Here is a 72,089-nt window from a genome sequence, read left to right as displayed (position 1 = left end):
AGGGAGGTAGTCTTCTTGGGAAGGGTGGAGAAAGTGTACAGGGAAGAGGGTGGAGTGAATGTCCAAGGGAGGGAAATGCCTGGGGAAGGACGGGGAGAGTGTCCGAGGGAGGGGAATGCCCAGGGAAGGGGGTGGAGAGAGAGCGTCCGTGGGAGGGGAATGCCCGGGGAAGGGGGTGGAGAGAGAGCGTCCGTGGGAGGGGAATGCCCGGGGAAGGGAGTGGAGAGAGCGTCCGTGGGAGGGGAATGTCTGAGGAAGGGTGGGGAGAGTGGCGTAAAGGGCAGAGTCGGTGGTGTTGATGGTGGGGTCCTGGGCAGAGAACTCAGGGTACTGGTGATAGGAGGGAACAGTCACAGTCAGAGGGGTCAGTGGAATACAGTAGGGTGGCAAGTCCAGGGTGGGAGTCTGGTAGGTGAAGATCTCATTGGGTGGGTCATGGAGGGGATAAGACAACTGAAGACAGTAATGAGTGTTGGCTCTGAAGGAATGAAAGGCATGTGGAAGTGGATGGTTTTAGGGTCCAGGGTAATGGGGGAAGGGAGGTTCAAGGATGAAAGAGGAGAGAGGAATGGTGATATTGGGTGGGTCTATGGTGATGAGGGCAAGTTGGTGGGTGACAGGACAGGTTAGAAGGCGGTGGAGTGAGTTTGAAAGATGATACACCATTTTTCCAAACTGGCATCGACGACGCAATTAGTCAGTCAGTGAGATCCCTCGAAGTGGAAGGAGGGTCTTTTCGGGTGGGTGGAGTTCAAGATCAGCACAAGTGGCTGACTAAAGGGACACCTTAATAATTATGAGGTAATTGGATGTCAAAGATACTCACTTGTGTTCTCCTCTCTATGGTGAGGCCAACACCACAGCAGGCTTGTTCTCAATTCATGGGTGCCATAACATAGATATCTCAGCAAGATGTAGAGCTACAGTTCATTCTGCACCATTTGCCATCTGCTGCAGTCAGAGGCAGGGTGGAGGGAGGGATGGAGGTGCAATGCCTCCAAAGAGTATGGCTAGTGGAGGGCAGCCAACTCTTCAAACCTCCATACTCCCAGGTGAATGGTCATGGTTGACAAAGGCAATGGTCTCTCTTTAGAGTTTCGAGGGTAGTGGAGACAAGCATAAAAGTGTCCGAGTGAAGCTCCTTGCACATGGCTCTCATCACCCTGCTCAAAGAGCAATGTCTCCATGTGCATTCAAGCATGAACAGGAGGAACGCCCATTTCTGGTTCTCCAGGATGTCCTTTACCTCGAAGGGGTGAGGTGGGGGTGCCATGTCTAGATGGAGGCCAGGTGAAGGGCTTAACACTTGCTTGCTGGCTTTGAAATGGAGGGAAACATGTAAAGGACATGCTCACTTAATGATACAGGCTGTAAGCAACCCGGCTTTGGTAATGGCTCTCATCCAGAGAAGGAGTAGGAGGGCTTTAGCTGGTTGGCACAGGGCCAAGAAGGGCAAGGACCTGAGCAGCAAGAGGCAGTGAGACCTCTAGGAGGTCAAGATGCTGGCGAACATGGACCACTGCAAGGGCAAGCACTAGCATGACTATGGGTGCATCGCCAGCAGTGCTCTTAACTAGAGATGAGTGAAAGGCAATGTCGCTTCTCCTGTATGAGTTGCGGCTGCAAAGACTCTGGAAGAGTTCCTGTCCTGCAATGAGTTAATGTGTGTCTAGGTACCCTTTAAATATGTCACTGGGACCTTCAACCTCACGAGGTAACAGCGGAGCGGGTGCCTTCCTTCCCACCCACCACGAGATCCAGGGAAGGCGGTGGCGTAGTGATATTTTCACTGGATTGGTAATCCAGCCACCCAGGGTAATGCTCTGGGAAAAAAGCAAAATACAGCAGATGCTGGAAATCTAGAACAGAAACAAAAATACCTGGAAAATCTCATCAGGTCTGACAGCATTTGCGGAGAGGGATACAGTTAACATTTTGAGTCCAAATGACTCTTCATCAGAACTAAGGAAAAATAGATTTTTTCTATTTTTTCTTAGTTCTAAAGGAGAGTCATTCAGACTCGAAACGTTAACTGTATCACTCTCCGCAAATACTGTCAGACCTGATGAGTTTTTCCAGGTATTTTTGTTTATGCTCTGGGAACACAGGTTTGAATCCCGCCACGGCAGATGGTGGAATTTGAATTCAATAAAAATCTGGAATTAAAAGTCTAATGTTGACCATGAAACCATTGTTGATTGTTGTATAAACCATCTGGTTCACTAATGTCCTTTAGGGAAGGAAATCTGCTATCCTTACCTGGTCTGGCCTACATGTGACTCCAGACTCACAGCAATGCTTTTGGCTCTTAAATATCCTGAAATGGCTAGCAAGCCACTCAGTTGTATCAAACAGCTACAAAGTCAATAAATAGGAATGAAACCGGACGGACCACCCAGCACTGACCTAGGCTCTGGAAACATACAAATTAGGAGCAGGAGTAGGCCACTCAGCCCCTCAAGCCTGCTGTGCCATACAATAAGATTGTGGCTGATCTGTATGTAACCTGAACCCAACATTCCTGCCTACCCTCGATAACCTTTCACCCCTATGTTAATCAAGAATCTATCTAGCTCTGCCTTAAAAATATTCAAAGACTCTGAGGAAGAGAGCTCCAAAGACTCACAACTCTTTGAGGGGAAAACATTTCTCCTCATCTCTGTCTTAAATGAGCGACCCCTTAATTTTTAAACTGTGACCTCTAGTTCTAGATTCTTCAAGAGGAAACATCCTCTCCTCATCCACTCTGTCAAGATCCCTCAGGATCTTAAAGGTTTCAATTAAATCACTTCTTACTCTTCTAAATTCCAGTAGATACAAGCCTAACTTGTCCAGCCTTTCCTCATAAGACAACTCACCCATTCCTGATATTAGTCTAATAAAACTTCTCTGTACTGCTTCTAATGCATTTACATATTTCTTTAAATAAGGAGACCAGTACTGTACACAATACTCCAGATGGGGTCTCACCAATGCCCTGTACAACAGAAGCATAATCTCCCTACTTTTGTAATCAATTCTCCTCACAATAAATGATAACATTCTACTAGCTTTCCTAATTACCTGCTGTACCTACACACTAAACTATTTGTGATTCATGCACTGGGACACCCAGATCCCTCTGAATCTCAGAGCTCTGCAATCTCTCACCATTTAGCTCATAAGCATCTTTTTTATTCTTCCTGCCAATATGAACAATTTCACATTTGCCCACATTATATTCCATTTGCCAGATATTTTCTCACTCACTTAACCCATCTATGTTACTTGATAGCCTCCTTACGTCCTCTTCACAATTTACTTTCCGACCTATCTTTGTATCGTCAGCAAATTTAGCAACCATTCCTTCGGTCCCTTCATCCAAGTCATTTATATAAATTGTAAAAAGTTGAAGCCCCAGCACTGATCCCTGTAGCACACAACTCGTCACATCCTACTAACCAGAAAAAGACCCATTTATGCCAACTCTGTTTCCTGTTAGCTAGCCAATCTTCTATCCATGCCAATATGTTACCGCCTACACCATGAGCTTTTATTTTCTGCAATAACCCTTGACATGGCACTTTATCAAATGCCTTCAGGAAATCTAAGTACAGTACATCCGCCGGTTCCCCTTTATCCACAGCATATGTGACTCCTTCAAAGTATTCCAGTAAATTAGTTAAACACCATTTTCCTTTTACAAAACCGTGTTGACTCTGCCTGATTGCCTTGAATTTTTCTAAGTGCCCTGCTATAACATCTTTAATAATAGCTTCTAACATTTTCCCTATGACAGATGTTAAGCTAACTGGCCTGGAGTTTCCTGCTTTCTGTCTCCCTCCCTTTTTGAATAAATGAGTTACATTTGCAATTTTCCAATCTAATGGAACCTTCCCTGAATCTAGGGAATTTGGAAAATTAAAAACCAGTGCACCAACTATCTCACTAGCCACTTCTTTCAAGACCTTAGAGTGAAGTCCATCCAGACCTGGGGATTTGTCAGCCCACAGCACCAACAATTTGCTCAATACCACTTCCCTGGTGATTTTAATTTTCCCGAGTTCCTCCCTCCCTTCCATTTCCTGATTTACAACTATTTCCAGGATGTTACTTGTGTCCTCTGTAATGAAGACCAAAGCAAAATATCCATTTAATTCATCCGCCATCTCTCTACTTCCCATTATCAATTCCCCAGATGCACCCTATAGGACCAACACTCACTTTGTTAGCTCTTTTCTTATTTAAATATATATAGAAACTCTTACTATCCATCTTTATATTACTAGCTAGCTTTCTCTCATACTCTAATTTTTCACTCCTTATTAATCTTTTTGTTATCCTTTGTTGTTCTTTATATTCTTTCCAATCTTCTGACCTGCCACCTGTCTTTGCATAATTATGTGTTTTTTCTTCAAGTTTGATACTGTCTTTAACTTTTTTAGTTAACCATAGGTGATGGGCTCCCCTCTTGGAATTTTTCTCTCATTGGGGTGTATCTATTCTGTGTATTCTGAAATATCCCTTTAAATGTCTGCCACTGAACTTCTATTGATCTATCCCTTAACATTATTTGCCAGTTCACTTTAGCTAGCTCTGTTTTCATGCCCTCATAATTGCCCTTCTTTAAGTTTAAAATGCTAATCTTTGATGCACTCATTTCTTCCTCAAAACAAATGTAAAATTCAATTATATTATGATTGCTGCTACCTAGGGGTGCTTTCACTATGAGGTTGTCAATTAATCCTATCTTGTTGCTCAATACCAGATCTAGTATAGCCTGCTCTCTGGTTGGCTCCAGAATGTGCTGTTCTAAGAAACTATCCTGAAAACATTCTATGACCTCCTCATCTAAACTACCTTTGCCCATCTGATTTTTCCAGTCTATATGTAGATTAAAATCCCCCATGATTATTGCTGTACCTTTCTGGGAAACTCCCATTATCTCTTCTTTTATACTCTGTCCTACTGTGTAGTTACAATTAGGGGGCCTGTACACCATTCCCACAAGAGATTTCTTGTCTTTATCATTCCTCATCTCAACCCAAATCACTTCTACATCCTGGTTTCCTGAACTTAGGTCATCCCTGTCTGAAGTGCTACCATAGTTAATAACAGAGCCACTCCTCCACCTTTTCCTAACTTCCTGTCCATCCTAAATGTCACATACCCTTCAATATTCAGGTCCCAATCCATATCATCCTGTAGCCATGCCTCTGTAATGGCTATCAGGTCCTACTTATTTATTTCTATTTGCACTCAGTTCATCTATTTTGTTTCGAATGCTATGTACGTTTAGATACAGAGCCTTTAGATTTGTCCTTTTATTATTTTTGTAGTGTCTAGTCTTATCTGCTGACTTACTCTTAGATTTGTACTCTCTGTCCCTTTCTGTCACAGTCTTTTTATCATTTCCCAAATTAATACCTGTCTCTCTTGCCTTGTCTCTACTCTTTGGTTTACCACATCTTCCCAAATTTGATCCTTTGTCCCCGCTATTCAGTTTAAAACCCTCTCTACTTCCCTAGTTAGGCGGCTCACGAGGATACCAGCCCCAGCACGGTTCGGGTGTAGACCGTCCCAACAGTACAGATCCCACTTTCCCCAATACTGGTGCGAATATCCCACAAACTGGAACCCAATTATCCCAAACCAGTCTTTGAGCCAATAAGATCTCTAATCTTATTTGCCCTATGCCAATTTGCATGTAGCTCAGGTAAAAATCCATAAATTATTACCTTTGAGGTTCTGTTTCTTAATTTGGTGCCTAGCTCCTCATACTGACTATGCAGTACTTCCTTCCTCATCCTACCTATGTCATTGGTATCTACATGGGCTATGACCACTGGATCCTCCCTCTTCCACTGCAAGTTCCTGTCTAACCCTGAGTAAATGTCCTGAACCCTGGCACCAGGCAGGCAACAAAACCATCTGGACTCTTACGCTTTGCTACAGAGAACAGTGTCAATCCCCCTTACTATACAGTCCCCTACTGCCACTACATTCCTTTATGCTCCCCTCCCACCCCAAACTTGGATGACCTCCTGTACCACAGTGCCTTGGTCCGTTTGCTCATCCACCCTGCAGGCCCCACTCTCATTCAAATAAGCTGAAAGAACCTCAAACCTGTTGGACAATTTCAGAGGCTCATAGTTCTGCACTCCTGCCCTCTGGGTCCCCTCACCTGCCTCAACAATAGTCACAATCCCCTGTCCCCAGCCATTGGCCAAATCAGAAGACCCTATCTTAAGTGGTGTGACTGCTTCCTGGTATAAAGCATTCAGGTAACTTTCCTCCTCCCTGATGTGTCGCAGAGTCTGCAGCTCAGCCTCCAGCTCAATGACTCTGAGCCAAAACTCCTCAAGCTGCAAACACTTACTGCAGACATGTTTGCCCTGGATCACAATGTTATCTAGGAGCCCCCACATGCTGCAGCTTTGACACATCGCCTATCCTACCATCCTTAATGTGTTTTAAATAATTACTTAATTATATTAATCACTTATTATGTTTCTTTCTGATATATTTTATTAACTTTACTGCCAAATTGTGTACTATTTTAAAACTTAGGGATAGAATAGAACCTACCCACTTACAAGATACTCACCAAACTCCTTTCCCTGTAGTAGAGCAAGAACCAATTTCTATGAGGTGAGAAAGAGGAAATGAACAGCTCCTTCTCCCCCTAACTCTCCCTCAGCAAACACCAAGTCTTCACTCAGTTAGTCAAGGCTTCACTAAAGAACTTTGTATTTATAGTAAACTGAACTAGGGCTACAGTAACCAGATTCAACCAGTTAGTTAATTAAGTACTCAGCTCCTACAGCTGAGAGTGAGTTTACCCTGTCTAAAACACAAGAAAGAAAGAATTTAGCCTGCTTACACAGTACTTTCCAGTTACAGCCAATTACAGACTAGATTAGGTTTTAAGAAGAAAATTTAAGATCAAAATTAACACTGAAAATTCCCCTCTCACCAAACTCCAAGTCTTCACTCAGTTAGCAAACTCAGCCCTGTCGAACCTGCAAAGCCCTCCTTACTAACACCTGGGGGCTTGTGCCAAAATTGGGAGAGCTGTCTCACAGACTAGTCAAGGAAAAGCCTAACATAGTTATACTCACAGAATTATACCTTACAGGCAATGTCCTAGACATCACCATCACAATCCCAGGGTATGCCCTGACTCACCAGCAGGAAAGACCCAGCAGAGGTGGTGGCACAGTGATATACAGTCGGGAGGGAGTTGCCATGGGAGTCCTCAACATCGCCTCGGACCCTATGATGTGTCATGGCATCAGGTCAAACATGGGCAAGGAAACCTCCTGCTGATTACCACATACCAACCCCCTCAGCTGATGAATCGGTACACCTCCATATTTAACACCACTTGGAAGAAGCACTGAGGGTGGCAAGGGCACAAAATGTGCTCTGGATGGAGGACTTCAATGATCATTGTCAAGGGTGGCTCGGTAGCACCACCACAGACTGAGCTGCCCGAGTCGTAAAAGACATAACTGCTAGACTGGGTCTGCAGTAGGTGGCGAGGGAACCAACAAGAGAGAAAAACATACTTGACCTCATCCTCACCAACCTCCCTACTGCATCTGTCCATGACAGTATTGGTAGGAGTGATCACCGCAAAGTCCTTGCAGAGACAAAGTCCCGTCTGCACGTTAAGGGTACCCTCCATCGTGTTGTGTGGCACTACCACCATGCTAAATGGGATAGATTTTGAACATATCTAGCAAATCATGTCTGGGAAACCATGAGGCATTGTGGGCTATCAACAGCAGCAGAATTATACTCAACCACAATCTGTAACCTCATGGCCTGGCATATCCCCCACTCTACCATTGCCACCAAGCCAGGGGATCAGCCCTGATTCAATGAAGAGTTCAGGAGGGTATGCCAGGAGCAACATCAGGCATACCTAAAAATGAGGTGTCAACCTGGTGAAGCTACAACACAGGGCTATTTGCATGCCAAACAGCATAAGCAGCAAGTTTAGCAATTCCACAACCAGCACATCAGATCTAAGCTCTGCAGTCCTGACACATCCATGCATGAATGCTGGTGGACAATTAAACAACTCACTGGAGGAGGAGGCTCCACAAATATTCCCATCCTCAATGATGGAGGAGCCCAGCATATCAGTGCAAAAGATAAGGCTGAAGCATTCGCAACAATCTGCAGCCAGAAGTGCCAAGCGGATGACTCATCTCGGCCTCCTCTGGAGGTCCCCAACATCACAGATGTCAGTCCTCAGCCAATTCGATTCACTCCATGTGATGTCAAGAAATGACTGAAGGCACTGGATAGTGCAAAGGCTATGGGCCGTGACAATATTCCAGCAATAGTACTGAAGGCTTGTGCTCCAGAACCAAGCTGTTCCAGTACAGCTACAATACAGGCATCTATGTGGCAATGTAGAAAATGCCCAGATATGTCCTGTACATTAAAAACAGGACAAATCCAACCAGGCCAATTTCCGCCTCATCAGTCTACTCTCCATCATCGGTAAACTAATGGAAGGGGTCATCAGCAGTGCTATCAAGTGACACTTGCTTAGCAATAACCTGCTCACTGACACTCAGCTTGGGTTCTTCCAGGGTCACTCAGCTTCTGACCTCATTGCAGCCTTGGTTCAAATGTGGACAAAAGAGCTGAACTCCCGAGGTGAGGTGAGAGTGACTGCCCTTAACATCAAGACAGCATTTGACTGAGTGTGGCATCAAGGAGCCCTAGCAAAACTGGAGTCAATAGGAATTCCACTGCTTGGAGTCATACCTAGCACAAAGGGAGGTAGTTGTGGTTGTTGGAGGTCAATCATCCCAGTTCCAGGACATCTCTGCAGGAGTTCCTCAGGGTAGTGTCCTAGGCCCAACCAACTTCAGTTGCTTCATCAATGATCTTCCTTCCATCATAAGGTCAGGAGTGGGGATGTTTGCTCATGGTTGCACAATGTTCACCACCATTAACGACTCCTCAGAATCTGAAGCAGTCCATGTCCAAATGCAGCAGAACCTGGACAGTATCTAGGCTTGTACTGACAAGTGGCAAGTAATATTCGCGCCACACAAGTGTCAGGCAATGACCATCTCCAACAAGACAGAATCTAACCATTGCCCATTAACAGTCAATGGCATTACCATCACTGAATCCCCCACTATTAACAACATGAGGGTTACCATTGACCAGAAACTGAAATGGACTAGCCATATAAACACTGTGGCTGCAAGAGCAGGTCAGAGGCTAGGAATCCTGTGGCGAGTAACTCACCTACTAACTCCCCAAAACCTGTCCACCATCTGCAAGGCATAAGTCAGGAGTGTAATGGAACACTCTCCACTTGCCTGGATGAGTGCAGCTCCAACAATGCTCAAGATGCTTGACACTATCTAGGACAAAGCATCCCGTTTGATTGGCACCACATCCACATACATTCACTCCCCCCACCATGGACGTACAGTGGCAGCAATATGTACTATCTACAAGATGTACTGCAGAAACTCACCAAGGATCTTAGGCAGCACCTTCCAAACCCATGACCACTACCATCTAGAAGGACAAGAGCAGCAGATACCTGGGAACACCACCACCTACAACTCCCCTCCAAGTCACTCACAATCCTGACTTGGAAATATATCGCCGTTCCTTCACTGTCACTGGGTCAAAATCCTGGAATCCCTCCCTAACAGCACAGCGGGTGCACCTAAACCACAGGGACTGCAGCAGTTCAAGAAGGCAGTTCACCACCACCTGCTCAAGGGCAATTAGGGACGGGCAATAAATGCTGGCCTAGCTAGCAACACCCACATCCCATAAATGAATAAAAATATGCTACTGGCTGATGCATAATTAATGAGCTCAAGCACGTAAGATCGCATATGTTCACCCACCCTGCCATCCAGTGGGAATGATGCTGACTTTCACGCCCGCCACCAGACTTAGTCTCCAGAATGGAAAGTTCCACCCTGTGTGTTACATTTGAGCCACAACACAAAACAACTGTAACATGGGACATGTTTCATGATAACATTCAAAAATAACATTTAAAAATAATAAACACATAAAATTGCTGAACAGAAAATGGATAACAGCCTGAATTTCCCAAATGACTCTTTTTTGATGGAAGGACTTATGGTCAATATCCCTGGCACAGCACCAAATCATCTTAATAAATGTCTCAAATAAAATTTCCTATAGCTGTAACCATGGAGCATTGGACTTCTTCATTCCCCTCAATCTGTTTGCACCATGTAGCATTCTTTTCCAATACCTGTTGTCCATCAACCAGCCTGCTGGCACTGAACTCATTTTGTTCCACTCTTAGTTGCCCAATCAAGGCTAGAGTAATGGCTTCTCTTCCAGCACTTACACTGCCACCTCTGGAGTCTCTCAAGGGTCTATCCTTGGTCCCCACTCTTCCTCACCTAAGTATGGCCCCATGGCAATATCTACCACACAGACATAGTGATAGTTTCCACATGTACCCTAATGAGACTCATCTCTTACTATCCATCTCCTTGATTGACCCCTTCACTGCCTCTGTGCTGTCATATGGCTCCTCCAACATTCAGTCTTGGATGAGCTGCAACCTCTTCCAGCTAAACATTGGGGAGATCCAAGCCATTATCTTCACCTCCACTGAAAGCTCTGTGCCAATAACTTCAGCCTCTCAGCTATTGCCTCAGGTGAAACCAGAAACTGCATCTTATTCAATACTGAGCTGAGCTTCTGGTCTCTTATCCTGCCCATTGCAAAGCCTGCACACTTTCACCTGATTAAAATCAACTGTCTCTACCCAGCCTTCATCTATTTATCTCTGAAATCCTTTTCCATGACTGTCAATTCCAGACCTGACAACTCCAATGTTTTCCTGTTTAACCCCAGCATCCACCTAAAATAACTTCCAGCTGACTCTATGAGCTCTTAAGAGCAATATCATGGTGTAGTGCTGAGGATAACAATTAATTTGTATGTGTATACAACACTTGACCAGATGATTTGCTGTGATACCTATTCCCACTGACATTGCAAAAATGTTGCAATATATTTATATCCCTATACAGATGGTTCAAATATTCCACAAAGTTATCAGGCCTCTCAGTTTTATAGCGTTGAATTGTTTGTCCTGCGAACTCTGTAATTCTAGTGGAACCGCTAAAAGTCTAGCATTTGCCAGTCTTGGCTAGGTAGGTAGTACTCTTGCCTCTGAATTAGACAGTTGTGGTTTCAAGTCCCACTGCAGATTCTTGAGCACAACATCTAGGTTGACACTTCAGTGCAGATAACCCATCTACCTTTTGGATTAACAATTAAACTGAGGTCCTATCTTCCCCACATAATCACAAAAATATCCCTTGGTACTAATTGAGAAAGGGCAAGCGAATTCTGCGGTTCAAGCAATATCACTGAAACAGATGATCCTGTTTGTAAAACATTGCTGTGTGCACATTGGCTACCAGGTTTCCCTACATAAAAACAATGCCTACACTGCAAAGAATAGTTCACTCCCTGTAAAGTACTTTAGGATGTCCTGAGATCATAAAAGATGCTTTATAAATGCAAGTTCTTGCTGTCTTTCTTTCTTTTAAGCATATGTAAATATTGCTATGAGTCCGTCTTGCCTACATTGAGGAGAATACCTCTATTGAAATATGTTGTTCCATGGCATGGCCAAACACTCCAAGGTCTGTTCCTGAATGAGATTTGTTGTTGCTGTTTTTTGTTGTGATACCGTCTCAGCTTTTCATTTTCATATTTCAAAAAGCTTTATGCCTCTACCTCAGTTGATTAGCATAAATAGCATTAGTCTTACTTTGTAATGAATTTTCATTGCTTATTCCCGCATTTACGATGCAACTTTAATTTCACTAAAATCTGCTTATAATCAGAATGGCCTAGAAGACACCAGTCTGCTAACATAGAGTTCACTCATAAGGTGAAAGTATCTTTTATATATATATATATATATATGAAATTGATTGGAAGATTTCAAAAAGTTACCCTAGCAAAATGTGATTTTACATTTGTATGGGTCTAAAAAGGACAATCTACAGAATGTTACAAGAAAATATCAGGGATATTTATCCATTTAAATTTGCTGTCAATTCACCATTATTGGTTTGTTTTATCAAATGAAGATGGGATTTTCCAACATTACGATAAAAAAACATGTGTGATAGAGTTGACCAGCTTGTTTTATATTAATTCGTAGAAAGTGGGCATCACGGCCAAAGTCATCATTTAATGCATATCCCTAGTTGTCCTTGATGGTGTCCCAGACTGCTGCAGACTGTGTCATGAAGTATTCCCACAGTGCTGTTGGGTAGGGAATTCCAGGGATTTGCCTCAGTGACAATGAAAAAATAATGATACACTTCCAAGTCAGGATGGTGTCTGACTTGAAGGAGAACTTGGAAGTGTTGATGTTCCAAAGTGTCTTCTGCCCTCATCTTTCTAGGTGATGGAGATTGCAGGTTTGGAAGGTGTTGCTGAAGAAGCCTTGGTAAGTTGTTGCAGTGCATCTTGTAGAATGGTACACCCCATAGTGTGTTAAACCACTGGTGGAGGCAGTGAATGTTTAAAATAGTTGAATGGGCATCCATCAAGTATGTTGCTTTGTCCTGGAAGCTGTCGTATGCAATAAAAGTGTCAGTTTTGATCATGAGCAAGAACTGTTTAACACTTTGATATCTTTCCATTTTAAGTGTAACTATATGGAAAGATGGACACAATAAAAGAAGATTACGTTCCAAAATATCAACATCACTGGAACTGTGGAGAGGAGTTAAAAATGTAGATGAATTGGTACACAAAGGTAGGAAGATTGTTATACAAAACGTGTAAAGAAATGTTGTGAAAGATTCATGAGAGAATGTGGGCACAGAGAAGTGTATAGAAGAGCCAAAAGAGCTCACACAAAATCCCAAAATAAATCAGGGTGTTCTTCATGTGGTAACAAATTTTTCAATCTGCTTAAAATAAAGATCAAACTAACACAGAGGCCCACTGAAACCTCATCTAATATCACAACAACTTTGCAGTACATTTTTGTTAAATTAACAAGGTAGGAGCCATTTGATAGTCCTGATAAAAGGTTATGGACCAGAAATGATACCTCTGTTTTGCTCCCTGCAGGTGCTTTTCGACCTGCCAAATGTTTCTAGCAATTTCTGTTTTATTTCTAGAAATAAAATCTTGGGCCTGTTCAGAGCCTAAATCTCTCCAGATGTTTCAGGTTAGGTGGTGGCTTGCTATGCTCAAGTTTGTTGTGCTAAATTTACAGTGTCAGATTAATTTACGTTACAGTTTTCTGCCAGGTCAGGGCGGTGTGTGGTTTGGAAGGAAAATTGCTGCCTTTGACCTTTTAGGTGGTAGAGGTCGCAGATTTGGAAAGTGCTGTCAAAAAAACTTTCCTGAGTTGTTGCAGTGGATTTTGTATATGTTACACATTTCAGATGTGTGGTGATGGAGGGTGTCAATATGTAAGGTAGTGAATAGGGTTCCAACTGAGAATGTTGTTGGAGCTGCACATACCCAGGGAAGTAGAGAATATCCCATCACACTTGTGCCTTGTCAAGGGTGGAAAGGCTTTGGGGGTCAGGAAATCCGTTACTAAACTCAAGTCTGACCAAAGCATAAGAACACAATGTCATGAAGCTATTAATGTATATAATATTATTGGAAAAATATTTTTCTTTCAAAATAGAGGTTTAATCTGTGGGTGTGTCTTAATTGGATTAAAGCCAGTTAGTCTGATGCTTTGATATGTTCTAGTTTTGAGATGTAAACAGAGAGGTAGAGTGCATTTGCATTTTTTGAATAGAGCATTCAAGAAGTGGGGTGAAAACTGACTATCTAGCAAACACCAAGCAATATGTTTATATTACCAATCAAATTACGTGAAAGGGGTTTTATTGTTAGAGAGGTTTAGTTCAGAGGTTGGTGATACAATGAGACTTTACATTCAATGAGCGATGCTAGGTATAACTTCAGCAGTTTTGTGTGTGCAGGGCAGAGGCAATGTGAGATCAAAAGCAGCTGTAAGCATCCAACTGTCTCCACAAGAACCAAAGTGAAAAAAACCTCATTTTGAATTTGTAAGGTGAAAATGCTTTGCCTGGTATCTGGCTAACTCTATGGGTTCCTGTTGTCTTAATGGAGATTAGTTTAGGAATTTGTTAAAACTTATGATATAGTAATTTGTAGCCATGTGTATATATACTTTAACCTGTGTAAATTCATTTCATTTAGTTCAATGTAAAACCTCGAGAACTGATGGTCTGATTCCTGACTTTAGAGTCACATCTCAAATATAGTACTTAAAATTATAGGTTATGGCAGTTGTTTAAAGTTTCCCTCCGGGGTTTTTAAAAATAACTCAGCCTTACCAACTGCTCAGTCATAACACACAAGAACTGGGAGCAGCGGTAGACCACACAACCCATCAAGCCTAAACAAAAACAGAATTACCTGGAAAACCTCAGCAGGTCTGGCAGCATCGGTGGAGAAGAAATCAGTTAATGTTTCGAGCCTTCACGGCCCTTCGGCAGAACTGAAGCATAGTTAGGAGAGGGGTGAAATATAAGCTGGTTTAAGGTGGGGTGGGGCGGGGGGGGGGAGAGAGAAGTTGAGGGTGTGGTGATTGTGGAGATAAGCAAGCAGTGATAGGAGCAGATAATCAAAAGATGTCACAGACAAAAGGATTAAAGAGGTGTAACCCCATCAAGCCTACTCCACCATTCAATATGATCATGGCTGATCTTGGGCTCCATTTTTCCGCCCACACTCCATATCCCATAATTCCATGTGAGACCAAAAATCTGCCTCTCCCATGCTTAAATGTATTCTATGATGGAGCATTTGCAAATCTCTGGGGTACAGAATTCCAAGTTCCACAACTCTTTGAGTGAAGTAATTTCTCCTCATCTCAGTCCTAAATAATCAGCCCCTTATCCTGAGACTGTGCCCCTATGTTTTAGATTCCATGATCAGCAGAAATAATCTCTCAGCACCCACCCAATCAAGTCCCTTCGGAATTTTGTAGGTTTCAATGATATTGCCTCTCATTCTTCTAAAGCCCAGAGAATACAAGCCCAATTTACTCAGCCTCTCATCATAGGACAACCCCCTCATCCCAGGGATCAATTTAGTGAGCCTTAGCTGTACCATCTCCAACAATGCAAGTATATCCTTTCTTAAATGTGGAGACCAAACCTGCACACAGTACTCCAGATGCAGTCTTACCAAAACCCTGTACAACTATATCAAGACTTCTGTATTCCTGTAGTCCAATCCCCTTGCAATAAAGGCCATTGTTGGAGGTCAGTAATCTCACCTCCAGGACATCACTGCAAGAGTTCATGTCCTCGGCCCAACCACCTTCAGCTGCTTCATCAATGACCTTCCTTCCATCATAAGGTCATAAGTGGGGATGTTCACTGATGATTGCACAATGTTCAGCACCATTCGCAACTCCTCAAATACTGAAGCAGTCCATGTCCAAATGCAGCAAGACCTGGACAATATCCAGGCTTGGGCCGACAAGTGGCAAGTAACACAAGTGTCAGGCAATGACCATTTCCAACAAGAGAAAATCTAACCATCACCCCTTAACATTCAATGGCATTACCATCACTGAATCCCCCACTATCAACATCCTGGGAGTTGCCATTGACCAGAAACTGAACTGGACTAGCCATATAAATACTGTGGCTACAAGAGCAAGTCAGAGGCTAGGAATCATGTGACGAGTAACTCACCTCCTGACTCTCCAAATCCTGTCCACCATCTACAAGGCAGAAGTCAGGATTGTGATGGAATACTTTCCACTTGCCTGGATGAGTGCAGCTCCTACAACACTCAAGAAGCTTGACACCATCCAGGACAAAGCAGTCCACTTGATTAGCACCACATCCACAAACATTCATTCCTTCCACCACCGATGCACAATAGCAGCAGTGTGTACCATCTGCAAGATTCACTGCAGGATTTCACCAGGTCTCCTTCAACAGCACCTTCCAAACCCATGGCCACTACCATCTAGAAGGACAAAGGCAGTAGATGGATGTGAACCACCACCTGGAAGTTCCGCTCCAAGTCACTCACCATCCTGACTTGGAAAAATATCGCCGTTCCTTCACTGTCGCTGGGTCAAAATCCTGTAACTCCCTTCCTAACAGCACTGTGGGTGTATCTACACCACATGGATTGCAGCGGTTCAAGAAGGCAGCACACCACTACCTTCTCAAGGGAAACTAGGGATGGGCAATAAATGCTGGCGCAGCCATTCACATTCTGTGAATGAATAAAAAAAAGTCCACATTCCGTGAATGAATTAAAAAAACCTGCCATTTGCCTTCCTAATTGCTTGCTGTACCTGCATGCTAACTTTCTGCATTCCTTGTATGAGCACACTCAAGCCTCTTTGAACAACAACGCTTACAAGTTTCTCATCTTTTAAAAAATATTCTGCTTTTTTATTCTTATGGCTAAAGTGAATAACTTCACATTTCCCTGTATTGTATCACATCTGCCATCTAGTTCCCCATTTGCCTAACCTATCTATATTTCTTTACAGTCACTCTGTGTTCTCTCATAGCTTACCTTTCCACCTAGCTTGGTATCATCATCAAACTTAGATACATTACTCTATGTCTCTTCACCTAAGTCATTCAAAAGATTGTGAATAGCTGAGGCCCCAGCACTGATCCTTGCAGCATTCCACTCGGCTTGCCAACTTTAAAAAGCCCGGTTTATGCCCACTCTTTTTTTTTATCTTGCCTATTAATCTTCCGTGGACATCACATTCAAGGCCTCCCGAGTATGATCACTGAAGCATCATTTCGGTCTTTAAGAACGTCTGAAAATTGAATGTCGACAAGGTCGACAATAGGTACGATTGCTGGGTACATTGCATTTATGTTAAAGGTATCAATGAACTTATGGAACAAAGATCCATGGGTACAAAATCAGACAGTAGTTGTGAAGGGGGTACATTCACAAAAAATAGTATTAACATCCAAATTCATAGACTGCTAACCATGTATTAATTTTAAAAAGCTGGTCGGGGCGAAGCCTTCAACGCCCTTGTTTGACTCAACTTTGGCAGGTCTGCGCTGTAACTTAGTCCATTATACTCTTCCAATGAAACTGGTCTTAAACAATAATGAAATGTTTAAAAAAAATCTGAGGATATTTCGTTAAAACGTTCGTGAGTTTGATGAAATATATTGCGAAAACAAACTAAAAAAAACATTCTTAATAACTGTTGCCCTTTCTATTCGATGTCTAAACTTATTATACCGGTCCCCAGATTTCCAGGTGTCTACTTTTTCATTCAATTACAAACAGAGTCTCAGATTTCTTCTCCCTCCTGATTAGATGCTGGAAGCAGGTTCAGGGGTTGGACAGTCATATCCCTGGGAAAGGCCATTAAAAGGAAGGAAGGGGTGAAATTGCCTTATAAATACCAGCACGCGACGAGCGTGTGCAAGACAGCCGCCGCCTGCACTTGCACCTGTATATGTAGATGTGCTGCTTGGTCACCGCCTGGTCATCTGTTCTGGTCTCAGCAAATGCGAAGAAAGGTAAAAAGTGACAGATCAGCTAAAAGATTTCGCAAAACAAAATTAGTATTTAAAAAAAAACGAATAACAAGCGTTTTAAAATGTGAATTATTTTACAGTGTTTAGGTGTGAGACCTCTTCTCTGCCTCTGATAATGCACCATCCAAACACTGCCGAATGCCTCTCAGCCTCCAACCAGGGAACCAATGCGGTTTCAACAGGTAATCATAATAATGTGTGTTCTCCTTTAAAACAGGTGTTTACTGTGCCCATTGCATTTTTAAAAGTAGACTCAGCTACAAAGAGGATACATAATGAGGTACATTGACATCCTTCAAGAATGAGGAAGGCCTCGCCAGTGAGGAGTGACCAGGGCCTGGAGTTCTGTCTTAGCACTGTTCTCAAATATATACAGAGACGTAATGTGGAAGTGTCATCAGATTTTAAGTATCGCAGGAATGAGATAACTCTTATTTCAGCAAGATTTATCAAAATAGCACAACTTGGAATTACATAACGTCTTTAACATAAAAACGCCCCACCGCACTTCACAGGGCAATAAGCAAGAGGCACTAAGCTAAAGGAAAAAACTTATAAGGAGAGGCAACCAAAGGTTTAGTCACATAGTCGACCTAAAGAAGGGTCTTCAAGGAGGAGAGGGAGGTCATAAGGCTTAGGTGCTAAAGGCAAGGCCATCAATGATGGGGTTGAAATAAGAGGCCAGTGTCAGAGGAAGGGAACATTTGAAGGGAGTTTCTGGATTGTAGAAGGTTGTAAAGACACGGATGGACGAGGTCATGAAGTGATAAGAGCAAGGATTTTCTTCAGATATTTATAGACTGGCGAAAGTTTCCTTTGGATAAATGGCAGACGATGTCAGGCTCGTTATAGTACACGTTATAATCATCCCTGATTAAATTTCATATGAAGAAGGCAGTGTTTTGCTGTTTTATACAGTTCAGAATAAGCCAGAATGCCAAGACTTCATTTAAAAAAATGTAAAATAAGGTTTCCTTTGTCAGGTGCAATCTGTGATTAGTTTGATGGAAATATATATTGTAAAATTAACATTAGAACTGTTTCACCTATGTCTCAGAATAAATTGTTGGTTAAAAAAATGGAGTGTCTTTAGTTTACTTAGGGCTTTGTTGTGGTTTCTCTGTACACGTTGGGAAAGATTTCCTCTGTGCTACATGTAATAACATTGTAAGCCATTTTTTATTAATGGATTACTATTTTGTTACATAGAGTGAACAGTGAAAATCTTCCCCTATTAGGTTTCATTATAATCACAATTAATTTTACAGACATGTAGTAAATTTGGCTTATTTCAGCGGCAGAAAGTACATAAAATCAAACTGCAGTGGTTTAATTTTAGCTACTGCTAACAGATGCAGGTAGAGCAACATTGACTGAGAAAGAACCGTTTTCTGTAAATATAAATCATGCTACAAGCTAAAAAAAACAAAGGCCCAACAATTCCAATACGTCTCTACCATTGAGATGCTTTCTTTTTTAATGCAACTTTTGTTATGTGACAATTAATACAAATTCGGCGCACATTTCTTAAAAATATATTTTCTCTTCTAAATTTAGTTATCTTTTCAAAATGAAATCTTTTCTGCAGTTTAGAATATTTTTTCTCTTTATAAAGTTAAAATAGAAATGCATAACCATAAATTGTAATAAGTCACTAAATGTCACTAAAATTTGATTTTTTTTTTTCCCCAGGGGCATGTTACCAGAAATACAAATCAACTTCCAATTATTCATTTGCTGCTTTAGTCGCAATTATGAATCTGGAAGTATATATAAATAACGTTTTCATTCGTGGTAAAAGCTTTATTCATTGCTCAAATGCAATTGACCCTTCACTTTTGTAACTACAGTTTAACAAAATCTTTATAGGACTAAAAATTACTGCCGACCAAGTTACCATCAAAAGGTAACGTGCTCATATCAAATTGTCATTTCTATTGTTTTAATGCAGAAGTAAAACTTAATAATGGAAGATACATTATATGAAAAGATTAAGCTGTGTACAATAACGGTGGATAGCAATTTAGAGGCTCTAGCTACTTATTTGTGAATATTACCAAATTAATCAAATGTGGCCTATTTTATGCAATTCCTTACTAGTCCCATCGGTGTTATCTTCGATCCAACCATTGTCTACACCCAAATGTTCCTTTATGCACCTCTCCCCGGGGTCTTTGGCCAACACACCAGCACGACTTCACTACTCCGTGCCATCTTGTCATTATGGGAGCCAACAATCCGCTTTTGGGGTGATGGCAGGTGAGGCAAACACATTTTCGGTTAGTATTGGTTATGATTACAATTCCTTCTATGTTTCAATTTCTTAGTGATATGTGAAAATAGATTACTCACGGGCTGACGAGTTGTCCATGACACTGGTGTAGAAATGGTGGGAAAATTAAGGACATCCGCTGTTTTAAATTCTCCTTGAAACACCCTTCAGACTGTCATTTTTATTATGTGCATAGTTGGACGTTATGGACATACGTTCATAATATTTTCAGAAAGTGGGGTTGTTCCTCAACCTAAAACAACATTTTATAGCTATGTTTAACTCAAATATGTTTGCCTTACTCTAAAATGTCGCGTCAGAAGTGATAACCCTTTTTAATCATAGCACAAACGCTGCAAGTGTTTAGTTGAGTTAGATAAGCAAGTAAGTTTGTTTTATTGGTACAAGTCCGTTTGGTGAATTTGAGCACCCACCATTCCCAAGTGTCCGCACTTATTTAGTCCTTGGTCACCTTGAACTACCGGAGGTCAGAGTGCTTAGGCATGCAGCAAGGTACTGGGAGCAGAACTGCATGGTGGCGGCGGGGCGGGGGGGTCAGTCCCACAAAAGCGGGGAAGGAAACCCGGACTGCAGCCTTTTTACATCGCGGCCTGGAGAGTACAGTGGCCGGATAAGATTAGAGAACCCCTTTTGCAATTACAGCTGGAGGTCTAACAGTAGAGTTTTGATGGCTGTCTCTCAGTCAAGTTCTGCAGTTCACTCCGGTTCTCTTAGCAGCTCGCTGTCCTTAGCTAGCTTCGGATTTGTAGGCAAGGGTGTCGGATAATTATATAGCATCCCACTCAGGACACGCTTTTTTTTTTCTTCTTGGCTGCGAGTCGTGGAATATTAAGGAAGTGGTACATTTACTTGCTGCAGATTAGTGGTGTGGACAATATCTTCACTAGTTTGATTTGAATATAAGAAGTGTTAGTGTAGCACAACTTTAACTATAGTGATTACAGATTTTATTTTAATGTATGTTATACAAGACTATCAACGCTTGTATTTTTCACATGCAGCTCCTGCTAACAGATATTTCATCTACATTATTGATGACCCAGAGTAGGTTTTGTTTTATTTATTCACGGGATGCAGTCTTTGCTGGCAAGGCCAGTTTTCTGTTGCCCATCCCCTATTATCTTTGAGAAGGTGGTGAGTCACTGCAGTCTGTATGATTTATGGACTGTCACAGTGTGATTAGGTAGGGAGTTTGACTCGGTAACAATGAAGGAATGGCAAAATATTTCCAAGTCAAGACAGTTTATGGCTTGGAGGGAAGCTTGCAGGTGATAGTGTTTCTGTCCACTTGCTGCTCTTGTTCTTCTAGGTGGTAGAAGTCATGGGTTAGGAAGGTGCTGTCAAATGAAGCTTGGTGCACAGTTGCAGTGCATTTTGTCGATGGTACTCACCACAGCCATAGTGCACCATTGGTGGAGGGACTGAATGCTTAAGTTGGTGAATGGGATGTCAATAAAGCAAACTTTTTTTCTTGGATGGTGTTGAGCTTCTTGGGCATTGTTGGAGCTGTAATCAACCAGGCAAGTGGAGAGTTTTCCATCACACTCCTGACTTGTCCCTTGCACTGTGAACTATTCCCCACAGAATGCCCAGTCTCTGGCTTGTAGCCACAGTATTTATGTGGCAGGTACAGTTAAATTACTGGTCAGTAGTGACCCCCCAGGATGATGATGATGGGAAATTTAGCAATTTGCTGGGGATAGTCATAGTCTGGCACTTAGGTATCCAGTAACATTCACACCACATATCAGCCCAAGACTGAATGTTGCCCAAGTCTTGCTGCATGCAGGCACAGACTGCTTCAGTAATGGTGGAGTTGCAAATGGAACTGTGCAATCGTTAATGAATATCCCTGGCTGTGACCTGATGATGAGGGAAAGTCATTGATGAAGCAGTTAAAGGTGGTTGTGTCCAGATTACTGCCCTGAGGAACTCCTGCGGTGATATCCTGGAGCTGGGATGATTGGCTCCAACAATCATTGTCATCCACTTTTGTGCTAGATATGATTCCAGTCAGTGGAGAGCTGCACCCCAGTTCCCGTTGATTTCAATTTCACTGGAGCTCCTTGATGCTTGACTCAATCAGATGCTGTTTAATGTCAAGGGAAGTGACTCTCACCTCACCTCGAATTCAGCTCCTTGATCCATGTTGAGGTCAAGGCTGCAATGAGTTCTGATGCTGAGTGGTCCTGTTAAAACCCAAACTGAGCATCAGTGGAGTTATTGGTGGGTGAATGTCAATTGATAGCATTAATGACAACACATTCCATCAGTTTGCTGATGATTGAGGGTGGATTGATGGGCAGTGATTGGTCGGATTGAATTAGTCTGTTTTTTGTGGACAGGGCTATCCTTTATTATGAGAGGGGTTGAAAATAAAAGTAAGGATGTGATGCTTCAGTTATACAGGGCATTGGTGAGACTGCAGTTTGAACACTGTGTGTATATTTGGTCTCCTTATTTAAGGAAGGATAGGAAGGATGTAAATGCATTGGGAATGGTTCACAGGAGGTTTACTAGATTGATATCTGGAATGGTCAGTTGTCTTATGGGGAAAGGTTGGACAGACTTGGCTTGTTTCCACTGGAGTTTAGAAGAGTGAGGGTTTATTTGATTGAAGTATACAAGATCCTGAACAGTCCTGACAAGGTGGATGTGGAAAGGATGCTTACTCTTGTGGGTGAGTCCAGAACTAGGGGGCACTGTTTTAAAATTAGGGGTCACCCTTTTAGTACAGTGATGAGGAGAATTTTTCTCTCACTGAGGGTTGTGTGACTTTGGAATTCTCTGCCTCAAGGGGTGGGGCCATTGAATATTTTTAAGGCAGAGGTAGATAGATTCTTGTTAGACAAGGGACTCAAAGGTTATTGGGGTTAGGTGGGAATGTGGAATTCAAAACACAAGATGATCTTATTGAATGGCAGAGCAGGCTCAAGGGGCCAAATGGTCTACTCCTGTTCCCAGTTCTTATGACATATCCAGGCAATTCTTCATGTTGTCGTGTCGATGCCAATGTGGTAGCTGTATTGGAACAATTTGGTTAGAAGTCTGGATAGTTCAGGAGCACAAGTCTGGAATGTTGTTGAAGTCCATAGCATTTGCCATCTCCAGTGGGCTCAGCTCTTGATATCTCATGGGGTGAATTAAATTCCATTGGAGTCATACCTAGCACAAAGGGAAATGGTTGTGGTTGTTAGAGGTCAGTCAGCTTTGCTCCAGGAAATCTCTTCAGGAGTTCCTTAGGGTAGGGTCCCTGGCCCAACCATCTTCAGCTGCTTCATCAATGACCTTCCTTCCATCATAAGGTCAGAAGTGGGGATGTTCGCTGATGATTGCACAATGTTCAGCACCATTCGTGATTCCTCAGATACTGAAGCAGTCCATGTCTGAATGCAGCAAGACCTGGACAATATCCAGGCTTGGGCTGACAAGTGGCAAGTAACATTCGCATCACACATATCAGGCAATGACCATCTCCAACAAAAGAGAATCCAACCATCACCCCTTGATGTTCAATGGCATTACCATCACTGAATCCCCTACTATCAACATCCTGGGAGTTACCTTTGACCAGAAACTGAACTGGACTAGCCATATGAATACTATGGCTACAAGAGCAGGTCAGAAGCTAGGAATCCTGTGGTGAGTAACTCACCTCCTGACTTCCCAAAGTCTGCCCACCATCTACAAGGCACAAGTCAGGAGTGTGATGGAATACTCTCCACTTGCCTGGATGAGTGCAGCTCCCTCTAACACTCAAGAAGCTTGACACCATCCAGGACAAAGCAGCCCAACTGATTAGCACCTCATCCACAAGCATTCACTCCCTCCACCACTGACACACACAGGCAGCAGTGTGTTTCATCTCCAAGATGCACTACAGGAATTCACCAAGGCACCTTCGACAGCACCTTCCAAACCCACAACCCTACCATTTAGAAGGACAAGGGGAGCAGATAGATAGAAATACCACCGCCTGGTAGTTCCCCTCCAAGTCACTCGCCATCCTGACTTGGAAATATATTGCTGTTCCTTCACTGTCACTGTGTTAAAATCCTGGAACTCCCTCCCTAACAGCACTGTGGGTGTACCTACACCACGTGGACTGCAGCAGTTCAAGAAGGCAGCTCACCACCACTTTCTCAAGGGCAACTAGGGATGGGCAATAAATGCTGGCCCAGCCAGCAATGCCCACATCCCATGAATGAATAATTTTTAAAAATTGCCTGAAGACTGAGGGGAACTTAAAAGGATTACTCTGTTGAATAAACTTACACCCACATCATTGACTTTCTTTTCACTTATGGGATATGGGCATCACTGGCAAAGTGAGCTTTCACTGCCCATCCCTACTTGCCCTTAAGGAGATTGTGGTGAGGCACACCAGCAATTTTTGAGCTGCTGCAGCCTGTTAGGTGTAGATAGATCCCCAGTCCTTCAGGGAGTGTTCCAGAATCTTGACCCATCTTGCAACAAGTTTCATGTCAGGAGGCACTGATAATTTTTTCTAGATATCTATACATGGCGGTGAATTGCAGCTGATTAAACAAATAGGCCAGGATAAAACTATATAGTCATATATTTCACAGGTCCGCGCATGCACTGCCTTGTTTCCATTAACTGTATGCCTTTAACAGTCTGCAGTCTTGCCTCTCTACGCACAGATGGGCTTGCTCCATGTCTGTATAAACTGCCTGACCACACGCTGAGCACGTCTTCGTGTACCCTGGGACATGGATTTGCCCCGATTCATCAGTCAGTGCTAAGCGAAGAATCCATTGTCATCGACTTCAAACAGGAGTTCCGAAAAAAGAATAAAACCATTGAGGAGCCAATTGGTATGGATTCTCCAGAAATCAAAGAGCTGGAAATGTTTGCAAATCAATTTAAAATAAGAAGAATAAAGTTAGGTAAATGATGATCCTATTTTCTTAATTCTGTGACACATTAGTTCGCTAAACATCTGTGACATACATAATAACAATGGGAACATGAAGGATTAGAAATACATTCCAGAAAGTATCAAAAAAATGTGTTAGATATAATTCTGGGTTAGATATGGACTCAGATGATATCAAATACTCTATTGAAAATGGTGTTTAAGATGTTTTGTGGGCTTACTAGGGGGAGAAAAATATTGGGAAGTATATGGAGATTCAGCTTGAATACCTGTTGGTAACAAACATAAATTGTAAAACAAGCTACAGTAGGATCCACAATAATTTCATAGATCCTTATATTTGTACTGGCATAGCCCACAGTTTAAAACAACATAGAACCAAGCATCTCAAGAATAAGGAAAGCTTTGGTGAAAAATGATATTAAGACCATTGGGAAAATTGTGAACAGTGTAATTCTAACAGTAATGAATGCAGCATAGAATCTATCATGTAGATATGTCCAAAGAGAATTGTTGGTTATGAAGTAAGTCATAACAGCATTTTCTTTTTGTTGCTAACTTTTTTTTTGTGTAGTCTACCATGCCACCCTCAGAGCAAGCTGCAAATGGAACATATCCAATATAGATAGGGGAGGACTTAATCCTTATGGGACGAAGGTGTTAATCTCTTTAACAAGTTCAAAATTTTTTTTGGAGATTATAGTTTATATTTCTAATTAATATTGTCATTTAATTCAGAGGATAGATTTACAATGGATCAATAATATAAATTAGAAATGCACAATGAAGATGTTTTAGAGAAAACGGTAAGTTGGGTTTTACAGAGAAGTACCAAAAGTTATTTCCTGATATAAGTAATTGCAGGTTGAGCTCAGCTTTTTATCTGTAAAAGTGTGAATATTTTACACTGACAAGTCATTAGAAAAGTTAAATGTACAATTGACTAAAATTAGTGCCTTATCCCTGAAACTAAGGAAACATTAATATAAAAAAATTCTTACTTTTACTACGTTGAGTTGTAGCATAGAATAGGGAAGTGAATGTGGAACAATAATGATGAAGCAAGGGCCTACAGCTCAAATCCAGTAGGATAATCATACTCCTGTCATCATTGATAAAAAGTTTTGGGATAGATTTTAACTGGCACTACTTGTCAGAAAGAGGGTAATAGTGTCCCTAAAATGGTGGGGGAAAAGCTTACTGCCCCATGCCCAATCCGTCCAACCACCATGTGAATGCTATGGCTTCTTCCTGTGTAAAACGCTCTATGGAACCCGGATTGTATTGCTAGGCTGGTAGTAGTACAGCTGTTAGTTCAGCGGAAGAGGAGCCCCATAGATAAGTTATGTATTTTTCCACTAACTCCACTAAAACAACCTGGACCACTGCTACAGTGGGTTCCCCATTCCACCTTCCTCACGCCCATCCCTGTGAATGAGCCTCTGCCGCTATTAGTTCTTTTTTAGAGTTATCATTGATAATGAGGATGGTGCAGGAAGTGTTACCAGAGAGATGTGGCTGATCACACAATGTTGTGGCGTATGGAATCTCAGGTATGTAGACAAAACACATTCATAGCCAGAACAAAGGAAGAGCTAGAGACTATGGCAGGCCCAGTCGAAAGACACAGTGGGCAGAATCGTCCGGTCCCATTGGTGGTGGGCATCATGTCGGGTGGGGGTGGGGATTCAGCATGAGGGGCGGAAATCAGGTTCACACCGGCGTGAAATCACAGCGGGATCATCCGATGGTGTCTGCCATGGTGGAATGCGAATTCCTCTGGAGACCAGTGGGAACACGATTTGGGATGCAAAGTAAGGCCCCACTGGAATCGTCCCCTCATGTCTGATTTACCGTTACGCTGGTGGGAAAACACGCCGGCACCCCCCCAGAACACATCTGTGATCACAAGTGTGATGTGCAGAAGTTGAGACGAGCCATTAGGGCTTGCTCAGATCGAGGACATCCAAGGAGAAGATGATGCTGGAGCCCAACAGCTACCGGACCCTGGAGGAACATGTGCATCACATGCTGAGTGGATTGTCAGTGACATGGCTCCACCACAAAGCAGCTCTCAGAAGCTGGAAGGTTGCCATTGATGCTTCAGGCTTGCTATGGATGATCGGCGAAGGGGAGGGAGAGCAGGGTGAGTGGGAGAGGAAGGGTACCAGGGGAGTGGGAGAAGAAGGTCTAGATGTCCGTGGGAGAGGAAGTATGGGGGGGTGGGGTTGAAGTTGTCGGGGGGTGAAGGTGTTGGAGGAGGGATGAGGTTGGGGGTGGCAAGGAAGGTGTCTGGGGGGAGCAAGGAGTACAGGGGAGGAGGGTGTAACAGGGGGAATACTGCAAGTGGAGAGTTAGGTATAAGGGGGAGGAAGGTGTAAGGAAGGGGGAAGGTATCCGGGAGGAGGAGGGAGTTTGGAGAGGGGAAGGTGTCTGCTGGGAGGAGGAGTAAGTGTGGAGGGGGGAGTAAGGGGAGGATGGCCAGGTGAACATGCAAGGGAGGAATCTATGGAGTCAGTGACTGCCTCCAGGGGAGCAAACTGAGGGTGGGCATGGTAAGAGGGAATGGTGAATGTGAGAGGGGGCAGAGAGAGCTCATAGGTTGGGAGGGTGAGGGTGTGTTTGTAACATTAGGAGGGATGGCGAGGGTGGTTGGTGGGGGCTTGGAGGCAGGCATGGACCCTGGGGTTTCGAAGGAGGAGGTCGGGGAGGTCAATGTGGATGGGAGTAGAATTTTTAGGAAGGTGGGGAACGCGCACATTCACCTGGACATCCTGGAATGACAAGGGCTCGGGTTGATAGATGGTGATGGAAGCTGATGCCAGGGGCATCCCCAGTGATTGGGGGAAGGACATGGATGACTGAGGGAGGAGAAAGGATGGAGGAGCTGATCAAAAATTTTACCAGATTATGTTTGTCAAGTCGGAAGTGAGCAGAGCTTCATGTTGGACAGGTACAGGTGCTGCATGGGAGTGTGATCAGTGGGTGGGCGGAGATGCAGGTCAGAGCAAATGGACAACTGAAAGAGACCCCAGCAGGCAGCATTAAAAATGCTCGTGATGGTGAGATGAGTGTGAGGGATGAAAACTTCACGTGCATGGGAGAGTGCTTGCACGAGGCTCTGAAAGGCCCTGCCACACACACGCTTCTCCCTCCCGAATCATTCATGGTCCAGCCACATGAAGTTGAACTGCTATTGGGGGATGGGTGCAGTGGAAGGAATCATGAAGCCTGTAAATGAAGCTCAAAGACAACATTACACATTATTCAGTGAAAGTGAATATATTTTCAGATTATAAACCATATGTGTTTACCCGTGAAACCACTTGTGATCAGAATACCTTAACGTTTTTCGGCCTACCGCTGCTTCTAGGTGCTGCCCTGACATCCACAGGATGGGTGGAGACAGCCTGTGCAATGGTTGGCCCTGGTGCCCCTGATAGCTTTGATGTGCGTCCTCTGGACAGCCAAGGCCTTGAGGGCCCCAGCTTGCTTTGGCTGTCCTCCTGTGGGCCAGCTTCCCCCTCTGTGGTGACAGGAGATGAGATTGAGGGCGTCATAGGCAAAGGGGACTTGGAGGGAGAGGACAGCCCCTGAGATTCCTGAGTGGGTGACCCAGGTGTGTCCAGCTGCTGCTCCTCCTCCCAATGGGTGCCCAAGGGCCCCAGCCTGAATTCTTGAGAGGAAGGAGCACCTGGAGGGAAGTCGAAGTGCCAAATTTCCCTCTTGTGTTGCCACTGCAGGAGCTCACATATGGCTACCATGCTGGAGTGCAGGTCTACACACATCTCCGTGTTCTGCTGGACCAGGGTAATGGTCTCCACCATCCTTCCCATGGAGACCTTCATACATGTATATGTGGGCACCACATCATCAGAGGGCTTCCAACAGCTCTGCATGACATTCCCCTGCCTTCTGCAAATTCTTCACGGTGAATCCAGAGGTTCATCACCTGATTCGGACCTCACAGATGTCTCTCCCCCGGCAGTCTTCCGAGTACCGGGAATCTTGGCTGAAGCTGCCTCCTCCTACTGCAGGCACACGCCCATGTGGTGACCACCAGATTGTGAACCTGAGCCTACTCCAGATCTAGGTCCCACTGAAGTGTGTGTCTCTGCGCTGGTGGAGGGTGTGGCTAAGTGCTGTGACAGGTCTTCCAGGCTGCTTATTTCCAGCTCTTCAATGGAGAAGGTGTCCTCTTGGCTGGAGGTGAGGAGGTGGTTGGAGCTGAGGGACTGGCCGGCTGAGGGTGACAGTCGCTTCGCAGAGCTCCCTGTGAGCCAAAGTAGAGTTAATTAGGGCATGGCAGCAGAGTCGAAAGCAGGAGATAGAGCACTCACAGTTGCCTTTAGAGAGGGATAATGTGGTGCAGGATCCTCATGTGGGTGTTCACTGCCGACTTCATCATCGCTGCAGGCACGGTCCATGTCCTCACCAGCCAGCAGGATGGCGCACTCCGCAAAGTGAGTGAGGACCACTGCACCCCAGGTCTGGGACCCCTCCCTGCTGTTGTGAGCCAGCCTCTCCTACATGAAAACAGGTGGAGAGAGTGTGAGCAGGACACATGGCACTGTGTGGAATGTTTGTGTGGTGAGCGGAGCCATGGGATGGGATGAGGACACGAGCTCCAGAGGATATGAGCCTGATGGAGATGTGAGGGTGTGTGTGAGAGTTAGTGGTGTTGTCCCTTGAGGTGTAAGATCCCTGTGGATGTGTGATGGGTTTGTGAGTGTGTGAGTCGAGATTGATGAGTTGGTTGACTTTCCCTGGTGGAACGGATGAGAGCATTCATCCTCTTCCTGCACTGGACGACTGATCTCCTCTGTGCTCCTGTGTCACTGACTGCTGCTGCCGTCACCTCCCAGGCTGGATTGGTTATTGTGGTGGGCCTACTGTGGCCAGAGCGAGGGTTGAGGACACCGCAGCAGCCTTCCACTGCATCCATCCAAAAAGAGGCATCAATAAATTTGGGGGCTGCCCGTCACCTTTGCTTTCAGGGCCGTCTGTCGCCTGGAGCAGTCCTGGTCTGTAGACATGAAGTAGCCCGCGCTCTGATGCGCTTTAAATATGATGCCTGGAGCAAGAAAGCACTGAGGTCACAGCATGGCGAGCAAATCAGAGCCCACCCACCACCAATCCAGAGTGTTTCCCGTGAATGCATTATTAATGAGGCTGAATGTGCCGGGAAGAGGATGATACAGCGCAAAAACCCGCCATTGCAGCCAGCAGGTAAAACATCATTTTTCACACCCGCTACCGCACTTAGTGCAAACCTGGGACGATTCCACCCAGTGATTCTTTTGGACCGAACATAAATGAGGCAAAGACCAATGTTATGGCTCTAAATGGCAATGGAAAAGTCAAGTTTGGAAGCACCAAGATACAGACAGTGGACAAATTTGAGTACCTTGGCTCAATGATAAACATCAGAGTTACATCCAAGAATAAAATCCACATTAGGCTAGCTACAGCAATGGGCATGACAGTGACTTAAGTAGCATCTGGAAGTCCAAAAGCATCAGCATGAAGCTGAAAAAATGTCTATTACAGTCACTAATGTGGAGTGTTGTACTCTATGGATACAAGAATTGGACTCTGAAGAAAGAGGCTGAGAGGAGGATAACAGCTTTTGAAATGTGGGTATGGGGGAGGATGCTTAGAATCAGCTGGATGGATAGAAAGATAAATGAGTGGGATCGATCCAGGGTGGAAGTTCAGGGATCAAAAGGATTGCTAAGTACAGTTAGTGAGAGAAAGATATCCAAGTGCAGACATTGGGAACAAATATCCGACAGCCTTGTCCTGGCAACAGCTGAAGGAGAAATTAAAGGTAAAAACAGAAGAGGAAGAAGAAAAATTGGATGGGTGAATACCATTGAGATGTGGACTGAGGAACGCCTGAAGAAAGCCAGAGAAGAAGTAAGACATGCCAATGGCCCCATTAATGTAATGGTGACAATGAACAAACATAAACAATAATCTGCTCCTTTTTTTATTTTCTTAGAATTTACACCCGCTATTGTCCGTCTTATGAAAATTGCAGCCAATACTTCAAATGTAAAGTGCAGAGGTAGCAAAAAAACCTGCTAGTTGCAAGTTCTTCAGGAATAATGCTGATCTTCTATCAGGCAATCACAGAGCATTAGTGGTGCAAAGGATCCATAGTCTGTACTACAGCACAATCCTCACAATGTGGATGTGACCAGCCAGCTATCCAGTAAGAAAGTATAAAAAGATTAGCAAAAAGATATCCCCATAAAGTGAAACTGGGCATTGGATAAAAACCGAAATAAATATTTTGTTCACTGCATAGTTAAGGGATAAAAATGTGCACTTCAGTCTTTCTAGTAATTTCAGTTCATTTAATATCAGAACACAGAACAAAACAAATGCAGCAAAGCAAAATGGAATAATCAAGTACCCCAGCTTACAACTGGGTGACACGTTATCCCTGGATTTGAATCCAGTCCAAATGGATAGGATAGAGGACTCCTTGTGCTGTAGGTTATAAACATCCTAAATTAAATTAGATTTCCTGATCACCTAATTTTTATGGTCACAGGAAGGAACAGAATGTACAAACCTAAGGCCAGAATTTTCCAGCCCCTCACGCCGGGGTCTTCCAGTCCCACCGGTGTGAATGGAGATTTCAATGGCTCACTGGCCCCGCCGCGGGGGAACCCGCCATTGGGGGCTGGGGGCTGGAAAATCCTGGTCTAAAAGTGCGCCAGCAGATAAAGGCTAGAGGTTACAAAAATAGTAAAAAGACAGAATGCGTGTAGCATCCATAACAAAACAGGTGAATTAACAGCACAAATAGAAATAAATATGTTGGATCTGATAGACATTACAAAGACATGGCTGCAGGATGACAAAGACTGGGACCTGAATATTTAAGGGTACACGACCTTTCAGAAGGACAGGAAATTCGGAAAATGTGGAGGGGCAGTTTTATTAGTTAAGGATGACATTGGTACACTAGAGCGAGATGATCCCTGTTCTGGAGATCAAGATAGAGATGAGAAATAGCAAAGGTAAGAAGTCACTTGTGGGAGTGGTTTATAGGCCCCCTAAAAGTAACCACACTGTAGAATGGCGTATACAGGACAAAATAATGGGGAGTTTTCAGAAAGGTACGGTGATAATTGTGGGTGATTTTAATTTTCTAATTTTTATAGCTTGGATGAATCAGATTGGCAAAGGTAGCCTGGATGAGGAGTTCATTGAGTGTTTTGAGGGCAGTTTCTTAGAGCAGCACGTGTTAGAGACAACCAGAGAGCAGGCCATTCTGGACCTGGTAATGTGCAGTGAGACAGGAATAATTAACAACTTCATGATGAAAGTGCCCCTAGGTAGCAGTGATCATAATATGATTGAATTTCACATTCAGTTTGAGGGAGAGAGGAGTGGATCTAAGACTAGTGTTTTAAATTTAAATCAAGGCAATTATGATGGCACGAAGACAGAGCTGGCTAAAGTGAATTGGGAAATTAGTTTAAGGGATAGGTCAGTAGAGATGCAGTGGCAAACATTTAAGGAGATATTTCAGAATATTCAGTGAGGATACATTCCAGTGAGAAAGAAAGTCTCTAAGGGAAGGATGTACCATCCGTGGCTAACTATGGAAGTTAAAGATGGTATAAGATTGAAAGATAAAGCATTTAATTCTGCAAAGGTGAGTGCCAGGTTAGAAGTTTGGCCAGAATATAAAGAACAGCAAAGAATTACTAAAATATTAATGAGGTAAAAATTATAGTATGAGAGAAAGTTAGCTAGAAATATGAAAACAGATAGTAAAAGGGTGGTTGAGTCAGAAACTCTCGTAACCTTTAAGAAGTATTTAGATATTCACTTGCATTGCCATAGCCTCCAAGGCTATGGGCCAAGCGCTGGAAAACGGGATTAGTGTAGTCAGATCTTTGTTGACCGGCGGGAACACGATGGGCCGAATGGCCTCCTTCTGTGCTGTAGACATCTATGAGTTTCTACAGGTGTTTGAAAAGGAAAAGAGTAAGTAAAGTGAGTGTTGGTCCTCTAGAGAGTGAAAATTGGGAATTAATAATGGAAATAAGGAAATAGCAGCTAAACAGATATTTGGCATCTGTCTTCATTGTAGAGAATACAAATAACATTCCATAAATAATTGTGAATCAGGAGGTGAAAGGGAGAGAGGAACTTAACACAGTTACAATCACCAGGGAAATGGTACTGAGAAAATTATTAGAGCTAAAAGCTGATGAGTCCTCAGGTCCTCTTGGACTTCATCTTAGAGTCCTAAAAGAAGTGGCTGCTGAGATAGGGGATGCATTGGTTGTAATTTTCCAAAACTCCCTAGATTCTAGAAAGGTCCATCAGATTGGAAAATAGCGAATGTGACTCCTCTATTCAAGAAAGGAGGGAGACAGAAAGCAGGAAACTATAGGCCAGTTAGCTTAACATCTAGCATAGGAAAATTGCTGAAATCTATTATCAAGGGGGTTATAGCAGTGCACTTAGAAAATCCCAATACAATCAGGCAGAGTCAATATGGTTTTTTGAAAGGGAAATCTTGTTTGACTAATATATTGGAGTTCTTTAAGGAAGTAACAAGCAACGTTTATTGCAAGGGGAATGGAAAATAATTTTTTTTTCTCAAAGGGTCTTAAGTCTTTGGAACTCTTCTCCGGAGAGCGAAGGAGGCAGGGTCATTGAATGATTTTAAGGCAGAGGTAGATAGATTCTTGACTAACAAGGAAGTCAAAGATTATTGTGGGTAGGCGGAATGTGGAGTTGAGGCCACAACCAGATCAGCCATTATTGAATGGCGGAACAGGCTTGAGGGGCCAAATGGCCTACTCCTGCCCCTAATTTGTATATTCGTATGTAAGGTCACACAATGCAATATGGTCCACAAATTGGTATCAACTGGCATAGAGGATGAGAGATGGAGGGGTGAATTTTATGCCCACCCCACTGCTGGTGTAATCGAAGGTGGGTTGGTGGTGAGGTGGGGGTGGGGGGGCGGGGAAGGTAAAATAACATTGGTGGTCAGCTCACCACCTTCCCATCCATCCCCAGTCTGTCCCCCATATTATGGGGGGCAAGTAAGGCATCAGGCAGCTCACCTGCTCTTGGGCCTATTGACGTTCCTAAGTGGCCATTTAATAGCCACATAAGGGCCTCAATCTGCTTTAGCAGCCAGGGCTGATGCAACCACTAGGTAAGCTGAGCAGTCGCCTAGAGTGGGAAAATTTGGGGGGAGGGACAGCAAAAAAAACAAATGCACTATTTATGAAACTACATGTAAACAAACAGACTTCAGCAGTGGGATTGAAAGGTCTAGATCTACTGATATAGATCCACATTTCATGACATACATATAGATTTCTATGTCTTTATGTTGCAGTCTTTCCCAACATTTCATATTACATGCCTCATTCTGTTTGTGAAACAGTTTTACAAATTGTACATCTACACAACTATCCCAAAACTGCAAACCAGTGAATAATATCAAAGAATGTAATTTAATCTAGCCCACTCTATTGTAACGGTTATCGATTATGCACATTTTGCATAAAAACACCTAGCAACTGTTGCAGGAACGCATAGTATTACATCATGTGAGCCATATTGCACATAATGATGCACATTTCTTCTCGTAAGAATCCTATGGAAAGTGTACAACAATGAGAATTTACAATCATTATACTATTCTCCTTTTTCATGTGAAATAAATCTGTAATTATAAATGCAGAATTTTTATTCATAATGCACAATATTCATTTTCAGAAGTTAATTGTGGGGTGGGATGGGGAATGTAAGACTGGAGGTTCACTTAGGATACCTAATACTCCTGCACCACTATGTTACATTGGGCTGGGGGTGCTGAAAGGAAGGTGGTCAGCCTGGCTGCTTTGAAAGCTCGGGTTAAAGGTGGGGATGAGAGGGGGGACCTCCTGTGCCCATTGTAGGCACCCAACCTCCTTCCCCCCACCACCACACCCCCCCACAAGATAGAAGCCCCTGGGCCTCTATAACATGACCTCCCCAACCCCATCACTGTGGTCATGAAAATCTGCCCGCCCAAAATCCCTGGACTTATCTTAAATCTGGGAGACATCTTCAGTTCACCTCTGGAGTGCTTGCAGTCCCAGCAGAGGCCAATCAGATTGGCTGACAGCTCTGTAGGGCAGAACTTACTATCCTTGGGGGTTGAAGTCCCAATATCAAGTACTTTAGGCCACCCCCAGCATATATCGCTGCAGGGCAGCCAGCTTTCTGGTTGGCATGATGCCAACAGAATTTTCAGCCTGGGAGGGCAGGTAATCTGCACCCCACACCACCCCAGCAAAATTCACTCTGGAAAGTGGAATACAAAGTATAACTTTTCTGTGTGGCACTCTTGAGTTTGGAATGGCATAGTAGTGAACGTGCATTGGCCTGAATAAAGAGAGGTTGACACAAGCATTGGATACAAAAAGTAGGAAACTGCTCTATTCATCAGCAATAGTATCTCATCTCAATGTAGTTAAAACTCGTTCAATATTAGATATTTAAAAGCATCCCAGTTACATGATTGCATAGCCGCTAGTCTTATTATAGTTAGTCAATGATATAACCAACAAAAAGGAAGCTTTGCACTAGTCACTCACAGGTAAGAACTTGAATTGTACATACCAGCCTTCGCTACCTTGTCTGGATTATAATAAGTAATACATGAGACTCATTTTCCTGTGTGATTTACAGTATATTTATCACTGTCATTCAGCTGAAGCTCAACAATTCAAATGTGCAATACACTTATTTTTTTCTGATTGTTATATTTGTATGTCCATTTATAAATGATGAGGTGACGGTGTATACGAAACCAATAATATCCTTATCTATGTAATAAGTCAACAATGTCATTGGATTACCAAAATTGATATCTTCTGAATTAATTAGAAATTAACCAGTTACTGCTGTTTGCAACATTAACTGAATTCAAGCACAATTTAACAAACTTCATGGTTACAAAAGGAACACCAAGATTTATTCTTATTACACTTATTGCCTTTTTTAAAGAAAAAAAACCCTTTAGAACACTTAATCTTTTCTCTTGCACTCTATCTCATTACAGGTTATACCCAAACAAATGTTGGAGAGGCTCTTGCTGCTGTGCATGGCTCAGAATTTAGTCAAACAACTATCTGTCGCTTTGAAAATTTACAGCTCAGTTTTAAAAATGCTTGCAAGCTTAAGTCAATTCTTTCCAAATGGTTAGATGAAGCAGAGCAAGCAGGAGGTATGTATTTGTCAATCCTTACCATCATTTATGTTCCATCCAACATTGACAAACGGGAATATTCATAATATAGGTATTAGAAATATAAATCTTCCATGAAACCTACCAAAAGTTTCCACAAACAGATTTCAGAAAACCTTTTCACTTTAAAACAGTTATGGATGTTGACATTTTCTTGGGCCTATAGTATTTCTAATGTGAAAATCATTTAATAACCTCTGTTCTTAGTTTCACATTTGTTTTCATTTACACCGTAGAATTTACAGCACATAAGTAGAAATTTTGGCCCAGCTCATTTGTGCATGTGTTTATGTTCCTCAGGAATCTCATTCCACCCTACTTCATCTAAAACTATCAACATGTCCTCTATTCCTTTCTCCCTAATGTACTTATCCAGCTTCTTTTAAATGCACCTATGCTATTCGCCAGTCTTATGCTCCCACCAAAGTTTAAAATTGCAGCCAATACTTCAAATGTAAAATGGAGAGATAGCAACATTTTCACCCCAGATCAACAACATCACCCAGATTGTCTGTGTTAAGATTCTTTTTCCCTGCTGCCTTTATCTCATCCTTTATTATTAGAGCTGCCCCGCCTCCTTTTCCATTTTGCTTAGTTTTCCTAAAGGCCAATTAACTGGAATATTTAGTTCCCAGCTTGTCACCCTGCAACTACATCTCAGTAATGGCTATTAGGTTAAACCCATTTGTCTCCATTTGTGCCATTAATTCATTTTGCCACAGAATCTAAATTTGCAAAGCTGGTTATTGAGTCCACACTGATAACTAGTGTAGAAGAGTTAGGAAAAATATATATATAATGGTGCATTTGTTGTTTTGCACTGGGGAGAAAAAGATAATGGTTTATGCACATTTTTTATCCATAGTGGAATATTTAGCATTTAGCCTATGTGAAGCTGCAACATGCTGTTGAAGCTTTTCATCTTGCACTCATCAGGACAGACACCAAATTTGCCAAATTTCTAAGAGAGTGCAGTTTATATATGCATGAGAACAGGGTGCTGATTGGTTGGCAAGTCAATTCTGATTGATCAAGCTTTGTCATGGAGAATGCACAAATGGATCAAATCGAAAAATGAAAGAAAATTGTGCACCGCAGATTAAGCACAGTGTAGAGCATGGTGTGGATTAGTAATCCTACAACCAATCTGTTCAACCTCATCCTGTATGAATGATCATTCGAACATAAGATTCTGTCTCACTTTAGCATTATCAAGATGCTTGGAAATGAGCACACTGGCACAGCCTTGGGTCCAACACACTCTGAGAAATTCAAAAGATAACTTACCTGTGAGTCAAACTATATTGTTGATGTCCACGATTGAACTAGCATTCATGCAAGATGAGATTGAACAGTTTGGTTATAGGATTACTAATGTACGCTGGGCCCTACGCTGTGCTTGGTCTGAGGTGCACAGGTTTCTTTATTTTTCGATTTGATCCATTTCTTCATTCACCATGGCAACACCTCAACCAGAGTCAATTTTCCAACCAATCAGCACCCTTTACTCATACAGTATAAATTGTTGCTCCCTTTGAAATTTGGCATTCTTACGTCTGTCCTGATGAATGCAAGGCAAGAAAGCTTTGACAACATATATCTCTTTTTTTTTCAGCAATACCCAACTTCTGAACTACCAGCAGCTGTTTATATTAACATCCCTCCTGACACAAAAATTCTTCCTTCTTATGCCCCAAAAATCTTGAAAAAAACTTTGTAATAACTGGTAGCACATTATAATGAATTAAGTCCACAGTGCTCTAGTCAGAAGATTAACATAGGAACAGAAGTAGGTCATTCATCCCCTATAGCCTGTTCTGCCAATCAGTTAGATCATGGCCAATTTGAATCTTCCTCCTCAACCCTCAATATCATGCCTAACGATTATCTATTAATCTCAGTTTTGAAATTTTCAATTGACTTAGCTTCAACAGTTTTTTGTCGAAGTGCTTTGTGACATTGCCCCCTGAATGTCCCAGCTCTAAATTTAAGGTTATGCCTCCATGTTCCAGACTTCCCCACCAGAGGAAATAGTTTCTATCTACCCTATCAAGTCCTTTAATCATCTTAAACATGCCAACTAGATCACCCCTTAATCTTCTATACTCAGGGGAATACAAACCTAGTCTCTGCCCAGTACAGTTCTGCTGAATTTGTGCTGCAGCCCTCCAATGCCAATATATCCTTCTGGAGGGTACGGTGCCCAAACTGACCACAGTTGTTTAAATGGGGCCTCACCAGAGATTTATCCAGCTTTGAAAATATTCATGGTAATTAAAAAGAAAACCAAAAATATGTACTAAAAAGGATTGGCAACCGCATCCTTGAAATTTAGCTTCCTTATAACAAAAGAGATCACTAACTCAGGAAAATTATTAATAGAAAAAGAAAGTGCTGGAAAGTTTCAGCAGGACTGGAAGCACCTTCATTTTTCTGAAATGGAGTTAACATTTTGAGTCCAATATGACTCTCCTTCAGAAGAAGCGTCATATTGGACTCAAAACGTTAACTCTATTTCTCCCTCCACAGGTGCTGCCGGACGTGCTGAGTTTTTCCAACACTTTCTGTTTTTATTTCAGATCTCCAGCTTCTGCAGTATTTTGCTTTTATATCAGTTGAATTATTATTCAATTAGATATTTTTCAAAGTGAAAACTAACTGAAGAACTAGAAGCAGATTCACCAGTTCATACATATGCACATGAATTGTATTTAGTAATGCACATTTCCTTGCAGCTTTAAATAATGAAAGAGCTGGAACAAACGATAGAAAAAGAAAGCGAAGAACTACAATCAGGTGAGTATGACAACAATAGCTAAGCATGCACAGGGAAGGGAAGTGCATGTGTTCCATGTAGTGAGAATAGATCAGTCTCAGGACATAATATTAGGATCATCAGCCTCTTGGTACTACTTGGAACTCTTGCTGTGACAAGTCAACAACAGTAATATTTTAGATTTTACATGTGGAACAAGCAGATAAATTCATGCAAAAAGAAAGAAATCTATTTTGCTACCTGTGAGATCATGACAGAAAACATGCAAGTTTCCTCTAGAGTCTGATACCTGGCAAAAAACTAAACAATACTGTGGAAAATGGGTACAGTATTGCGTAGAAGTAAATAGAAGTAGACTATTTGACATTACTTTTCCACGCAATTCTAAAATTGACAAAAAATGAAACACTAAATGTCCACAATAGATGAATTAAGGAAACTACTGCCAACTTCATGCTGCCTGCTGATTAACATGATTGTGGTGTGCAATCAAGTGCTAAGTTCATTGCTGAGTGGTTGCATGCCTCAGCAGGAGGCCCAAAATTGCAAAACTCTAGCACCAGTTATAGCCAGCCTGCTCCTTTTGAAGGGGAAGTTTATTATGGCTAGAGCAGGTGCCGGAAGTTATTGTACAACTGACTCTGACCTGGGAAAGACAGAAAAATGACAGAACACAGAAAAGAGTGGGCTCCAGATGCTTTTGGACACTGCACTGGAGGTCTTGGCGGAGGAGATGCAAAGGAGGAGAGGTGTCCTGATTATGCAAGGAGGCCTTGCAGACACATGCTCAGAAGGCTGTGGGAGTAGTTAGCTGAGGAGTTCAGTGCCAGGAGTCAAGCCCCAAGGACCTGGATGCAGTTCAATATAGTGCCATAAGAAGTTCAATGACATCAAATGAGTTGTAAAGGTCAGTGAATCCATCTTCAAATGCTATATCCTACCAACTGCACCACCATCCTCAAACACTACTCAATTCATCACAGTCCCACCAATCACCTACCAACACTCTAACACTCTCACTTAATCAGGACTCATATGTGAGATTTATATTCAGCAGCACACCTTCATACACTTCACTGCTACAAGCCTCACACCCACATCTCACAGCTTGCACAAACTGCCAGTTATCCAACCAATGCAGCCAGATCTGCAGACAGATTGCATGACATTCATTGATACACTTCCCTGTCTCTTGCAGAACAAGGTGGCACAAAAACCAAGCCAGCAGGAGCTAACCAGAGGGGGACAGGCTCCATTATTCAGATGTTCATTGCTAAAGCTGTGGTCAGAAAAGGCACTGAAACCATCAAAAATGGTGCCCTCATACCTGATCCTTTTTCTCATATCTCACCTCATCATACAGTCCCTCCTGATTTGAAAACTGCAGATGGTGTAAGCATGCACCTCTTAATTTCCACTTGCTCCCCTCCCCTCACACCAACCTTCCCTCCTTTCAGATTCCCAAGAAGTGCAACCTGACCAGAAAGTGCAGGACCAGCAACAAGTTAGTGATAATCAAGACACAGCAACCTCACTTGATTTCACACTTCCAGCTACCAGCTCAGATATCGACACTGTGCGTGACTTAAAGGATAGATTAGAGGCAGGGCTTACATTTGGAGAGATACCGGGCTACAGCCAAGTGCAGAATAGCGCAGGTACCGTGGAGGGTGAGGTTGCACACGCGTTTTGCTATAGAAAACTCAGCTGAGCACTTTGATAGTACAACATACAGAAGAAGCATAATGGATATGCACAAAATGTTTTGTGCATTCCAGGGCTGCTAGAAAAGCCTGTGTGCACTGTCAAAGAGAATGGAGGAATTCAGCACCAACTTTGCCCAGGGTTTTTCAGAGCATGGCATCCACTCTTTCCAGCATGGAAACGATGGCCAACTCTATGATTACACTTGTGGCCCCAACGATGATATAGCATTTGCTGGTCATTGTCTCAGCTTTCACTGCAGAAGCCTTCCATAGTCTGGGTACTTCAATAGAAGCTCAAACTTATGTTGTGCAAGCTCAGCCTGCCATTTTATGGTTTTGGGTTACAGTGTGCAAAGGAGCTTACAGGGTGTCACAGCAGTCTGGCAATTTTTCTCCAACAGATTTCGAGGACTGGTGAGGCACCGCGCCCCCCCCCCCGCCCCCCGCATGATTTACCCCCCCGCATGATTTATTACTATAGCCACACAGCAGCCGGACATTTGGAGCGTGGAGTCTAATTTTGGTTGCAGTATAGGACAGAGTTAATTGGGGGGGGGGGGGGTGCTGCAAAGTGATGTGTGCACAGTTAATGCCACTCTGCACTATGGTGACACCTGCAGTCCTAGCGCAGCCATATGGTTGCTCTGCATGTCTCTCTCTGCAAGAGAAAATGAAGTTAGTCCTCAACAAATAGCAAGCACCAATGATCTCCCTTAATAACAGTGGATGGCAAACTGAAATGTTGCAAATATCTATAGCTCCAGTCTGAAAGGAGCCAGACACCTATAATTTCATTATCTCAGTCACCTTCACAGTCAGTGGTAATATGGTCCTTCCCCTGAGGGTGAAATTGCTGCTGCAGTAGATGGCATATTTCAGTGAGACAATCTTAAGGAAGCATCGATGTCCCACATGCTGCTCCTTGCTGAGATTAAGGTAAGAATTGCTCCCTCAAAACCATGGCCTCCTACTGAGGCTTTCTCTCCCTCCCTGTTCTAACAGCTCGTCCTGCTCTGCATGCCCTCTACTCTTTCTCCAAGTCATACTCTATACCAAGGGGAGTGCCTACTAGTCCAACCATATCTGGATGCAACTGGCAGTGCAAAAGCTTGAAGTCAGCAAAACGTCCTTCATCACTTCACACCATTCCCTATAGACTTTTGCAATTTTAAATAATTGTAGGAAACACCAATCTCTGATAGAATCATAGCAACAGCCAGAAAAAAATCAACAGCCAGAAAAAAATCAACCAGCAATTAGCTTATAAGTAGTCCATGATCCATTAAAATAGCACCAATGACAGTTCCTACTTGGTGAACATGTGTTCAGCTGTGTGAGATTAAGAGATGATGTTAGCTGGAGCATTTAGTTCCAAAATGGCAGCGCAATTTATGTTATGATCTCCCTATTCTGCATACATCTGGTGGGGGCTCACTGTGCATCAATATGATGTCTGCCATGATTTGTCTCATAAGTCTGCGAGTGAACTTCTGATACTATTGTGGACATGAGATAGTACTCATAGCCACAAACAATGGATGCTACAAATCAATGTTGTGCTGCAAGACTAAGTTGAGCAAAATTCCAAACGAAAGCAATAGCTTGAGAAACTAGCAAAATACCTCCTTATAATTTACCTTTCTACTGTTGTATGTCTCCTTTATTATATTATGAAATATATTAATTTTAAAATAGCTACTAAAATTTTCAAACCACTGAAAACAAGTTGACACGTGAAGTCTCTTCTGCCTCAAAAGCAACTGCCAAGTAAAAAGGCAGACATTGGGTTAATTTATTAAATAGTACAAAGAACAGAAATAGCATTAATGCTGAATTTGTTTTGCACCATTAGCCTGCTGGCTAAAGAAGCCCTGGAGACACAATTTGGACACCAAAGTAAACCTTCCTCACAGGAGATTATCCAGATGGCAGACAGTCTAAACCTGGAAAAAGAAGTCGTAAGAGTCTGGTTCTGTAACCGACGGCAGAGGGAGAAACGAGTGAAGACAAATCTGCACCACAATTCATTTCAGTTTCCATTCAAAGAACACCATGACTGTAGATAACTTTCTGTATATTTTCCCGTACTTTGGGCTAAACGTTATGAATCAGCATTTATAAAACAAAGAACATTGCTGCAGTTTTGGTGAAACAATCTTTTTCTTCCTGCAAAAGGAATTAGGTCACAAGCTTTTGATGATAGCTATGTAATTTTGGTAAACTTTCAATTCTCTCTATCATACCTTGCCAAAGTGGCTATGCTAATGTGCAAGCCTCTATACTGAGTGCTGCTGATCCATTTCACTGGGGTGGTTGTTGGAGGTGAGTGCAGTGGTGGTATTATAGCAGAGCTCAATCCTGTCCTTACCCCGCATACACACACCAATAGTTTCCTGAGTGGAAGCCCTGGCACAGAACACAGAGGCCACTTGTAGCAGTCCAACTGCCATCACCTTGCTCAACAGACTGGATATCAAACTAAAATCTTCTGATTTGTGCATCTCATCCATTCACCCACTTTACTAACCAAGCCAGACAATTCTTAGTCAAATTCTTTTTACTGTATTGGCATTTTGTCTCTTTCGCTGAAGTATAATCTGCATTAACAAATTGCAGAATTGAGTTAGACAAATATGAGCTCATTTTAAAATTCATGAGTTTTATTGTAAAGTTCATCTTTGTTTTGAAAGTTTTGACAAAAATCAGAAACCATATTCCTGAATTAATCCAGTTAGTCATCAGAGTTTGATGGTAGTATTATTTCTCATTAACCCAATAGGGGGAGCATCAGAATCCTGAACATTTTATGGGAAATTTCAAATGTTAGTAAATAATACAGGGTACCAATATCTCCAAAAGTTGGAATCAATGGGAAGTAAAATAGTCGTCAGTGGAAATGGAGAAGCTATATCTTAAAAGGAGGGTTAACAAATTGAGGCAATATACCTGCTCAATAAAACACACATCAACTAGTACACTAGTGTCACTTATATTCCTCCAAAAGACATTATAAGAAAGCTTAATTGTAATTTTTTTGCAATGCATCTGAATGCTATATCAATAAGTGTTTATGATTAACAATGTCTATAATTTCCTAATATGAAAATTAATCATTTAATTTTCTTCATGAAATAAAATGTCAAACGTTAAATTTTGTCAACTACTTAATAGCATCACAGCAATGTTGAGACATTGGAAGGAATGAACAAATGCTATGAGAGAAGGGAACAAGACAAACAATATAGGAGAAATGAGAAGGCAATCAAGACATTGAGGGACAAAACAGGGAAAAGAGAGTATGAAGACCATCAGAGAATGTTAAAGGGGAGCAATGAGAGACAGCAACTTAGATTTATATAGCACCTTTAATATAATGGAATGTCCCAAGGCACTTCACAGGGGCATTATAAAACAAAGTATGATACTAAGCCACATAAGGAGACATTAGGTCAGATGACTAAAAGCTTGGTCAAAAAGACAGGGAAGGAATGTGAGATGGAGAGGAGGCAAGGCATAACAGGTAACTAAATGGGGAATGAGACTCTGTCAGGGAGGGAGGGAGACAGACTTGCAATTATTACAGTGTTTTTCATGAACACTGGGCATCTCAAAGCACTTTACAACCAATGGAGTACTTTTGAAGTGTAATCACTGTTGTACTGTAGGAAGCGCGGCAGCCAAGTTGCGCACAAACTCCCTCAAACAGCAATTTTATAATGACCGGATAATCTGTTTTTGTGATGTTAATTGAGGAATAAATATTGGCCAGGACATGGGATAACTCCCTTGTTCTTCTTCAAAATAATGCCATGAGATTTTTATTTACATCCATTCCAGTAGGCAAATGGGGCTTGGGTTTAACGTCTCAAGTGAAAGGTCACACCTTCGACAGTGTAGCATTCTCTCAGTACTGTACTGGAGTGTCAGCCTTTATTTCTGTGCTCAAGCCCTGGAGCTGGGATTGAACCTGGAACTTTGTGACTTAGAGACGAGAGTACTACCAACTGAGCCATGACTAACAAATAAGAAAACAAATGAGGATGATTAGCACCAACAAATGAAAAAGATGGAATAAGACTACAATCTGAGTTGGAAGCAAAACATGATTGTGCAGGTTTCAATCTGTATACATACTTTATTTTTGCAAATGAGCTAATGTATATTCAAATTTTGTATCTCTTTGTCTATATACAAATTTCTTTTCTCAATTCTTGATCTTTTAAAGTTTTAACAATCGATAAATTACGAGATGAAAAGAGAAAGCATTCCAAAAAGTACAGCACAATGAATTGTAATTCTTAAAAACTGCACTGCATGCCATTAATTATTAGACAATTCATTTGGTTGGATCACTGGGGAACACTGTCCATAGTCAGTTGATAGAAACTTAAAACCATCATTGTAGTATATATAAAAGACTTCATTATTTAAAGTCAAGCTGGTAATTTGATAAACATATAAATGTTCATCAAATTACCAGCTTGACTTTAAATAGTATTATACAAAAATGTTAACTTTTGCACAAAAATGGTGTAACCACAGAATTATATATTACCTTTTAGTTACCCTCAAATGTCTGAAAAACATTTTTAGTTATAAGCTTATTAGTTACCATCATCAGAAGTAATACCCTCTTCAATCAATGAGCAAAAAAAAATGCAAAATTAATAACACACCATTGACTACCTAAACATCTTTAAAGCACAATGTATGTTGCTTTAACTGTGGTTATTTGCTTTTTCCAATTCTCTTTACATGTGTTAAATGATTTTCTGCAGTCTTTTAGTTATATTCAACTTTTGGTTTGAACTAATGTGAAATGATCATCAGTACAGACATTATTTCCATGCCCCTCTAATTATAAGTATTATCTTCATTTGTTCTTGTGGTAAGTTAGTTGATAACTTAAATGAGCCCACGCAAGAAAACTATCAATTCTGCTATATCCTTGAAGAAAAACGTAGTATAGTTACCTTAATGTTGAGGAGCTATCATAAAACATAACTACCTATCCACACGTTAGTAAGCACTTCACAATAGTTTGGAACCAATTGAGGCTACTCATCTGATCAGCATAATAGGTCAGAGAAATATGTCACCATAAGTATCTACTGTACAAGTAATGGAAACTATGCACCTTAATACAGGGCAGGTGTTTTACTACTCAAATATCATGGCCAGAGAAAAACATATAAGTGAAAATCTATGCCAGTTTAACCATATCATACCATTACCTATACTGGAAATAACTATAAATTAATCAAGTTTCAAATTACTTCCATAAATAATTCCAAAAGAGAAATTGTGTTTCATAAATATTTCATTGCCCCAATAATTTTAACAAAGTTATCAGTTCTGTCAAATAATGATTAGAACTTTTGAGGCAAGAACATGCTAGAAATTTGTTTTTGAGAGAAACAAGCACGATTAATAATAGTGTATACAATCATGAATAACTATGCATTTTTGTAGATCTATTTAATAGATGGAAGGTTTGAGCATAGCCAAAATACAAATGAGCAAAGGGATTCAAAAAATGCCTACCATATTGTGACTTAAAAGTCCAAAAACAATGTTGTCTTCTCTATTTAGACTCCTAATTCAACTATTTTTCCATTACCAAGGGAGGCAGAAGCAAGATTGCTTTGATAAAAAGGCGCACACATCTTTTGTCAGAATATTGCAATATAAAGTCGACCTTTTTGGATCGATGAACTACAATGTGCCAAATGGCCTTCCTCATCCATAATTACCTTGCAATGTTATGAAAGTATAATGATAATCCAGTTTCCCTTAGGATTTAGTGAAAAACGTGAAACACTTTAGAAGTTTAACCATCAGATTTAAAACATGCTTCCTCATGACCAATGTTTTCTGAAATTTTGTAAAACAAGAAACTGATGGTCTGTTATTTTTACACAGGGAAGAAAAAGACATGCAGAGTAGGCAGGATTGGATTCTTGCCTGTTTCAATAATATTGATTTAATACCTGATACTACATATGCAATTTCTAAAGTTGAAGTATATTATAATTAAGAGCCTATTTATTTAAGAGAAATAATTTAAACCAGCTTTTCTCCTAAAGACCTGCAATACTGTATTTTTCAAATACCACCATTATGGATACTGTTTTTAGCATAATAAATGTTATTTGATTTATAACTTTACTATTTTTTACACTATCTTTTTATATCCACAAATTATCTTTCTCAATCTGGAGGAGATTCTTCCATGCTGCAGACTTCTTTGTAGCAGATAATCTTGGCCATTATTAATCTGGGAATTAAATAGCAGCTTTCAGTCTGCGACAAAAAACAGAAAGCTTTATACCAATTCCCATTCTGCTAGTCAGCTAACCCTCATATACAAAACCGTTTCATCACGAAGGTACATTTTCTCTCAGTAATTGTTAAGTCTTCTCTGGGCGAGTACAGAGTAAGCTTTTAACCACAAGGCTCACCCTTGCAGGTAGATGTTAATAAAAAACACTTGTGGGAAAGAAAGGTAACTAGTTTCTCAAAATGGAAAATGTGTTCCACTACAGTCACCTTTTAATAGCTGTTGAAAATAATCAAGGCATGCTCAAATTACTAGACCAGCAAGCTCATATCAACGAACAATGTGCTTAACTGGCTGAGTTAATATGACCTGTACATATGTTTAATAGCCATTTATTTTAAAAATAACATTGCAACATCACATTAAGACTGCAGTAAATACTGAATTTAAACATAATCACTTCAACAAGATTGTGATCAACCCAAAAGAAACTAGCATGATTTCTATGATTTTTTTTTAGAAGAGGCATTTTCACATATATATATATATATATATATATATATGATATATATATATATAAATATATATATATAATTTAATTGTTGCAGGCACAAGTTATATATTTATTAACTCATGGTTATTGAAAAGGAACAGAAACAGAAAATGCTGGTAATACTCAGCAGGTCTGGCAGCATCTGTGGCAAGAGAAACAGTTAACGTTGAGTTGAATATGCCTCCTCGACAAGAAGAATCATACTTCAGATTTTCAGCATCCGTAGTATTTTGCTTTTTTGTTATTGTAAAGGAATTATTTAAACAAATTTAAATATATTAATTTCTTCTCTACTGTCACTATTGAACTACAGTAAAGTTTTATGTCCTTTAGCATAGAGCAGGGATGTTGTAAAGTATTAGTTTGAATTTGTCTTATAGTGTGCTCCAGGTAATTATTTCAGCTGCTGTTACACTATAGATACCGAACTTGGTCTACTATTTATAGAATGTAATGTTCCACTAGTAAAGCTGAATTACTCTGCCAGCTGTACCTTGCTGTAGGCTACTTGAACATACATGTTTGGAGACATGTGTAGGTAATTTTAAATGCTAGGAGAGAGCAGGCAACAGTGTGCACTCTCTGGTTAAAGCAAATTAACCTAGGTTTACAAGGTGGTGAGGACATGAAATGGACTACTGAAAATTTTTGTCATGTGGGTTTGCTCCAGGCTGTTATTATTCTACATCCAGCATGAAGCCCAAAGCTAGAGAGTTACAGACTACCCACTAAAGATAGTCTCGCGCCACCAGGCTTCACTACACACGAAACAGATCAGAATCCAACTCCCAAGTAACACTGCTGTGTTGTGCTGATGCAACAACTGAACATCAATTCAAAAATAATAAGTCTAGTAAATTAGATCTCAATGAAACCTGAAACTCAATAAACTGTCACTCAATTGTTTCACAGTTTATTTGAAAGCACTGAAAATATTAAACTGCTACCTATAGCTTTGCCTATTGAGATGTAATTAATATAGTTTATCAGAATATTTAAAAAATGTAATTGGCAACAAACATTTTCTTTTTCATTTTAGTGGGCAACCATTACAAATGGTTTGTTACACAAGAAGTGGAGCCAAACAAATTAAACACATGTACCATGCTTTGATATAGATTTGTCAGCCTTAGAAACATTACCAATCATACATATTGTTTTTGTCCACCCCAAAAATCCTTGAGAAATTAGTTTTAAAGCAGCAATATGGAACTGAAGAAGGCAGAACCTGGCTTTAAAGTCTGGCCTTGGAAATGAACACTTTTGTTAAAGTTACATAAGAATGTCCATGATGCTCTCACTATTTATCCAATGTTGCCGTTAAAGTAAATCCAAGTTAGTTAAAGTAAAAGGCATTATTCACATATGAACAGAAAGAGATTTCCTCCTCCCCCAGTAACAGCCTGATCAATTAATCCACACCCAAAGCTCTCAGCTGCCGTTCAATTTCTTCATCTGAGATATGAGATTTAGACGTCGATGCTGTAGGTAGACCTTTGGCTGTTGATGGAGCGTTAGCCATCTGTGGGGGTAACAACAAGTTTCACTCACATAAAAGGTGGGCACTCTGCCATTTAAAACCAAATACAAATAGAACAATAAAAAATAAAAATGCTGTAAATTCATTGGCAGACCATCAGAATCTGACAGTAAAATAGGAAACATTTTGGGTACCGAGCCTTCACCAGAACTCCCCCAGTTCTCCTAAAACATTACCCTGTCCTTTTAATATTTCAGAAGCTGACAAGTCCTGTACATTATTAACACTCTTCACTTTATTTCAAATTTTATCTCTAATATTAGAAGATATAATAACAGACAAAGCTTGGCTTTCCTCACTAGTACAGAGTGTTTATAATGCTCTATCATAAACTGTAAAATCTGGGTTGGTTCATTTTGGCTGCACATGGTGGAATTTAATGGTCATGGCAGCAGGGCCCATCCACCAGTTGAAACACTGGTGGTAACCCCGCCATGGCTATTTTCAAGAGGCTCAACAGAATTAAGCCCTTTAGCGGGAGCGATGGGCGCTGCCAGTACTGCAGTGCAGCCTAGTCAAAGGATAGGTAATAAAGATTAGAGCGGGTTCACTGGGACCAGATAGGGAGGCCCCCAGGAAAGGGATGAGAGGAGTCGATTTGAAGGTCAGAAGGGGGCGTCACTCGAGAGCCCTCCACTCCCGCTAATGGGTGGCTCCATCAGGCATGAAGTGTCCGGCAAGAAGGGACCCCCAGTGTCATCCTCAAGCCTGCCTGCCCTGGGCCAAATCAGAGGGAAGGGGAAGGCGGTGGGAACTCCACCCCGCACCTTCCCAACTGATCACACAGCAACCCCCACCACCATCCTCCCCTCATCCCCAGTCTATAAAGCAACCTTTAGGGGATGGGGCAGGGTGCATTAAATTCCATCCATTGTGTAGGAAGATATTGCACTATTTCTTCTAAAAGGGACAAATGTTCACTTTTCCCTCTATTCCTTGCTCTTTTGAATTAGATTACAGTAGCATTTAGACTGAGTGAATGGCATGGATGTAGGCCAAATGATTGCTAGAGCTGATAGTTCATTGTAGGCAAAATTCCAGTTATCCACCTGTGCACCCTTTCCTCTTAACCTGTATTCTTAGAACCAATGCTTTATAGATCAGCTTCCATTTAGAACTGACAGTTCAGCAGTATTACTCTATAAAAATGCACAATATCCATATAACAAAAACTGGAGTTTATTCAGACTGAAGGGTTCTGTAGGTACTGGACTTGGTTATTCCCCTAATTACTTTTAATAAATGTAAGGAATACAGTATTGTATTTACCATGAAGGAACACCTGGAGTCTTTTTAACTAGATAAATTCTGAGATTGAAAGGGGAAATTGACAGGCTGTGGATTGTTTTAAAATTTTAGACTACCACCACCACCTGGGTGAAAAATATTCTCCTCAACTTCACTAATCCTTCTACCAATTATTTTAAATCTATGCCCAAGTTTAGAATCCCTATTCAATTAAAAGAGAGATTTTCATGAAACTGAAACCAGTTTTAATAGTGGAAGTTTAATCTTTTCTAGGAATTACAAGCTGCAATGATTTACAACCGTATTGGGGTTTCAAGTAAAAAGTGATTAGTATGAACTATATTTAGAACTATCTCTGGTGTTCTAAGTGGCAAATTACCTTAGGTGCAAAAAAAGCTTATTTTCTTTCATTGATTCATTCCTTATGAAAAGGAGAGCATTTTAATTGCAGTTTCTTGTTTTTTAAAAATATATTTTCAGTACTTTTTGTAATTTACATGAAATCTGACTGATGAACCAAAAGAGTTTATGTTGCCCCATTATAGAAATGCAAGTAAAGATAAGAAATCTGCTCATTTCTTTGCCTATTTCCCTTTAATAATGTGATTTTATTGTACTGAGATAGATATTGATTGCAAACTTTCTGTTCGATGGTATCATATTTGGATTTATCAGTTAGAACCAGACTTTAGAATCCAATTGTTGAAACCTCAAGTTGCTTTGCACTAGAGCTTTCCTCTGGTATGCATCCATGAAGGAAAAAAATACAATTACATCTCAAACAGCGGGATTATTTTCTCTTTTTGGATTTAGTTTAAACAAATAAAATATTCAATTTTTTTGGGTCAATGACAATATCTGCAATCCTCAAATGGATATGAAATCTCTAAAAATCAAATGGATAAATACCTTTCCAGAAATCTCAATTCCTATTTCATCTAACACCTGGTTCACAATATCTTGACTTTCTTCTTCATCTCCAGACTCGTCAAAAATGTCATCTAATGTGTCATTCACTGGAAGAAACCATACATTTATTTCTTTTAGACTCTTGTCAAATAAAAGAAGAACATTACATTTCAAATTGCAAGCTACAAGAATGTAAGAAATAAGTTCAATAGTGGGCCATTTGAACATGCAGTGTCATTCAATAAGATCATGGCTGATTTTCTAACTTAACACTAAATTGCTGTCCTGAACCCTAAAGGTACTTATTTAGCTATCTTTTGAGACACAACTATTTCTTCCCTGGTGTTTCATAATACAGTGAGATCTCAGCATTCATCTGAGGGTAAGGAGTAAAGAGGAAACAAACTTTTTATACATCATTCTGGTTAGGAAGATTCATTGAGTGATGATTTATATAACAAATGCCACTGTTTTGCTGTACAAGTTAACTACATTGTTTTATATAACATTGCTGAGCTGCCACTTTCAACCACAGCATCATTTAAATGTGCAGAGCTAGTATTTCACACTATTTTTTTGATTCTCTAATCCAAAGTCCAGAAGCTTTTCTGAAGTAGCATAAGATGCATTAGCAGAAAGAAGTATATGGAATGAGTCTATGAACAGAATTAAACAGCATACTGCTCTATCTCCCACCTCTCAGGCTCATCCAAGTACTCCAATACTATTTTTTCCTTAGCATCTGGCACACCAAGCTCCAATTCCTCCCTCCTAATGAGACCCACATTGACTATTCCAGGTTTGGCTACAGCCTTTTCAATACTTCAGTACAGCAGCCAGCTCCCCATCTAGCCCAGCTGAGGGCAGCAGCTGGTGCTACTGGCAACTCTCCAGTCAATCTGATCCCTGCTTGGCCTGGCCTAGCCAATCACGAGTCATCCAGCTCTCTTCCCAACCCAACCTTGTCCTGAATGCAACAGCCAGCTTCTATCCAACTCTGCTCAGAATGCAACGTGCTTCATCAATTGCACTCGACCCTGAAGGCAGGTAAAGGTAAACACTGGATAACTATTTAAGTCCCATTAACATTTTTAGCATTGTTTATTTTTTTCAATGCTATGATCAGATTTATAATCTTGGTGAATCCAAGTTTACTTGAGATAAAATTTTGATGCATTGTCTTTAATGATCTATTCATATATTTAAACTTTAAATAATACCATTATTTGTACAGCCCACAATTATTCACCATATCCCATAGATGTAGTTCAGTTACACTAGCCATTAATGCATCGTGATTCATGGGATCAATTCCTGCACCCAGCTCAACTAGCATTCAGTAGCACTATGCCCTCCTATTCCGGATCCAACCAAACCTAATTCCCAGGAGCTGACCCCTCAGTTCTTGAGAACCTGCCCACCAAACTCTTTAATTCTTCCAATTCCAAAACTCTGACCGCCTGATTCCCCTAACCTCCACCCACAACTTTCTCCCAACCCATTTCTGTGCTCACTCCACTTCTTTGCATGCAGGCAAAAAGTTGGTGTCCGCCTCAGTGCCCCATTTCCAGAAAGAAATTTAATCATTTCTGAAAAGATTGGAGACTTTGATCTTCAACTTTGTTTTGTGGATAGGCAAGTGGATGGACAAGCAGAGAGGCAGTTATTCAATTAAGACCTTTTTGGTCAGTAAGAAATGCCACTGGAGATCGTCTAACATTATTAAACATGAAATCCAATCATCATTACAAAATCTGCTGAAAGCAGGACCCTTTCCAACTTTAAAATGCAGTTTCATCAGAGACTATATCTTGTCTATTTGTTGAACTAAGGCATCACCAGGATTTCAAATCAGACTAATTACAGTACAGTGTCTCAAATCCAGCTGTCCAAAAACCAGAGTTGTCTGAAAACTGGACAGTTTTAGAAAATGCCATGCATCAATTTTAATGGAGTAAAAAAAATTTACCTGGACAATTCGGCAAGGAGCTGCATTGGCGCGGTGTTACATCTGACTAGTTATCCCCTTTGCCACTTGTGCACCTGTCTATTCCTGCACTCTGAGCCACCCTTGACCCCACCCGACCTGGCTTGAAGCAGACCCAAAGTCTGGCAAGATCTGAAATCCGGCATGCCCTTGGTCCTGAGGTTGCCAGTTTTGAGACACTGCACCTTTATATATAAATACATATATATATATATATATATATATGCAACATTTATATCAAGATTTAAGTAAAAGCAGGCACAGAATCATAAAGGAGGAGGAAGGCAATAAGGAATCCACCAGCCTGGGCTAAATAAGTTTACTATATTGAGATTCAGCATCTAAATTGTGCTCCGAGAACATGAAAAAGGTACAGAATGTTTTATAATGACTCCTCCATCAGGAGCATGTATTTTTGGAGGGAAGATGGGACATTGGGAAACTACATATATCCCAATGAATGTACAATGTTTTCCTTCAGTTTAAAATCCTTTATCTTCACCAAGCTACGCTTTGTATAGCATAGAAAATCTTGAAGCTCATATTTGAGTATCTTTTGCATAAATGATTCAGCATATTTTATCCATTGAAATGGTACACTTACTCATTTCTTCTGTCATTTCCATTTTCATGTTTTCTTTCTGGAAATTCTGCATAGTTTGTAAGGTCTTCTGTGGGTCCATTTTCTTGTTCATAGTTTGCATTGTCTGAAATATAAAGCATGTTTTTATTCCCTCTCAAACAAATTATTTCAGCAGTATGTTATTTAATAAAAACTGTGGGAGAAGAGTTAGCAATTTTAAATAATAATTCAATCCTTCTGCATCATCTATAATCTTTGATTAGAGACTATTTATATTGGGCCCTAAGCAACAAAAAAATACATTACCTAAAAGTTAATTTCTATTTTCCAAAATATTGCTCAGGCAACCAAAATGTCACTTAAACAATGTTGATGCAATAGCATATCACTCTGGTAGTGTGCAATTAATTTACTTAATAGGAAAATAAATATTGAACAAGGACATCCACTTGATATACAGGGAGGAAAATAAGTTGGAAGGTGCCTGCATGTCACCCCTTCCTCATTTAAGTGCTTGTATTTGCTCAAGGCACTCCAACTTGCCTCAGGGGAAACCTGCAAATCCAAGGGAAAATCCAAAAACCACATAAACCTGACAGCACAGTTTATACCCCTTTTTCATCAATGTATAGCAGTTCATTCAGAACCTTCCTTTGTGCCAGCAAACTAAATTTTCAAAATTACATAGCAAAAGGAAACCAAGAGATTAATATGAAAATAATAACATTTGCCTATTGGGATGGAAGCTGTCTTCCTAAATAACATTGAATTTGCATGATAAAACTCTATAGGGAAATTCTAGAAACCAAAGTACTAATATCTGTACTCCTGATGAATAAAATAATCAATCATTTGTTGATATTTCCTAAGGGTAAACTCAATTCTACACAATACCACATTTAGAGCAAGAGTCCTGGTCTCCAGGAGACAGATTACATTAAGATAAAAGCAAAAAACTGCAGATGCTGGAAATCCAAAACAAAAATACCTGGAAAAACTCAGCAGGTCTGACAGTATCTGCGGAGAGGAATACAGTTAATGTTTCGAGTCCGTATGACTCTTCAACAGAACTAAGGAAAAATAGAAAAGAGGTGAAATATAAGCTGGTTTAAGGGGGGTGGGACAAGTAGAGCTGGATAGAGGGCCAGTGATAGGTGCAGACTGCCAAAAGATGTCGTAGACAAAAGGACAAAGTGGTGTTGACAGTGGTGATACTATCTAAGAAATGTGCTGATGGTGAGATTAAGGGTAGAAAGCAGGACGAACAAGGTACAGATAGCCCTAGTGGGGGTGGAGTGAGGGGGAAGGGATCGAAATAGGCTAAAAGGTAGAGATAAAACAATGGATGGAAATACATTTAAAAATAATGGAAATAGGTGGGAAAAGAAAAATATATATAAATTATTGGAAAAAGGGGGATCAGAAAGGGGGTGGGGATGGAGGAGAGAGTTCATGATCTAAAGTTGTTGAACTCAATATTCAGTCCGGAAGGCTGTATCCATCTCCGCAAATGCTGTCAGACCTGCTGAGTTTTTTCAGGTATTTTTGTTTTTGTTTTGTAACAGATTACATTAAGTCATTTACTCTGTAATTTGACTGCAAACACATTTTCCAGTCAGTAGCTCCTACAGGAATGATATTCCATAGAAATTACAAGGACATTCCCTAAATTTGATTCACATTTTAATTCATATAAACTATCTGAATTCATTAAAAAATGATAACCTGAAAAGGTGAAGTGAAGTCACATATTGCGCTTTTATTCTGTCTGACCTAATTTTCTGCAATATCAACTTCATTTAATAAGTTTTTCCAACACACACACAAACAAATAAACAAACTGTGCTTTTCCAGAGGGTCTTCTAACATCTGGTAACATATTGAACACACTAAAGAGACATTGCTAACACCGAGTTATTTCTTGAGGCAAATGAAATTGAAGTGAATTTATCTCTTTCATGCGCGCAGGGAAGAATTTCCATGAGCAGAATATTCAACTGTTGACTTGAAATAAATTTATTGCTACTCTGCAGCAAATTTTATTTCTACAAGGGATGATTGGGATGAGATAATTGCAACAGCCCTTGACAGCCAAGAATTTTGTGAACTTATAATGAGGATAAAGAAATACAAAGACACTCTCACTTAATTTTACATTTCTTCCCTTTAGAAATCAGTGAAAAATTGACAATTTTGCACATCTTTCCCAATTTCTTTAAAATCTGCATTATTTATTCAACTAGATGGACTGTAATTAAATGCCTTGAAGTCACTTGTAAAAACTTTAAATTAGTATTTTATATTAATATCACAGAGCCAGTTTCAATTTAATTCTGTAAGTCACTAACACTACAAATAAAAATATAAACAGTTGTTTGACCTTGTCAATTATAGTTGATCATAATTCTCAACCAATTTTAAAAGGTTTTCTGATTAAATTTATTGCTAAATTGCCTAATAAATATTTTGCAATAGAGGGCTGCTTATATTTCCAGGCTTTGAACCAGATTTTGACAGGAGCTAAATTTTAGAATTCTCAGTCCGAAAGGAAAATTTAGGGAGCTATTAGTCTTGAGCTGAGGGCCTGAGGGTAATTTAGTTTCAAGTTTACCTCAATCTTGACCCCTAATATTTTGCATCTGTTAATAAAATATATGCATTGGCTAGAATTTCTAAACCCTACTATACAGTATAGCCTGTATGTGGCATTATGAAATTTGCTTTAAAATCTGCATTTCCTCCAACCTTCACTTGCTGCAAGGCAAAATAATGCAAAAATCGTATTCATGCCTTCACATCCATTTGGTCTGGGCAGTTTACAGGGAGACCAAAAGAGTATAATTAGCCTCAAATATCCATGACTAATAAATCCACAAATTGTAAAGTGAGGAAAAGGAACCTCATTACAAGTAGGTTAACATAAATATCACTACTAACAGGATAAAGTTGCATAACTCAATGGTACTGAAGTGCAGCTTTCTCCCATAATCAACAAAGTTGTAACTAATCCTGCTCATTAAAATCTAACTGTTTTTAAACACAGAGTTACTAGATTACATTTACTTCAATTATACACTACATCTTCCCTAGGATATGTATTGACAAATTAATCATTAATGCATCAAAAACATTTTTTAATATGTACCTTTGTTGTGGTAGCCATGGCACCAGCCATCTTCATCTGAGAGTTCATTAATTTAGCCTGAGTAGACATAGAAGTGACCTTCGAACTCACAGCATATGTACGGGTCTTCTGTTTCCGCAACTGCACAAGTTGTTTTGCAAGAACCTTGCAAGCATCTTTATTGCCAGCCTTGGCCATTTTCTTAATTTCCATTTCCTGGTTAAGTACAAATAAATATCATATACAAGGTGAAAAAAACCTTCTAATTCAGGAAATCGAAAATAAAAATAGAAAATGCTAGAAATACACAGCAGGTATGTCAAAACCTGTAACAAGCAAAGACAGGTTCATGGTTTGGGTATAGACCCTTCATCAGCTCATAAAAATAGAAACATCAACAAGGTACCTAACTAGTACTTAGCCTGGCCAGTACCTTTAAAGCTGCCATCATCACCTCTCTTGTTCTGTCTTTGCAAACTACCAGTACATTTCCAACTTCGCTTTCCTCCACAAAAAGTCTGTAACCTGCTGTGGCCTCAGAAGCCTGCGTCCGTCTTCCCATAACTCCATGCTTGATTACCTCCAATCAGGTTTCCACCCCCACCACAACAATGAAACAACTCAAAGTCACAAATTGCATTCTATGTGACTATGACCGTGATAAACTATCCCACCTTAGCCTTCTGCAGCCTTTGGCACAGTTGACCACACCACCCTACCCAAATACCTCTTTTTCACTGCCCAATTGGCTGGGACTGCACTTGCCTGGTTCCGTTCTTATCTATCCAGTCATAGCCAGGGGATCATCTGCAATGACATCTCTTCCCTCGCTTATACCATGACTTCTGGTGTCCCCCAATATCCATCCGTAGCCCTCTCCTATTTCTCATCTCCATGCTGCCTCTTGATGACATCATTTGAAAACATGGGTGTGAATCTTCGACTTGGCGAGCGGGGCCGGGGCCCGCTCATCGAGGCATAAAATAACGCGGGGTGACATCAGGCGTGCGTCCCAATGTCACAGTGTGTCATTCAGATCTTCAGTTCAGCAGGCATGCACCAGAGTCGGCTGCGCGCCCTCCGATCTGTCAAAGGCCTATTAAGGCCATTTAAAAAGGCAATTAAGCAATTACCTGAGCTGCCCATCCAACCTGAAGGTTGGCGGGCAGGCGAGGAGCCCAGGCGGCCTTCACATTTTTCATGGAACCTCATCCACAGGCAGGATGAGGTTTCATGACCGATTTTAAATTTTCACACAAATTTTTATTAAAATTAATGCACATGTCCCAGCTCATGTGGCAGTTTCACATGAGGGGACATGTCATAAAAATTACTTCTCCACTTTAGTAACCCTTTAAAACTTATCTTCCTGAGGCACCTCTAGGTTTTTGTGCTCTTTCGCGCACATGCATGAAAGAGCATACTCCTGACTCAGGCAACACCCTCCCACCATCCCCCGCACAGCGCTTCCAGGTGCACATCTGCACATCACACTGGGCGGGCCTTAATCTGCGCCCGCCCCCGCACAACACCCTCCGAAAGAGGGAAAATTCTACCCATGATGTCAGATTCTACATGTAGCTGATGCCATCCTTGCTCTACTTCATCACCACCTCTCTTGACCCTACCACTGCCTGATTTGTTGCACTGCTTGTACAACATCCAGTATTAGATATGCAGAAATTCCTCAAATAGATGAAGCCATTGTCCTCAAACACCACCGCAACCTTTGTTACTTACCAAATGATACTATCCCTTTCTTTGGTCACTGTTTGAGGTTGTATTAGGCTGTTCACAACTTTGATGTCCTAGTTGACCCTGGAGCTTCCAACCCCACATCTCCTGCATTGCTAAGACCACCTACTTCCACGTCCATAGCAACAGCCCCTGCCCTTGCCTCATCTCAGCTGCAGCCAAAAACCTCATCCATGCCTTTATTGCCTCGTCTCGACTATTTCAGTGCTCTCTTGGCCGCCTTCTATCTTGCATTTTCCATAGACTTGACTTCATTCAAAACTTTGCTGCTCGTATCCAAACTTGTGCTAAGTCCCGTTCACCCATCGCCATTGTGCTTGCTGACCTGAGCTATCTCCTCCAGCAACACTGGAATTGTAAAAATGTTCTTTTTTTTTTACCAAATCCCTCCATGGCCTCATTCCTCCCTATCTCTGTAACCTCATCTAGCCCTAGAACCTGTTGAGATCTCATGTGCCTCTCCAATTCAGTCCTCTTGCACATTTCTGATTTTCTTTGCTTCACCATTAGCAGCTATGCCTTTAGCTGCCTCAGCTCTAAGCTCTGTAATTCCCTACCAAAACCTCTCTGCCTCTCCACCTCTTTCCCCTTCTTTAAGATGCTCCCTAACTACCTTTTTGACCAAGCCTGTCCTAGCATTTCTTTTATTGGCCCTGTGTCAAATTTTGTTTGATAATTGTTCCTAAGAAGTAGTTTGGGGCATTTCACGAGTTTAAAGGTGCTATATAAATGCAAGTTGTTGTCATAGGGTTAAAAGCAAATGTGAAAAAGACATTATAATCACCTGTTAAAACGTATCAAGTGTGGCTCAGTGGCAGCACACTTATGTTGAATCAGAGGTTGTGGGTTCAAGCTGTACTCCAGAGATTTGATCACAAGATCTAGGCCCACACTCCAGTACAGCACTGAGGAAGTGCTTCACTGTTACAGCCATCTCAGAAAAGATGTTAAACCAAGGCTTCCTGTTCCCTCTCGGGTGTATGTAAACAAACCCATGGAACCACTTTATTATCTGATCATTATCACATTGCCATGTTTGGAACCTTGCTGTAAGCAAATTGGTTGCTGCATTGCATTACAACTTTAAAAATACTTCACTGGTTCCAAAGCACTTTAGGACATCCTGAGTTCATTGCAAGAGATGTATAACTCCACACCTATATTTAATGGTAAATGATAAGCAGAGAGGTAGTACAAATTAACATTTAAAAAGTGCCAGAGATCTTTCAGTATCACATAGGATGCGTTTCTAAAACTAGTTCCAAATAATGCTGGCATTTTTAAAGTTGTAGTAAAAGAATGCAGGGGAGGAACTGGATTGGGCAGTTTCTCAGCATACCTTCTGACATGACTTCTGAATCTGAATTTTTGAATATTTTTGCCTGCTGCAATAAAGTGAACTCGAATTTTGGTACTGCATCCAGTATCTATGGATTGGCAATGAAAAGTGATTCACAAAATACAAAAGTTCATAAAATTTCAGTATTAAATTTAATTAAATTATTATTTGTGAGTTGATGTAAAGTGGTCTCACGGAATCGTGGAACAGGCTCATCTGTTCCTACAACTGGGATGCGCAGAAGTGAATTGGGCAACAACAGCAAAAGACTTGCATTTATGGACACATTGTCTCATCTCAGAAACATTTCAAGACATGTAGCGTATAACAGATTAATTATCGAAATGCAGGCACTATTGTTAAATAGTCAAACGTGACAGGCATTTTACACACAAGATCCCACAAATGCAACAATACGAATTGATATTTTATATTTTTTGGGTGATATTCATTGAAAGAGAAAGGTTATCCAGGGTGCTGGAAGAACTTACACGTTTCTTCAAATAATTGTCATATACTTGTGGACAATCAGAATGCCAATGAGACCTCGATTTAATATCTCATTCAAAGGATGGCAGATGTGACAATGGAGCTGAACTGAATAATGTACTCAGTGGAACAGGTTAGTGCTTGAAGTTGGATGCCTTAGTCAGAGGACTGTGCTGATGAGGTGGCCTGCACACATGATGGCAACATTTTTTATTTTTGTGCCAGGCTCCTGGCCCCTGGGGTCTGCTCCACTTTGCCAGTTTTTCATACTTCCCTTTCAACGTGTCTATCCTTCATCCATTTAGCTCTTCACACATACTGTCTCATAAGTCTTTTTTTTTTAATTCTCTTGTAGCTTCTCTTGCTTCATACTTATATCACTTCTGCCATTTCACCATTTCCACCTGAGCATTTTCTAAGTTATTTCATTCATTTTGTTAGGTGTAAATGTTCTTCCCTCTCCTTCCCTCATTCCATTCCTTTTTAAATACTATTAATCAATATTGTCTTTCAATTCTGATAAAGGATCATTATCTGAAACATTATCACTACCTGACCTGAATGTTTCCAGCAGTTTCCGTTATTGTTCCAGATTTCCAGAATCTACAATATTTTACAATCCTAGGTTTTTATTGACCTATGCTATTCACACAGTCTCCGATGATATGAAGCAGCCAAGACTCTATACTTGGCCTGGAATTTCCATCAAGGTGATTTCTGACCAACTTACCAGCTGTTTTTCTTGTTTCTCTAAGCCCGCTCTATCTCTGGCTATAGATCGTTGAGTTCCCCTCAACTCTCGATTCTGTTCCTTTATTATGTCTGGAGAGAAATTGAGAGTGCTTGAAATAACATGCCAGAACTATCGATGTTGCACTGAACGAAAAACAATTGGCCTGTATTACGTCATGAACTGTCATAACTAGATATCATTGTTCATGATCTTGCAAGCCACAGTTCATAATTAAAGAGATATTTGAAATACACACAAATATAACCTGGTACTGAAAAATGCCCTTTGTAAAAACATTACAAAATCAAATAAATCATCGTTAGCTGTGAATCTCTCTCTCTATTATTAACTGCCCTCCCTGCAGGGAGAGGAGGAAGAGAGAAGATAACTAGCAGTTCTTCAAGATGGAATTGGTTCCAGGAAGATACACATGGTGATGGACGTTAGATTTGAGTCGTTATGGTTCACTGACTAATGCCGAAGCCAGGCAGGTGACCAGTACTCCATGATATTAGAGATGAACTATCTATTCTGACTCATTAAGAGGCCTGAGATTCCTCACACTCAGCACCAGATAACCGTACAAGTCAAACTCCTAAACAATGGAATTTGTAGGCATTTAATGGGAAACTTGCAAGCGCACTGTGCTAGCAAGTGTACAGTTTTAACTGATTAAACTACAGCATGGTCTCTGCAGAAGTTTGGATCCTTAACAGGTGCCAACCTGCACCTAATCTTTATAAACTTAGGTTGAATATCATGCAGCCTTTATGTGGAGAATGTATGTGCCCAATAACAGGCTCAGAAACCACTGTATTTTTCAGGGGCTTGGTTTGGAGACAGGTTTCAAATGCTTGTCACACCTGCGTGAGCAATAAAAACCTCACTTATTTTTTCCTATTAAAGATGGAAATAACGTTTTAATTTGTAAACATGGTTTTCTCTCTCTCACACACAAACACACACACTCCATCATTCATATTTAGTGGGTCTATCTATCCCTATTCATGCATCACGAATGGTGCCATTATCTACTGTAATAATTTATCACAAGCCACCAGCATAAAGAGTTCCTGACATTTTATAATTGTTTATAAATGAGAGACACATATCATTTTCTATTCATAATAGGAATCCCAAATCTTGATTATTTTCAAAGCTGAAGTAGTTTTCCTCTTTCAACCAGTGAAGAAACCCAAATAAATATTTTAGCAACCAGCAAACAGGTTATAGACAGGGGACTTGAGCTAAACAATAAATCACATCCCCATTCTGTCATAACCAATTCATTCTCTGGAAAATTCCATGGCATCACAATAGAATCTGCAAGGCTGATATAGTTTTACTCTGTTCACTCATAAGTAAAACTCAAAATTGCTCTTATATCTCACCAGCAAAGGTAAGATTTTTGAATGTCCTTCTTGTTAAAATCCATGATGTGATTTAAAAGAGTCACATCCCAAACACAAAGTATAAGCTTCAGATCTGGATGTTGAAATCTGTGACAATGACCATTTACAACTGTCTCAATCACATCACATGGCTGGGTGTATCAGTGTGCCAGAGAGTCATCCAACAAATGAGTCATCTCTTGTCAAATCTATATATTTTTTTCTACTCTGTGGAACAGTGGTATAAAGTGCTCCTTTGAAATCAAGATCAAAATCTACCATTTTAGAGAAAACAGGATAGTATTTAAAACCTGTTACTCTATGACCAAAAATATTTTCCCATAGAATTGTAATCATACAGAATGGAAATATTTACAAATAGTTTTCAAATGATTTTCTTCATCTATTGCTGGAGCCATTAATATCAATCTAAAAGAATGGGATCGTTCCCTCCGGGACACCCTGGTCCACTTCTCCATCACCCCCTACAACTCAACTCCCTCCCACGGCACCTTCCCATGCAACCGCAGACCCTGTCCCTTTACTCCCCCCTCCTCACCGTCCAAGGGCCCAAACACTCCTTTCAAGTGAAGCAGCATTTCACTTGCACTTCCCTCAATTTAGTCTACTGCATTTGCTGCTCCCAATGCGGTCTCCTCTACATTGGAGAGACCAAACGCAGACTGGGTGACCACTTTGCAGAACACCTTCGGTCTGTCCGCAAGCATGACCCAGACCTCCCTGTCGCTTGCCATTTCAACACACCACCCTGCTCTCATGCCCACATGTCCGTCCTTGGCCTGCTGCAATGTTCCAGTGAAGCTCAACGCAAACTGGAGGAACAGCACCTCATCTTCCAACTAGGCACTTTACAGCCTTCCAGACTTAATATTGAGTTCAACAACTTTAGATAATGAACTCTCTCTTCCATCCCCACCCCCTTTCTGATCCCCTTTTTCCAATAATTTATAATTAATTTTTTTTTTTAAATATATATTTATTTTTCTTTTCCCACCTATTTCCATTATTTTTAAATGTATTTCCATCCATTGTTTTATCTCTACCTTTTGGCCTATTTCGATCCCTTCCCCACACCCCACCTGGGCTATCTGTCACTTGCTCGTCCTGTTTTCTACCCTTAATGTCACCATTAGCACATTCCTCAGCTAATATCACCACCATCAACACCCTTTGTCCTTTTGTCTGTGACACTTTTGGCAATCCCTTCTTTGCCTCCACCTATCACTGGCCCTCTATCCAGCTCTACCTGTCCCACCCCCCTTCAACCAGCTTATATTCAACCTCATTTCTATATTTCTTAGTTCTGATGAAGAGTCATACGGACTCGAAACGTTAACTGTGTTCCTCTCCACATATGCTGTCAGGCCTGCTGAGTTTTTCCAAGTATTTTTGTTTTTGTAAAAGAATGGTCTTGTTGTTCCTGGATTCCACAACTGAAAAGGTTACAATAAAAGCACTAGTTTAAAGAAAAAACAGACAGGTGCGATCAAAAGGCACAAGTGAAAGTTTGATCAAAAAGATGGTTTTTGAGAGGGCTGTTGAAAGAGAAATGTGGAGGGACTTCAGGGGTGAACTCCAAGAGTGGGGCCAAGTCAGCGAGGAGCTCTCCCATTAACAGTGGAGTGAAGGGAGTTAATACAAACAAAAGGTTAAAGTCAAAGCAACCAAGCAGGATGCCCAGGCCATGGTTGAACTTATATACCGGCAGACATGTAGTTGATCAGTGAAGACAGGGTGATGATGGTTGAGCAGAACTTATCACAGGGCAGGATATCAGTGGGGGCGCTTTGGACTAGATTTTGTTGGTGGAGATTAGGATTCAGAAAGTTGGGGCATTAGAGCAAAACAAAAGTGACCAACACAAGGATCATAGCAGCAGAAGGACTGTGACAGTCGTGGGAAAGTGGGGGCAATGACATAAAAATGTTTAAAACAGACGTGTTCTTCTATGTCTGCAAAAACCAGCAGCATATAGTTCCATCTCAAGGTCTCCAAACTTAGGAAACGAAAACCGCTCCCGGCAATAACAAGGGCTCTAAGGTGGTCCTCACACCATTTATACAATATAAAAACAGAAAGTACTGGAAAAACTCAGCAGGTCTGGCAGCATCTGTGTTTCGGTTCCGATTAGGACTCTTCTTTAGGTTTGTTGATCAACACATTTCCAATAAATATGATTAGGTTCACGGGAATTTATATTGGGACCAGACTGCTGGCCAAACTGCTTAGGGACTCGCCCACGCTTCTATTATTTTAAAATATATAAATAAAACAATGAAAGAAAGCATTGACCGTGCGGGCTCCCCCAGCCCGGCCCGTGCAGCCCCGGCCTGATGCCCGGTGTCAGGGATTTGCTGCCACTCACCTTCCGCCGTCTTCTTCTTCCCGAACAGCGACATTTTCCTCCCCGTCTGCCCCCGTCACCTTGGAAACGGCGACCCTGCCACCTCTCAATCGGAGCAGAAAAGTGTAAAGCGAAAGGAGGAAATGTTAGTCTTTATTTTTTTTTTTGTTTATATTTTTATATATATATATATATCTTTCACTCTGTCCCTCTTCCTGTTTCCGCTCCGCTATATTTCTTTTTCCTCTTTCACCTTTCCTTGTTGATTGCCCCCCACCCCCGGCCGCTGTTTGCTCGGAGTTTGGGAATCTAGTTACCGCACCCCCCAGCGGTGGGGAGGACTGGGGACCAGACGCAGACTTTACTCGGAGTTGGGAGTGAGGATTACCGCTCCCCCCAGCGGTGGGGAGGACTGGAAGGGAGGGGGCGGTGGTGCAGAAGCAGACTTTACTCGGAGTTGGGAGTAAGGGTTACCGCTCCCCCCAGCGGTGGGAGGACTGCGGGGTGGTGGGGGAGGCGGCAGAAGTGGTAACGCGCCCCCTGGCGGTGGGGAGGACTGGGAGCAGAAGGAGCCTCGCTCAGCTGGCGCCTGGGAGCTAATGCCACCCCAATTTAATGCAACCGCTCCACACAGCCATTCTTCAGCTTGAGTATTTTGTGAAAATAAAAGTGCTCACCTACGGTTCATTTTAACTTTTTGCCTCCTTAAATCTCTCTTCCCCACCTCGCTTTCCATAAGGATAATCAACTTACTTCATTGACCAAGCTTTTGGTCATCTATTGTAGCAACTCCTTGTGTGGCTTGATGTCAAAGTTTGTTTGAAAGCACTCATGTAAATCATCTTCAGATGCTATACTACATTAAAATACAAGTGGCTGTATTAGTATTATACAAGTGGCAAACGTCAACTGTATCCCTCTCCGCAGATGCTGTCAGACCTGCTGAGTTTTTCCAGGTATTTTTGTTTTTGGCTGTTAATCTCATTTTCTTTCCCAACTTGTTCTCCTTTCTCTTCTCCCACACAATTAACTTCAGTCTGTCCAGCAGGCTCAGGATCACTGGTATTTCCTACTTTGGTTGATTAACATGTTCTGGCACAGGCCTATTCCATGGCAGGATTTACTGCTGGTAATAAAAGTGAGGAAATTCAGGCACAATTTCAGGTCTGTCAGGCCTGCAATTGCATTTCTAACAGCCACAGGTAGTGCTTGATTGTCCTGGAGGCTGCAGAAATTAAAGATTCATCTCCTGGTCACTATTGCAAGTAACCCAGGAGACAAATTGAAGGGATGTTAAAAATTATTTTCAAAATTTTCTTTGAATACTTTACTTCGTAAGTTCTAAAATATTGGAGTTTGGCTAACCTTTGGCCTTCCATTCAATACAATATTGCTGCAGCACCATCACCTCTCTCAACCCCTCCAGTGACTTATTATTGGTCACACTGGATGTCCAACAGTTTTTTCACACTAAACATCATAACGTCTATTAGGACTTCAGACCCCAGCACAAACTCCGCTCTCTAGCCATCAACTCCATCCCTCTCCCTGGCCACTATCTGAGACTGAATCTGACCCTTCGCCACCTTGGCACCTTATTTGACCATTCTATGAGGTTCTGGTCCTCTGTCACTCCATTACCAAGACCGACTACTTCCACCTGTCTATGCTCCTTTCTATTTCTGTAATCTCCTTCAGAACAATATTGCAGCCAGAAGGCTGAATATCATGTTAGAGAAAATCTTCAGCCCACATTATGCCAGCAGCAATCTTCAGGATGCTGTCAGGAATCTACAGATTCTAATTCAAGTGCAGGTCCAGCAGCATTCCCACCACCTCCCAGAAATCCAGTGCATTGTAAAGGGGACTTAGAGGCCACTCATTTCCTGTGATCTTTATATTCAATCGATGGGCTTTGCCAGATCCAAGGTCAGAAAAACTACCCCAATTATTTTTCATTTAAATGACTGGCCCATCGTGATGATACTCACATGTAGCCCGGGGTTTAGAACATGATAATTTTGTTTAGCACCTATGATGAAATGTTCTTTTTATAACCTATTTGATTCTTTAATGTTGCTGTTCAGGTACTGCCTTGGGAAAGAACATAAGAACATAAGAACTAGGAGCAGGAGTAGGCAATTCAGCCCCTCGAGCCTGCCCCGCCATTCATTACAATCATGGCTGATCTCATTTCGGCCTCAACTCCAATTTCCCGCCCTCTTCCCATAACCTTTCAACCCATTACTAGTTAAAAATCTGTCTATCTCCTTCTTAAATTTATTCAGCCTCCCGGCATCCACTGCACTCTGAGGTAATGAATTCCACAGATTCATGACCCTTTGAGAAAAGTAATTCCTCCTCATCTCTGATTTAAATCTACCACCTCTTAGCCTAAAACTATGGCCTCTCATTCTAGAATGCCCCACAAGGGGAAACATCCACTCCATGTCTACTTTGTCTATCCCCTTTAGCATCTTATATACCTCAATTAGATCTCCTCTCATCCTTCTAAACTCTAGCGAGTATAGACCTAAACTGCTCAATCTCTCCTCATAAGACAAGCCCTACATTTCTGGAATCAATCTAGCGAACCTCCTCTGAACCGCCTCCAGTGCAACTACATCCTTCCTCAAGTAAGGGGACCAAAACTGTGCACAGTACTCCAGGTGCGGTCTCACCAATGCCTTGTACAGTTGCAACAACACTTCCCTATTTTTATACTCCATTCCTTTTGCAATAAATGCCAAAATTCCATTTGCCTTCCTCATTACCTGTTGTACCTGTATACTAGCTTTCAGCGATTCATGCACGAGGACACCCAGATCCCTCTGCAGTGAAGCATTCTGAAGTTTCTTTCCATTTAAATAATAAGTTGCCTTTTTATTCTTCTGACCAAAATGGATAACCTCACACTTATCCACGTTAAACTCCATCTGCCAAATTTTGGCCCATTCACCTAACCTGTCCATATCCATTTGTAAATTTCTTATTTTTTCATTGCTTCTTACTTTCCCACCTATTTTGGTGTCATCTGCAAATTTAGCTATAGTACCTTCTATTCCTGAATCCACGTCATTAATATAGATTGTAAATAGTTGGGACCCATGGACTGAACCCTGTGGCACTCCACTAGTTACAGCTTGTCATCCAGAAAAAGACCCATTTATCCCGACTCTCTGCTTTCTGTTGGTTAGCCAATCCTCTATCCAAGCTAATATATTACCCCTAACTCCATGTGATCTAACCAGCCTGGTTTGGTGAGTGAAGTTTCTGTACATTGGGGGTTCCTAGCCCTTGGAGAAAGTTGAGCATATCAATTTCAGAAAAACCCATAGTTTTCTCTTTTTTTAGACTTTTGACACTTTGTAGGGCTCTTCCACCTTTCCTCCCTTGCCAAAGAAAGCAAAGGCATGGCAAACCTTTTGTCATGAGGTACTGTCATTAAACATGGTGCACTGGAACATCAAGGAAGTGAAGGTGAAAGACATCAGTTAGGCAATACTAACTCAGTAGAATATTTTTAAAAGGCTTGAAACTTGTAACTTGGGTATTGCTGAAAAAAGAGACATACTGCTGAAGCTTTTCATCTTGCACTCATCAGGACAGATTCTCAAAAATATCAAATATCAAAGGGAACAACAATTTAATCTGTCAGGATGCAAGAGCAATTGGATTTGCCCAGATCTTGAGTTTCCCACAGGTACAGGGTGCGATTGACTGCACCCATGTAGTGCTCAGATCTCTGTCGCAACACATGGTGAACTATGTCAACCGCAAGGGATTCCATTCACTGAATGTGCAGCTGGTGTGTGACCACCAGAAACGCATCCTGCAGGTGTGCGCACAGTTTCCAGGGGGTGTGCACGAAGTCTACATCCTCAGTTAGTCACAAATCCCTGGAGTCTTCCAGGGTCCACAGAAGCTGCAGGGATGGCTCCTCAGGGACAAGGGCTACCCGCAGAGACCGTGTCTGATGACATCTGTGCAGTGGCCTCAGGCTGCAGCAGAGCGACGCTATAATGAGGCTCATGCTGCAACTTGCAACTTGGTGAGCCAAACCATCAGGATGCTGAAGATGAGGTTCTAGGGCCTGGACCGATCTGGTGGTGCCCTGCAATATAGTCCACAGAGGGTGTCATGTATCATCGTCGTCCAATGCGCCCTTTAAAACCTGGCACTCCAATGGAAAGACAAGCTGGCTGAGAAGGAGCTGCACATCTCCTCCAATGAAGAGGACGCCAATGAGGATGAGGCTGAGGAGGTTCTTGGAGGCGACAATGACAGGGATGAGGCCCTCGCACTGCCTAGATGAGGCAGGTGCACTCATGAGGCCCTCATAGCTGCTAGATTTGTGAAGGATGAAGACAACATGCAGTGAGGCGACCCCATAGTTCCTCAGCACATTAATGAATGTTTGACTCCAGTCTGGCTTATGGCAGTGCACATACCTTCTATGAGAATGCTCCTGTCATGGAGACACGGTGGAGGCCCTAATAGTCGCTCAATTACAGAAGTATGATAACAAAATGCAGTGAGGACACTCCATAAATCTTCACACAGCCTCTGAGAATGTCTGACTCCTGTCATAGAGATGCAGCCAGGAAACTTTAGAAGAATCTGATGCTTTGTCTGCCTTCAGCACCTGAACCCTTCAGGAGCTGGAGCACAGCATCAGTGGTCACAGATGCTGAAGAGATGGGGGCCAGCCCCACCTTAAATGTGCACACAGAGAGAATGAGAGAACTCTGTGGTGCCTGCCCACTATGTTCTGGCAGCAATGACAAGCCCCGCCAAGGTGCAGGTATCAGTAATGTCTCCAGCGAATGTGTGGTTTTGGCCAGAAGGAAGGGGCCCTGGACTGAGACACCTTTCTTTATCTTGTGTAGAAAGGTTTCACATATGAGTGACAAGAACACTGCTCATCAGAACAAGGAGCCATAGGCAGGGAGACATTCTTGGGGGCTTATTGACAATAGAGAACAGTATGTACAAGTGATTAACAGCCGTGCCCAGGCTGTACAACTAATTCTCCTTAACCGTCCTAACCCTGCCACTACGTCTTGGTGCTCCCAGGACATCCACAACGAGGGTGGAGGCAGCCTGCTGACTGCGACGCCCTGTCTGTGATGACATTGGCGGGCGTCCTCTGGAGGGACGAGACACGGAGGGGCCCGTCCTGCTTTCCGGGTTCTGCTCGGCCTGTGGAGCTGGAGCTGCTGAGGTCACAGGAAGAAGGGAGTTGGATGGACCAGACACTCTCAGAGTCACCTGGATGGGTGGGCCTGGAGTGTGTATCTGCGGATCCTCCTCCTCTCCCTATGGGTGCCCAGAGGCTCCAGGCTGACTCCTTGAGAAGCAGGGGTACCTGGAGTGAGATCGAGCTGCCCAGCAACCCTCTTGCTTACACACTATTGGAGGCCAACTATGGCATCAGCGATGGAATTGAGCCCGCGCAGCAGTGCAGGAGTGAAGTCCTGGACCAAGGCCTCCATGGCAGCTGCCATTCTACCAGTGTTGACCTCATTGCATTGGCATGCCAGCTCTATCACCTCAGAGTGATGGTGGATGGACTCCTCCATCGTGTCTTGCAATCTGAGGAGTACAGCAGACATTCCTTCCTGATATTCATGAGCTTGCCTTTGCAGCTCCAGCAACTGTGACATGACCGAGTCCAAAAGCTCGTCATCTGACTCGGACTCAGCAACGTTCTGGCCTCCAGCAGTCCTCCGAGTGCTGGACTCCAGGGAAGTCCCTGCTGCCGCCTGCTGTGGATCAGACAGTGCAATGTGCTCACCAGATTGTGGTCCCGAGGCTACTCTAAAGCTAGGTCCCACCAAGGTATGCATCTCTGTGCTGGTGGAGGATGTGGGTGAGCACTGTGACGGGACTTCAGGAAGGGTGCCTCCAGATTACTCTTCAGAGGTTTCTTCAGGCTTGATTGGAGGCCCTGGGTCATGGACTCTGTCAGCTGTTTGGTAGACGTGCCTGCGAAAGCAAGGAGAGATAATTAGTGCATGGCAGCGGCCTGTGAAAGAGAACACATCACTACCGGCATTGTTGCCTGATGGATGTTGTACTGCTGGATCCTCACTTGGTAGAGCAGCGCCAACATCACCATCAGCACAGGACCAGTCCCAGTCATTACTGGCCAGCTGGATGGCTCTGTTTTCAAAGTCCATGAGGAGCTTGATTTCAGGCGTTCTGTCACCGGTCGGTGACCACTCTCTCTTGTTGTGTGCCAGGCTTGTGTAGCATGGATAGAGGTGGAGAAAGTGTAAGCAGGATGCCTGCCGGCCAGATGCCAAGTATGACCTGTGTGGGTGTTGAGTGGCTTCATGGACGAGCTGAGGACAATGAAGGTGTGTGTGTGAGAGAGTGAATGGTGATGTCCCTTGAACTGGCAGTGAGTGAGGGCCCTGTGGATGTGTGATGGGTTTGTCAGTGTGTGAGTTGAGAGTGATGAAAGGAGTGACTTACCCTAGCAGAACAGAGGAGATCATTCATCCTCTTGTGCCAATGTGTGGCTGTCCTCTTCTGAATGGCATTGGCGCGGACCACCGCTGCCACCACCACCCAAGCCGGATTGCTGCCCATCCTGCAGCCAGAGCACGGGTACAGGACAACCCGGCGGGCCTCCACGACATCCAGCAGTCGCTCGAGAGACCCGTCATTAAACCAGGGGCTGCAGTCTTCTTCAGTTTCAGGGCCATGTTTCCGTGCAGCAGTTGTGAGCTGAAAGCACTGAGATGTGTGCTTGCGGCTGGACTTTAAACTTGGCGCCCAGCGTGATGCAGCAGCGAGGTGATGGCGGGCGAACAAGAGCCCACCCGCCAAAGAAATGGCATGTTTCCCGGGAGTGCATAAGTAGTGAGGTGGGTTTGGGGCAATACGGCACGAAAACACATCATCACAACTGGCGGGTAAAACATTGTTTTACCCGCCCACTACCACACTTAGTGCAAATTTGGGAAAGATCCACCCTGTGGAACAGACAATACAGTCCCAATCCTATGGCTACAAGTGATCTTCAAAATTGCTTGGGTCTTGAATTGAAAATGTTGCCCTCCCAACTTGAGCATAAATATAGCATAAGTTGAACAGACATTTTCCAATCAATCCAATTTTCTGAATCAGTGGTGGGGAAACTTCTAGAAATTATTCGGGATAGAATTAGTAGTCACATGGAAAAATGTGGGTTGATTAGGAAGATCCAGCATGGATTTCTAAAGGGGAATCATGT

At 41.8% G+C, this 72,089-nt stretch overlaps 2 protein-coding genes across 2 annotated transcripts; one reads left to right on the top strand and one right to left on the bottom strand.

Moving 5' to 3' along the window:
- Positions 1-17,691: 17,691 nt before the first annotated feature.
- Positions 17,692-42,616, top strand: pou1f1 (POU class 1 homeobox 1). Its single transcript, XM_078560153.1, has 6 exons — positions 17,692-17,773; positions 19,692-19,850; positions 24,549-24,794; positions 35,883-36,047; positions 38,804-38,864; positions 42,403-42,616. Exons 1-6 carry the CDS (start codon positions 17,707-17,709, stop codon positions 42,614-42,616), a joined length of 912 nt encoding a protein of 303 aa, XP_078416279.1. The 5' UTR covers positions 17,692-17,706.
- A 5,655-nt stretch (positions 42,617-48,271) lies between these two features.
- Positions 48,272-65,131, bottom strand: LOC144691734 (charged multivesicular body protein 2b). The gene is made up of 6 exons (XM_078560142.1): positions 64,868-65,131; positions 61,088-61,179; positions 56,796-56,990; positions 53,672-53,774; positions 51,081-51,187; positions 48,272-48,905 (listed from the first exon to the last, which is right to left on the bottom strand). Exons 1-6 carry the CDS (start codon positions 64,899-64,901, stop codon positions 48,795-48,797), a joined length of 642 nt encoding a protein of 213 aa, XP_078416268.1. The 5' UTR covers positions 64,902-65,131; the 3' UTR covers positions 48,272-48,794.
- Between the last annotated feature and the right edge of the window lie 6,958 nt (positions 65,132-72,089).

Source organism: Cetorhinus maximus, chromosome 16 (assembly GCF_964194155.1).
Source record: "Cetorhinus maximus chromosome 16, sCetMax3.hap1.1, whole genome shotgun sequence".
NCBI lineage: Eukaryota > Metazoa > Chordata > Chondrichthyes > Lamniformes > Cetorhinidae > Cetorhinus > Cetorhinus maximus.
Note: the sequence above shows the minus strand (reverse complement) of the source record. Positions and strands in the feature narration are given on the sequence as shown.

What these genes read in the sequence shown, in the direction of transcription:
- pou1f1 (XM_078560153.1), top strand. Translation starts at nt 17,707, where the DNA reads ATGCACCATCCAAACACTGCCGAATGCCTCTCAGCCTCCAACCAGGGA. An exon ending in CGCTTTTGGGGTGATGGCAG is followed by an intron (nt 19,851 to 24,548) that starts GTGAGGCAAACA and finishes CTCTACGCACAG; the next exon opens with ATGGGCTTGCTCCATGTCTG. An exon ending in AAGCGAAGAACTACAATCAG is followed by an intron (nt 38,865 to 42,402) that starts GTGAGTATGACA and finishes TTGCACCATTAG; the next exon opens with CCTGCTGGCTAAAGAAGCCC.
- LOC144691734 (XM_078560142.1), bottom strand. Translation starts at nt 64,901, where the DNA reads ATGTCGCTGTTCGGGAAGAAGAAGACGGCGGAAG. An exon ending in GGAAATGACAGAAGAAATGA is followed by an intron (nt 51,188 to 53,671) that starts GTAAGTGTACCA and finishes GGTTTCTTCCAG; the next exon opens with TGAATGACACATTAGATGAC. An exon ending in GAATTGAGATTTCTGGAAAG is followed by an intron (nt 48,906 to 51,080) that starts GTATTTATCCAT and finishes TTACCCCCACAG; the next exon opens with ATGGCTAACGCTCCATCAAC.